The sequence below is a fragment of the Adiantum capillus-veneris genome, chromosome 19, assembly GCF_014529385.1.
Source record: "Adiantum capillus-veneris isolate H3 chromosome 19, ASM1452938v2, whole genome shotgun sequence".
NCBI classification, from domain to species: Eukaryota; Viridiplantae; Streptophyta; class Polypodiopsida; order Polypodiales; family Pteridaceae; genus Adiantum; species Adiantum capillus-veneris.
Genome location: NC_140949.1, coordinates 99,509,652 through 99,581,740, shown reverse-complemented (window position 1 = coordinate 99,581,740; position 72,089 = coordinate 99,509,652).

Below are 72,089 nucleotides of genomic sequence, written 5' to 3'. Positions count from 1 at the left end.
AAAAGTGATAGTTAATTCATGTGGGATTGATTGTCAACTCACTTTTGCAATAGTGGACTTTGGAAAGAAACTCAATTACAAAATCATCTTGGGAAGACCTTTCATGCGACAAGTACAACTCATCCAAGATTGGGGAAACAATTACCTATACTTGAAGCAAGTGGGAGCAATAACAAGGGTTAATCTAAAAGGTCACACTTATAGAGATGTCACGAAAATGCCCATACAAGAATTTGACTTAGTCTCTTCAGCTGAAACTAAACTCCCATCTTGGTTGAACCAAGACACACCTTTTTGGGTGTATGGAGCCTCAAAAAATGGGATTTTGAAACGAGAAGAATGTATCTTAGAAAGGGATTGCATAGATGAAGCCTATGTACCTGAACCCTTTTCGGAGTATTTCTTTGAGCCATTTGAGTGGACTCAAATTTTAGCAACAATGGATGTATGTGTAATACGTCTATGTCTACTCAATATTGCAATGAGGATGGCTATGATCTCAACCCTTTGTTGGGATTCAGACCAACTGGCCGGACATCACACTTACTACTAACCCATCTACTAACTTAACCACTATACACACTTTCTTAATACAACAGAATAAGGAGATGCAAAATAGGATAACGTTGTCCAAACCAGGTTTCTCTCTCTCTGCTCTCGCACTTGCACTTGCACACGCTTCCCGTGGCATCTTCAATTGGTATCAGAGCAAAGTTTGTGCTTGCCGTTTTTGCGTCCATGCGTGCGCACTCTCAAAAGTGCAAACATGTTTCCGATTTCATTATTGGCAAATTTAGCGTTCCGAGAGTGTTTCCAACAGGTGTCCTACAGTTTTACCCCCCTTTCGAAGCTGTTCATGTAGTCGAAAGCTTCATCCGAGCTACACTTCAAGAGTTGTATTTTTCAACTCCACTTTTGCTACAGCTACAGATACAGGCAGGACACAGGTGCAGGTTGTTGAGAGACTATTTTGGGATGGTATATAACTGTTTTATGGCTATTAAGTGTTATTGAGACGGTGTTTATGGGTTGATTAGGATCACTTTTTGGCATCGACATTGTCTTGGGTTTTTCAGGCATCCATCTCCTCAAGGTTCTTGCATACATATAGGACATCCAGGTTTCTTACAGGTTGTAATGTTTTGCATCAACACAGATTTTAGTGGGAGTATTTGATGTGCATATACAATATTTTGGCACTTTTGATAGTGCTTGAGCTCTTTTGAGAGCGATGTTACTCCCCGCAAGGATTTGTTTACTGCTTGCACATTTTGTTGGTGCCTGTTTGAGCACGTATACTGTACCTTGCAGTATTGTTGATAGTGGATGTACGTTGAGTTGCCAAAACTGCCATATGTACCTTTTGTGGAGCCGATTTGGCTTGTTTCTGGCAATCCCGACCGTTTCTGAGACTCGGTTCGGAGGCCCTTTCTGAGACTGGGCTGGTTTCTTTTCTGCATAACCTTCTGTGAGGATCAATAGTGTGAGGTTTTCTTGAGCTATGGGATTCTTGAATGTTGATCCTTCCGGTGATACAGGTTGCTGGAGTACCTCTTTTTTGTGGCCTCGCCATATGACATGTATAGAGAGGGTTAGGTGCATTTGATGCCGTGTTGGCAGTCTTGGGTCAACTTTTGACTTTTTATGCATAGTTAGTGGTTGATGTGCCTGTCTTATGCTTTGAGAGCATTACTTTTGATGCGTTACGATCTCTTGTGACAGTTTTGGATTGAGATTTTGACAGTTTTTCTAGGGAAACTCTGCTGAATTTTTCCTAGAATTACCAGTGTTTATCGCCATATTATCTTTAGCTTGCAGCCATGTCATCTAGTGGTGAAAAGGATATTTACAATATCCGGAAATTTGATGGGACAAATTTTGCTATCTGGAAAGAGCAGATTCAAGATGTTCTTATACAAAAAGGCTAGCTAGATCCTATCATGGAGCACCTAGAGGGCGAGTATATTGATGTTGACTAGGAGAAACTTGATGCTAAGGCCAAATCTACCCTCCGTTTGCATTTGGAAGAATCTGTGTACTTTACTTAGTTGGAGAAAGGACTGCTAGAGATGTATGGGATAAATTGTGTTCCAATTATGAGAACAAAAGTGACACTAACAAGGTTTTCTTGATGAAGAAGCTGTTTGACCTTTGTATGAAGGAAGAGGACACTATTTTTACTCACATTAATGAGTTCACTATCATTTTCACTCAGTTGACCACTCAGGGTTTGGTCTTCGATGAGGAAATCAAATGTATCTTCTTGCTATGCAGTTTACCCTCGTCTTGGGATACGTTCTGTACTACGATTAGCAACTCAGCACCTGGTACTGGTCTAGTGTACAATGACGTCCTTAGGAGTCTATTTACCGAGGAGATTCGCAAGAAATCTCTTGAAGGCAAGAAGGATGGTGATGCGTATGTTGCTAGTGATAGACAGAGGGGTCGCACTCAAAGTCGTGCCAAAAGCAAGGAACGTGGGGGCTCACACAGTAAGTCGCGGGGTTCTATGCATAATATCGAGTGCTCACTGCCATAAAAAAGGCCATGTGAAGAAGGATTGCAGGAAATGGTAGCAAAGCAAGAAGGATAAACAATACGATGAAACTTCTAAGTCTGATGATTCAAACAAGGGCAAAGCAAAGTTAGAGGAGATCAATGTGCTAGAGTCTTCAAATTCTCCTATTGTAAAGACTCTTCCAGCGGTTGTTATGCCACTTACCTCTGACCTATTGGTCTTCACATTAGGTCTACCTGTCGAGGCTCTTGTTATAGAAGATGTGCAGTATGCACAGAATTGGATAGTAGATTCTGAAGCAAGTTTCCATGTGACACCACATAGAGAGTGGTTCTCTACTTATTCTCATTCTTGTGGCAAAGTGAGACTTGGTGATGCTTATGAACTAGACATTAAGGGTGTCGGAAATGTCAAATTGCATCTAAGGAATGACCTGCACTTTACTTTATGTAATGTCAGACATGTGCCCAAGTTAACTAAAAGCTTGATTTCTATTGGTTAGCTTCATGATTTGGGCTACACCACCACATTTGTCAATGGTTCATGGATAGTACACAAAGGTAATCTTGTTGTACTCAGAGGTCAGAAGCATGGTACCTCGTATTCCATGCATGTGTCAGATGTTGGTCATGATTACATATCTGTTGCCGAGCTGCCGTCTACTGAGTTGTAGCATTTCTGGCTAGGTCATATTAGCCAAAAAGAAATGAGAACTGTGACTCATTTTGGCTACTTGCTTGTCTTGTCTTATGTTGACTTTCATGTTTGTGAGCACTATATCTATGGCAAACAGACTAGGTCCGTGCACTTACCATCGGGTCAAAAGCGCACTGAACCTCTAGATTTGGTGCATAGTAATGTTTGTGGTCCTATGTCAGCCAAATCTCTAGAGAGGGCCAGCTATTTTGTGACATTCATAGATGACTCTACTCGAAAGGTGTGGGCATATCATATCCTTTGAAAGATAAGGATCAAGTTCTTCCTATGTTTCAGAAATTCTTAGCACTCGTTGAGAATCAGTCTGGCAAGAAACTCAAGAGGTTGCGGACTGAAAACGGTGGAGAGTATGTCTCCAAGGAGTTTGACAATGTCTCTGCTAAAAGGGGGATTAAAAGGCAGTTTACTGCACCATACACACCAGCTCAGAATGGAGTTACTGAGCGCATGAATCGTACAATTCAGGAACAAGTTACAGCCATGCTTTCTAGGGAAAATCTCACACAAGGCTTTTGGGTAGAAGCCATCTTGACCACAGTGCACATTATAAATCGTTCGCCTAGTACACCATTGAATTATGAGATTTCAGAAGAGTTATTGTCTAAATGTAAGCCCCACTATGACCATCTACGTGTTTTTGGTTTTGAAGCTTATGCTCACATGGCTAAACAACTTCAACAAAAGTTAGAGCCAAAGTCACACAAATGTATTTTCATTGGATATGGTGTAGATGGAGAGATGGGATATCGTCTCTGGCACCCGAAATCTCGTCGAGTCATCCGTAGTTCAGATGTGATCTTCAATGAGTTGAAGATGCATAAACAACCTATCAAGAAATCCCAACACCCTTCACATTGAAGACGAAATTCAGGAATCCAATGACTTATTGAAAGCTCAACAAGTCTTTTCAGACCTCTACTATGATGCAACAAATGAGTTAGAAGAACATTCAACTACCTCAGATGATTTGGGGTCGGAAAAAGAACATGTGAGAGATAAACTACTCATGAAAGGAGGGGAGGAAAAGTTTTTTGACTTTCCAAACCAAAAACTGAGAAGACAGAAATGGTATAGAAGAAAAAGAGACACGAGAAACTTAAAAGCTAGACCTATGCCATCAGTCTCCAGTAGAACACAGTTTCTGATGAAGATAGATGCACATGATTGTGTCAAAGGCAAATCATTGGTAGATATCCTTTAAACAAAAAGTAGGAAATATCAAAAACATTGAGAAAAACAAGAAAGGAAACTAAAAAAAAACCTAAATACCAGGACAAGGATTCAACCATGACACGAGTTGAACGAAGAAAGAAGTATCAAGAGTTGAAGAAATCTCTGGAGGAGATATATACCACTGAAATGGAAACCACTGAGGAGTAAGGTAAATATGTAATGAGTGTTCCATCCCATTATAAGAAATATACTCTCCAAAACCGAAAAATCATAATGGAACAACCTATCAGGGAACTACAAAAACAGGGCGAGTCTTACGAAGGACCTGAAAACGCAAAAAAGATAGATCTAGCCAAACCAAGAGAAGAGCGTAGATCTTCCTACATTGCAAATGACCTGACGAAAGAAGAATAAGAGATTTTGTTAAGCTTACTAAAAGAATCCCAAGATATCTTTGCTTGGTCTTATAAAGATCTCAAGGGTATTGATCCAGAATTCTGTCAATATACCATACCTATGACAAAACGATGCGAAACCTAGCAGACAAAGGCCATACACTTATAATAAAACATTTGCCACAAAGATAAAAGAAGAGATTGAAAAGCCAAAGAAATCCAAATTCATTATGAATTTGAACACACAGATTGGGTGTCTCTAATTGTGGTAGTACCCAAGAAAAATGGAAAATTAAGGGCGTGTGTCAATGAATGCAGCTGCCATTAGAGACAACTTTCCTCTTCCAATCATTGAGCATGTTTTAGAACGATTTGCAGGAAAAGAATCTTACAGCTTTTTAGATGTCCTTTTGGGATACAATCAACTTTTGGTTGACCCCAAAGATCAACATAAAACCGCCTTTGCAACTGAATGGGGTATTTTTGTCTATCGGGTTAACTAATGCTCTTGCCATCTTTCAAAGATTGATGAGCCATGGTTTTAAAGAATATCTTTGGAATTTCTTGGAAGTATATATGGATGATCTATGTGTACATTCATCAATCAGAGGTGATCATTTTGAACACCTGAAAAAGGTATTCAAAAAATGTCTTTATAGGATTTTCTTAAATCCTGAAAAGTGCACATTTATGGGCAAACATTCTTGGACATATAGTGTCTAAAAATGACATAGCTACTGATATGGATAAAATTCATGTTATTACTGATTTTCCTAGACCAACAACAATCAAAGGGGTTCAAGCTTTCATGGGACATTGTGTATATTACAGACGATTCATTTACATGTACGCTAAAATTGCAAAACCCATGTACAACTTGATTACACTCTTTGAATGGACTGATGAGTGTGAAGAATCCTTCATGAAGCTTAAGCAAGCTCTCACTTCAGCTCCAATATTGAAAGCACCAGATTGGAATAAGATATTTGACATACATGTAGATGCTTCCAATTTTGCCATTGGGGTCAACCAGGAGACGGGAAAATTGATTTTCCTATTTTGCCATTGGGTGTATCCTAGCTCAACCAGGAGACGGGAGAATTGATTTTCCTATTTTGGCATTGGGTGTATTCTAGCTCAACCAAGAGAAGGAAAAATTAATTTTCCTATTTCTTATGCTAGTAGATAGTTAATTATGGCAGAAAAAATTATACAACCACAAAAAGGAAAGGATTAGGAATGATCCATGCCGTAAAAAAGTATAGAAATTACCTATTAGCTAACATATTTGTGCTCTTTGTGGACCACCAAGCTTTATTGTACTTGGTCAACAAGCCATGCAACATAGGAAGAATAGTGAAATGGTTCATCATTCTTTTGGAATTTGATTCACTGTAGTTGTAAAACAGGGCACCACACATCAAACAAAAGATCATTTGTCAAGGATTATATCAGGGGAACCTCCCAAGAGAGTAGAGGATGATCTACCAGATGCATATCTGTTCTCCGTGAAAATGATACCCCGATGATTGAAAAACATGGTATCATTGATGACCAAAAGCTCAAGTGGATTTGCAAATACCACTTCTTATTACAATCAGATTAATTGAGCAATCGGCTATGTATCAATTACTAGCTGTGGAAGGCTATAAACCCGGGGAGGTCACGTAATAAAAATGTAACCTATCACGTGAGTTCAACAGAAGGGTATTTAAAGTTCTTGAAACTTACAGAAATATATATACAGAAGAATTTCTATTGCCGACACTAATGGTAGCTAAGGATCTTGACTGGAGTGGACATGAACTGTCAGAGAGGCTTGAAGGTTTAGAAAAGCTTGATGAGCAAAGGCTAACTATTGTAGCTCACATCTATACACAAAAGCAAAAATAGGAATAGTTTTTTAATTCCCATCTAGTTACAAAAATCTTCAAAAAAGGGGACTTAGTTTTAGTCTATTTCCTTAAGCAACACATTCCCAAGTTTAAGAAAAAGAGAAACGGACCATTTATCATTGAAGACGTATCTCCAAGTGGAGCAGTTAGGTTATCCCCCTAGATGGTGAACCAATGGCTAATTGGATTAGTGGATTCCATTTAAAGAAGTACGATTTTCCACTAACCAATGAATTGCTAGAAAAGATGCATGCAGCAAAGCAAAGAAAGATAAAACAACATCAGGTATTGATGAAGCCCAAGAGGAAGCAACAAATCAATCTTTGACATCAGGAATAGTGGCTATTAAAGGATGCAACAAGAACCCCACACCGGCACTGGGAGTCGTCAACTTAAATGTGATAGTATATACATGTTCATGCCCTCATTAGTTTGTATGCTTACCATATGAACACATGAATGAAACAATGATTCTTGGAATCTCATGGATGAGGACATACAAGGTAGTACTAGATTGGGATACCAATCAGCTCAAGCTATCACCTAAAGGCGGACAACTCATTGTTCCAATTGCACCAAGCAAAGAGGAATGGAAAGGAGGTTACCAACAGAGCAAACCACACAACAGTAAATCTTCTCCATCCTATAGACAAGCAAATGCTACAAGTAGCATGCAAGGAGTCAGGAAAATTTGGGTACCAAAGGCACAACTTAAGAACAAGCCGATTCAAATTTTGGATGCCAAAAACCTCATTTACTGTACCAAAGACGGTTCCAAGGTTCAAAACATAAAGAAGAGCATCTTCAAGCAGGAAACCTAAAACAAAATGGATTTGGAGAAAAAAGGAGCTCTTATCTTCTCAGAAAATGTAAAATCGATGAAGCAATGGAGAGTTAAGTCTCAAAACACTCAACCCCAACATTTCATTGAAGAAAAACCAAGATACTAATTAGGGGTAAAATCTCGACAACCATCATTATTGATACGAACAGCTCAAGAAATCAGCATGTCAAAGCATCCTGACGGTAAAGTAAAGCAAATAGCACGCAAGCTACAAGATTTTCTCTTTGGGAGACAACGAAAGAAAACCTCGACATCAGAAACCCTTGAGTTAATTACTCAAGATCCAACTCTTGCACAACATAATGGCTTGAATTGCATTGATTTTCAAAGGATGGTAGAGTCAACCATGGCTATGCATAGACACGATTGTTCAACCCATGCACATAGTCGTCCCGGAGTACCCATCTAGGAGGGGTGGAAGGGAACTAAGTAATTAAGGGCAATGTTTGAAAAGGTTGGAAAAAGTTTGATGTTAACGTGTGATTTTTTACAACATTACCTAATAATTCTCTTAAAAAGTCATCAACAGAGAAAATTTAATGAATAACATCTCCTCGATGAGTGTAAATAGTGTATATATTATCAGAAAATCATCAAAAAATGGTATGTTTTGGTTATTTTTATCATTTTTCTTGATATTGGGACTTAAAAATAGAGAAATCCACCAAAAAAACAATAAAGCAGTGTTTCTCAATGGATTTTCCTAATTATTGATTTTTTACTTTGCTTTTTTAGCGCATTTTATTATTTTCTTTGATTTTTTTAATAAACATGTCAAAAATTAATAATAAATAGCAAATGAGCTCAGATGGAGAAACTGAAGATATGTTGATGATGAGAAGGACAAGATGGACATGCACAAAAAATTTCAACCGAATCGACAGATGGAAGCGAGAAGCTTAAAGTAGGCTGCCAAGGCCTACTTTCGCAAATTCTTGCAGAATGAGCTAACAGAATCCGATTGAAGAAATTTTTGAGTCTTACATAGATTTCACGGCCTAGTAGGACTAACAGGGGAATTTGGGAAAAAATTGTTTGGGATGTCCGAGTATAGATATCCAAGGTAGCCCAAAATCACCTCATTTCCACTAGTCAATGTTGAAGAAGAGAGCTCTCGACCTTCTTCGCACGCGATTTTTGGAGTCCACGGTGTTAGCAACAAGCTAACACGGATACCATTTTTCAAAGCTCCCATTTAAAAACACTTATTATTTTTGATAAATCGAGAATATTGTAACTCCTATTTTTTGAGTAAACCTTGTAATAGTTGAGCCGAGGCTACAAGCTTCCATATTGTATCAACCTATCATTACCTATCTTGAGTTAGAGCTCCAAATTATTAGTTTTGACCACCAAAAATCTTAGCTAAGGTATAAAAACCAATTTTTGTAAGTTTTTATTACGTTTTGGATAATGAAATACACAACGTGAGCTAACGACGCTCACTTCTCTCCTTCTCGGGCTTCCTACTCTCTCCCCAGTTGTCACATTGTAGTCATGTTTTTTGCATTGGAACCGCAGGTAAGATCTCTATGCATTGATGTAAACACATCACAATATTTCATAGCTTTTGGCGTCACCAATCCGTGGCCCCGCGGCCTAATTTCATCATAAGTAGGAATTTACACTTCAAAATAAAAAACTAAGCCTAGGCGGGGTATTGGGGCATCATTGCTAAGCATTTAAGTGTATTCTGGGTAAAAAACGACTAGGTCAAAAATCCATTGAAGTTAATAATCGCGATTTTGGCACTTGACCTAAAGTGGGTTTGACACCGTAAGCATGTGTGCTTAGGTCTTATAAACATGTCCTAAAAGTTTCATTACATTTGGATGTCATTTGATGCTGTAACGATGTGATTTGTTTGTCGATGAGCGATTGGTTTTTGGTGATTCTAGTCACTTGAGTGTAGCTTGAGTTAGATGCGAGTTATTTGTTGTTTTTTGAGAGATTGACGACCTCTTGTAGCCTCTATGCACTAGTCGAGTTAGCTTCGTCCCATGGATTGACAATTTAATCGTGGTTCTCGCTAAACTGCAATAAGATATGATAGTGAGGTTAGACACACGTGCCACATTTGGCACCACTTCAAGGATTGAAGAGACCTAAAGTAGGAAAAAACACGAGCGTCTTGTGAAGTTATCCTTTAACTTCCTCTAGGATCTCCTAGAGTAAAAACTTTCTTTTTAGAAACTATAGCTTAAGATTGTCGTCTTTTGCTGTGTAGAGGTAGATTGGAAGTAATCATACTTGTCGAGTGACTTTAGGATTATAGAATTGTAGAATTAAATTAGGATTTTGAGAATGGTTGATAGACGAGACAAGTCTTAAGCTCAATGCTCAAAAAACCATAGAAAACAAGAAAACGAGTGTTTGTGGACACTTTCCACAACCCCATTGCATGAGAACCTAGGAGTAGGGTAAGTAGGATTTGAGGTGAATTTTAGGACATTGCTCTCTCCGAAAGAATCATTGTGAGTTTTTATTTGAACTGCATAATTTCAGGTCTACGGCTAGAAATAGCATGTAAAGACTCCAAACCACTCAATCCGACTGGAGAGTATGCTTAAAAGTTGTATGCACCAGTGGGTAAGTTCAAGGACACTTTGAGGTAAAAATTTCAAGAGTTTGCAAACACTCAAATTATTTGTTTTTTCTTGACATTTTAGGCCAACTTAGGTTTTGACTTAATTCATAGGCTTAAAACAACTCATGAAAAGACTATCTATGAAAAAGTGCAAAAAATTGTTCATTTTGGGCATAAAGAAAATAATCACGATTATTTACTTTCAGCTCAAATTTGACTAAGGTTGATACCAGTGACTCATTGCAGTGTATAAATGTTTTTTATAAAGGCACAAAAGATTTGGATCACCAAACTGGCAAAAAAGTGCCAAGAAGAAGAAGGAGAAGGTCGAAACCATGTCTGCAACCTACAACCAACCCACAACAACAACAAAATGGAAGGAGCTCTGCACAATAGAGAATCAACACTATTCTAGTTTGAGAATCGGGTAACTCAAGTCACCGAGGTAATTATAACAGTCAGTTTTCAAGTCGCACCTGATGCTGCAGCACAGATAACGGAAGCATTGGCTCACACTCTCACTAGAGAAACTAGGGATCTACTGAGTTTGTTTCAGGAAAGAACACCACCCTCTCCCACAAGCTTGGACAGTGACTAAGCACCTCTAAGATTCACATGAATCAGTACAACCTACCTCAAGACAGATCACACATACCAACACGTGTACGCTCAATCAAGGTAATACTGGACTTGAAGGCTCACTACCAGCACGTCATTGACACCATGCTGGGTGGGGAGCGGTTTTTTGAGGTTCTGGCATAAGATCAACCATTTGTCTTACCTTTGGTACAAGGCAATGTACCGTTTGAAGTTTTAATCTATGTCCTAGTATAAGAGTGTAAATTGGAGAAAAAATTATCCAAAATCAATGAAATTTGATTCATAGGCTTATATTGATGTGATAAACATGTGTACATGCTCACTTGACCAAAAAGATGCAAAAAGTTGCCAGTTGTAAATAATCGTGATTATTTACATCTGCTCAATTTTAACTTTTTTGACTAAGTTAGCATACCACTAGTTTTAGCATGTTGTAATAAGCCCACAAACCAAATTTGGTAAGATTTGGATCATTGGATTAAAAATTGTGACCAAATTTACAAAGTCAGTCTGCAGACACAAAACTGATGACCATTTGACCAAAAATAATCCAATCTTGATGAAACTTGGCTAGAGACCTGTGTCTCAAGATTGAGGAAAAAAACTTGCAAAAATTAGCCAGAGTAAATAATAGCGATTATTTACATTTGCTTCAAAAATTGACAATCTTGTATATTTGGACATACCACAAGGTCAAGCATATCAAGTAGATCACACAAATCTATTTTGGTGAAATTTGGATTACAAAAGTGAGACTTAAGCTAGATTTTTGAAATCGGAGTTTGCGCACACAAAACAATTGATAAACTTGTCCAAGGGACTTAACATATTGTACACTTGGTAAATCAAGCCAAAAAGTACAAAAAATTGACAAAAGTAAATAATCATTATTATTTACTACTGCTACATAGAGCCATCCATTTTGACTTTTGAGCTTGTACAGTGTTAGACCAACATAATACAAGGCCACCGGGAAAGTTTGGGTTCAATCGGATCCAAATTGGTACATGTTCACTCAGTTTTTGAGTTGCAGATTAATCCTTTGATTTTTACCAAAGTCAAGTTGGAAAATTACAACTGTTGACTCAATTAGCTCGATTTGCAGTGACACACATAGACCAATCATAATAGCTAGCAAAGACTATACTGTCTTTATAGAAGAATAGATAACTTGATCAATTTTGTATAGGAATCAGGTTGCAGATGAGGAATCGGTAGCTTGATAGAAAGTGCAATCCAGTCAAGTGGAAGAAATTGACAACAAGTTGATCCAAAGGTAAGTACTCTATCAAGGGCTTTATAAGTCGTTATGAACCTTAGATTTGGTCGTGTACTAGGAAATCAGTGCATACTTGGAGAAACCTCCAGTAGAGTATCCAACGAAGAAAGCGTGAATCAAGAAAATTCCTTGCACACTATTCTTGAAGAAGTCTTAGACACTTTTTCGGATTCAACATCTGAAATGTCTTCCTATTCGACTCACTCAAAAACCAGAATGACAATGCGCTATAAGAATATACTCTCTTTTTATAAGACTAATCGCCATGGAGCTCAAGTTTACCCGGATCCTAACGAATAGTATGCCATTCGCATTGATGACCATGGTATTGAGTTGGAAGAAGAGACCAGGGCAAACAAACAAGGAAAAACATACATGGATAGAAACCAGACTTAGTATTTACAAGTCGAAGACCCTGATGTGATAGACAAATGGGGATTAGAAGTATGGCTGCAAAAGAAGGACCACCAACTTTAGAATTTGAGGGATACAATCAAGTTGATTTGAAGCCTTTGAAACGGCTTAGTACTGATAATACTAGGATCGGAGTCTATTGTTGGGAGGATAGAAATGTAAAAGATCTTTTGTGGACTTTGCATGCCAAATCTGGACAACTAACGGCCATGAAGATCATCTATATCTTCAAGATCAAGGATAAGAGATCAACAGACCTACCAATATATCTGTTTAGGGATTTTTATAACAACAACTTTGTTATGATGACTCCTGAGGAGGTAGAACAAACCAAATACCAAGGGTCCATAAGGGATTGAATATTAGGACAAGGACCAGAAACAATTCCAAGAGATGAACACCATGAGAGATCTTCTGAGAGTAATGTTAAGAAACCAGAAACCACCTCATCACACAGAAAACCGGGTGACACTAAGGCCAGACCAGGGCTACATGAGTCACTATTTCCAGCAGACTGGTTTGAAGGACTTGGAACATGACCAACTGCCAAGAGACCGAGAGTTGAACCAAATAGACGTTGTTAGGAGTTTTCTCGAGCAAGGGATTGCGCATATGTACATATACATGCATGGTGCATCAAATAAAGAATTGCCCATTTTTCAGAGCAAGGTGGTTACGTGGGGCCCACATGTGTACAGGTAGGACAGGGTGTACATAGTGCATCGATTTTCACTATTACCAGTACCACTGTGTTTTTTCGACAATAAGGAGGAGTTGGTAGCACGTAAAACTTCTTGAGGAAGCTATCCGCGGGCCGACGACATGAGGTAAGCAGGCGCGTCAGATGGCATCTAGTGGCGTCAGGAGGGCGAACGAGGTCAATATTTGCACGCGGATGAGGACGGACACAACGTGGGTGTTTTCTTGTGAGAGGTATGCAGAAAGTTCATCATTAGGAACACTTTTTGGGGCCACTTCACGTGGTTGCGATACGCATTATTGAAAAGAAATGAGTGCCAGGTGTGCGGATGATGCAAAAAGGTGACAACTATGCACTGCGAGGTCAGTTTTTGGCCTGTTCGGGGTCCGTTTGAGGTCATCTAAAAGGCCAAGGGTGCCCAACTAAAAAAGCTAAGCGTGGGAACTGAAAAAACTGAGAGAAGACCAGAAAAAATGTGGAGAAGAGAGGAGGAACAGCCGCAGCTGTGTTTTTGCTCATTTTGGAGCCTGTTTTGGCTGTAAACTGCTCATCTGAGGTCGGATTTGAGCACTTTGACATTGTAGACTGGGGTTTTAGGTCGTTCCGGACGCGATGGCACTGTCCATTTTGCCAAATTCCTCACTCTTTTCCTACTGTTTTTCTGTGTAAGTTTCTCCTATGAGCGAAGTTTCTGCTCTAGATTGTGATTGTATCTGGCTTATTTTACCCATATTGTGTGAGCTATGTTGGGGTATAAAGCCCAATGTGGTCGCCCAGGTAAGTGGGTGGGCCGCCAGGTATGTACACATATTCTTTTGTAAAAACCTAATAAGAACTCACTATGCTCTACACATTACAGTAGAGAGAGTTCACCATATCGTCGTGCTCTTCTTCTCGCACTCTCTCTCGCGTCGCACTTCCGCTCGTACTCCTTCAATTGGTATCAGAGCTCAGATCGAGGCTCGGGGCAGCACTGCAGGGGGCTAGATTCACCAGCTCATATTGGAGTGAAATTCGACAGGCGAAGACACGGCCCCAAATCCTGTGGGAAAGTCCGAAGGACTTGGTGTTCTCAGAATTTGATTCTGAGGTCATCTCGGCCACCCTTCGGCTTCGACAAAGGTCTGCGCAGGCCATTTTTGACTACGTGGTCTCAGCGGGTGCAGATTCAACTCTGCAAATTTGGGGTTTTCGGCTTACGACTGCAGGTGCTGAGAATATCGACACTCCCAGAGTGTTGATTTGTGGCTGTCTACACATCGAAGGACGACTCACAATTCTTGGAGGCGTGTCACATACGACACGGGCGCATCTACACACAGACTGTAGGCGACATCCACTAGTTCATCCGGTAGCTTGTGTTTGCTGCTTGATATTCCAGATTTCATCCTGATAGTGCAGGTACTTCCACATGGGATGTATTGTCAGAGATGATGTATGTCTGTTGAGGGTTTGCTGGCTGTGAGTCACGCAACAAACAACCGCCGCAGCGGTTACAGCATACAGTGGGAAATGTGTGGATGTATGACTTTGTGGGAAGTCTATGTACTGTCAGATTTACTACAGCCTTTGTTGAGGGTCGAGTGAGGTTTTATTGAGCTGGGGGATTCTCGAATGTTGAGGTCCTTTCGGTGATGCAGGTCTTGGAGCGATCCCTCGAGCACCCTTAGATAGGCAGCTAGGATGTATTGACTGTGAGTTAGACAGTTGGGATTGCATCTTTGCTTTACTGCCGTTGAGGCATTGTCGCAGTCTATGCTTACAGGACAGTGACAGGACAGTCAGAGACAGTACAGGTGCAGGACAAGTTTACCCACAGCTTACAGTGTTAGAGAGACAGTGGTTTTTTGAGCTGTTTTTTGGTCTGTTTTTTAGTACACCAGAGCCATTTTACAAAGGAGACTCTGCCAAAATTTCTGCAGAATCTGAAGCTTTCTTGGTTCATTTGACAGGTTGATATTGGTTCAGAGGTCAGTTTACAGGGGAAACTCTGCCGAATTTTTCCTAGAAAGTAAACGACTGTGAAGCGTAGCTATGGCTGGATCAGAGGACACTGCTCTTTACAATATCAAGAAGCTGGATGGAACCAATTTCCCATTGTGGAAGAAGCAGATTTGGCACGTGTTGGTACAAAAGAAGCAGATAAAACCTATAAAGCTCAAGGGGATAAAACCAGAAGATATGGACGAAGATGAATGGAGCGAAATGGATGAATTGGCACTTTCTACCATTATGCTGACTTTGGCAGAAAGCGTTTACTTCAATGTAGCAGACGAGATGTCGGCTTATCAAGCATGGTTAAAGATGAGTGATCTTTATGAGAAGCAGAGTGCAGCTTCATAGGTATACTGGCTTAAGAAGCTTGTTGACTTGAAGATGAAAGAAGGGACACCTATGTCCAATCATCTGAATGAATTCAACACAATCTATAGTCAGTTGTCAGCTCAAGGTGTCAAGTTTGTTGAACCTGTTAGAGCTATGTTCCTGTTGATCACATTGCCGGAAAGTTGGGACACTTTTCGCACAGCTTTGAGTAATTCTGCACCTCCAGATGGTTTGAACATAGTAGGTGTAGAAGGAAGTCTGCTTACTGAAGAAACCAATAGAAAGACAATGGAAAAAGGCAAAGGAACAGCCTTAGTTGTCAGGGGAAGGACCAAAGAAAAGTACAAAGGTGGAAAGAGGAATCAGTCTCATAGCAAGTCCCGCAGTGCTAAAGGCAAGAGTGACATAGAATGCTACCATTGTGGCAAGAAGGGTCACATGAAAAGAGACTGCAGAGAATGGAAAGCAGAAAAAGGAAAAGAGAAAGCTGAAGACCATGGTGAGAAGAACAAGTCCTCAGTGAAGATTCAAGAAATAAATGTGACAAACACTGTTGCAGAGGATGACAGTCTAGTGTCAGGAGACATCTACTTCTTGAAGAATACAATGGACTCAGCTCTTCTTACAGCATCTGATGGAAATGCACTGAGTGACTGGATTATAGACTCAGGGGCATCACTTCATGTGTCTCCAAACAAGGAGTGGTTTACCTCTTATGTGACCACTAAAGATCATCTTCTGCTAGGCAATGGGCAGACATGTGAGATCTTAGGTGTTGGAGATGTTCAATTGAAGTTTCAGAATGGCTCTTCTTTCACGCTGAAGAATGTGTGACATGTTCCCGCAATTACAAAGAGCTTGATCAGCACAGGTTTACTTGATGATGCTGGCTACGTCACCACTTTTGGACAGAACATGTGGAAGATATCCAAGGGTTCTATGACAGTAGCACATGGAGTAAAGTCTGGAGGACTTTACATGATTTATGTATCAAATGTCTCTAAAAATGTAATCAATGTAACCGAGCAGCCGAACGTTTCTTTGTGGCATAGCCGGTTAGGACATATGTCCAAGAAGGAAATGGAAATCTTGTCTCGTTTTGGTTATTTGCCTGGCTTTTCATTTAATGATTTTGAATTCTGTGAACATTGTCTGTATGGTAAGCAAACACAGCAGCCACATAAGCATAGAAGCAGTAGAAGAGATACACAGTTGGCACTTGTTCATAGTGATTTGTGTGGACCTATGCCTAACCTATCTCTAGGGGGAGCTTCTTACTTTATGACATTTATAGATGATTACTCGAGGAAAGTATGGGTTTACTTTCTCAAGCACAAGGATGAAGCGTTTAGTGTTTTCAAAACGTTTGTCACACTTGTGGAGAATCAGAGTGGCAAGAAGCTTAAATGCTTACGCACTGACAATGGTGGAGAGTATGTTTCAAAGTCCTTTTAGGACTTTTGTGAGTCAAAAGGTATAAAACGTTATCGAGAAATTTGCGGTCTTGCCAGGAAAGCACCGGGCTTATGGTTGTGAGAGTTTGTGAGAGAACTCAACAAAAACTATATGAAGGAGTTAAACCATAGATGCCATGAAGACTAGGGTTTGGAAAGAAGTGCAATCAAAGAAGACTCACTCTTTCTCTCTTGCATTCACACACACAAAGAAAGAACGCAAAAGAGAATGTCAAAACAATACGAAGATGAAAACATCAAGGCTATGGTCATATCGTATCATGGGTAATATGAAAGGGTTAATGGATGAGTTAATGGCATTCGATCTTGGCTGACCAAATAGGCTACGAATTGTTCTTTGGAATTGTAGTTTTGTGCTTACCATAATATATATATTTTGTCTAGTGATTGGGATTAATTGTGTGTACAAATCCTCTTGGTTCATAGCAAGATAACTACGCTTACATCAAAAGAAAAATTATAGTCTATGAGAGGTAGTATGATGGGATCCGGTGACAGAAGTATTTCATTGAGCCTTTCAGGGCCGAAGAGAAACACTATACGTTGTTGAAAGTGTATTTTACGGCTAATCCATACGTTAATTCTAATAGATCGTACAAAGTGAAAGCGATAGAAATGATCATCATGTGGGTTATTCATCTAGGATAGTATGTGAGAAATGTAGATATGAGAGAAGTGAAGAGATGAGAAGTTTCCCTCCCAAGCCCTATTCTTGCCCGTAGGCAATAAGGATACTGCGGGGAGAGATGTACCTGTAGCAAGAGAACCTAGAGAGGATGAATTACTAAGGATGAGAGAGATAGGTTTGGTTAAGGAGATGAGATTAGATACATATATATATATATATATATATATATGTTGGATTAGAGATGAAAATGAAAACAACAAGAAATCAAGAAAACATCAATGTAGAACACATCTTACTTGAAACCCTTCGGCACCATTATTGATGGGAGAGAGAAGAAGAGTGGATAATTTCACTTTGATTGATACACCAAGTGCAAGAACTTCTTTGATTAGAGTTGATCTTCCAAGGTTAGCTTGTTGCAAGAATGGCTAGTCTCCCTCTAGGAGAAAGTGTAGGCTTGGCTTATGTTAATGGCTAAATACAATTAGGCATTACTACTCACTCCCTCGAGAATTCCTCTCATCAATGGCTTGAATGCTTGAGTTATTTCCAAGGAAGAAGAGGTCCCCTTTATAGGTGAAGGGAACCCACAAGGGTTTACACGAGAAGAGAGGAGCCAGTATGAACAGGAATTGGAAAAGTTGAAAATGAGCTGTCCCTGCATGATGTGGGCAGACTGGGGTCCAGTATTTTGATCATATCTCCTCAACTGTGGCTCCAAATAAAAAAGTAAAAATATGGGCAAAAACTTCAGCTCATTAGCTACGATTTTCATTTTAAAATCGTTTTCCAATTCGGATTGGAACCTTGTGTAAAAAAATCATCAAAATAGGGTCCATTTATGGCAGCAAAAGTCTTCATGTGGTCTCCTTAGCCTAGACTTTCATTTAATTCCAAAGGACACCTCATGCCATATGAAAGCATGACATTGCTCCTTGACAAAGTTTTGTAATCATGCTTGCAATAATGCATTAAAATAAGTGTATCTTTGAAATCATGCCACCTAGTGTCCCACTAGGATTTGATTCTCTCCTAGTAGCTATTTAAAACGAAATATAAGAAAAGTATAAAAAATACATAGAATATATATATATTGGAGTTTACCCTAGATATAGGATCTAGCTAGGGTGTGAGATGATAATGAAATAGTAGAAATAAAGAATCAATGCTTTTTGCCCCAAGTTAAAGAGGCGGAGCTATTGATGCTTTTCCCATAGTATTTTCTGATGGTAAAGTAAGGATATGTTACCCTTGAGAAAAATAATAGGATGAGATAGAAAGATTATTATTATACTTAAATATGCATATGTAAACTATAGGAAATATAATTATGTATCTAAAAAATACAAGATAGATCTTGTAGCATGCGTTCCCACTATGTACGTGTCACAGCACGACATCCACCCCCTCTAAACCTGCACATCCTCCGGTATGTGCCACATTGTCTCTTTGTAAGATTAGACCTCTGGTACATCTTCCTTGTCTTCTTCTTCACTGGATGATTCCAGAGCTTCATGTTCATTTTGATCTTCACCTGTGTTTTTCTCTTCTTCCTCATCAATATCTTCTAGATCATTATCTCCTCTTCTCTTAAACATTTTAATCCTTTTTCCTGCAATGGGAATCTTTACTTCTGTACCATCTAGTTCAGACAAGCTGTAAGTAGCATTTTCATGCACATGCTTTACAACATACGGTCCAAACCATCTTTTTGAGAACTTATGCATGACTGTGTGCTGGTTATCAAGGCTACTATCATGCACTAAAACCCAGTCACCTTTGTCAATTGCTTTGCTCCTGAGTCGATGTCTCTTATCAAAATAGTCCTTGTTTTTCAACCTTGCATTTTTGAGTCATTCTTTTGCAGCTTCAATGTCTCCAGGTCTTCTCTCTAGCTGCCTTATACGCAGTGCAAGGAGATCTTCCCTACTAATCCCCTCTTGCCAAGGTAGTACATTCCATGTGGGAATTGTATCCTCAATCGGCATCACTGGCTTTTGACCATGCATTAGCTCCGCAGGCATGTAGCCAGTTACTAAGCTATGTGTTGTACGATCAGCCCATAAAGCATATGGTAACAATTTTGGCCACTCACCAACTCTTCCTTCGCAAGCCTTGGCCAAAGCTTTGATGATAGGAGGATGCCCTCTTTCACTCTTTCCATTGCCTTCAGGGTTGTAAGCTGTAGTAAGAGAAAGCTTGATCCCTAATCTAGAAAAGAACTCCCTTGCTTCTTCGGCATCCAGTTCACCTCGATCTGCAGTGATTTTTCCCACACAACCATAACGGCAAATCACCTCATCAAGAAGGAATTTGCACACAGCTTCTGTGGTCTTAGCTCTTAATGCTCTTCCTTCAACCTGGTTAGTTAGGTCCTCTCGTGCAAGAACCAAGTATCTCATCTGCCAGAGTCTTAAAGGCATCGTGACTAGATCCACAACCCATTTATAGTGCATGGCTAGTGGATATGTAGGGTGCAATCCATCACGATGTCGAACATTTGAATACATTTGACAAGTTACACATGACTCTACAAACTGAGATACATCTTTATACATACCCTTCCACCAGTATTTTTCTTTCAACTTGGAGAAGGTTGCCCACACACCCCTGTGTCTAGCCCATAGACTCTCATGAAACTCTTGCATGAGCTTTACTTGAGTCTCTTTTTTACATATAACCCGTTGTGGTGTAGCACCCTTTTGTTTAGGATGCTTCCACAAGTAACCATCCCTTAAAAAGTACCCATATGCTTTCCTGCGTATCCTCTTGAATTCTTGTTCAGACCAATCATCTTGTTTTGTTAGAGTACTCAAGTACCTTCCAATAGAAAGCCAATCGCCTTCATAAAGATCTTTCAAGAACAATTCAAGTGAATTAGTCATGCAGACATTGTTACCTTTGACATGAGAGATAGAATAGAATTTTGTGCCTACATCATCTCCCTCATCAATCATTTGTGACTCATCTTCATACCTTGCCCTTGATAGTATATCTGCCACTGTATTGTCTTTACCTACAATGTGCTTAAACTCGGGATTTAAGGACTTAATGTAGGCAATCCACCGCAACATAGAAATGTCTGGTGTTGAGCAGCTTGTAATCATCCCAAGAAGTGGTAGACAATTTGTTTCTACAACCACACATGCACCAATTAGGTACTGTTTCCCACTTTTCAAGGCGGTAACCATACCCCATAACTCTCTCTTTATCTTTGGATAGTTTCTTTGGCGAGCACTTAGTACCTTTGCTCCAAATCTTACCACATACCTGTGTCCTTCTTTGTCATCTTGCCCTATTGCCCATCCAATCCCTGTAGGACTGGTATCTACTGTCACAATCACTGGCCTTTGACACTCATAGTCTACCTTTCTCAAAGTCGTTGCTGACTAGAGTAACTCCTTTAGCTTTTTCATGGATTTTACATGTGCTTCTGTCCATTTAAACTTTTGATTCTTTCTAAGCAGCTGATAAAGAGGATCAGCTACATGTGCATAATGTGGAATCCAAATAACATAGAAGACACATGCTCCCAGAAACCTTCTGACCTCAGTGATGCTAGTGCATGTTTCTTTCATTCTTTGGATGGCATCTACCTTTGATGGACAAGGTTTCCTACCATATGGCCCGCACATGTGCCCCACAATGAGCACTTCTTTGACACCAAACATAGACTTTTTCCCTAACAATGTAAGATTCACTTCTTCCAACCTAGACAAAATTTTATCACAATCATTTATGTGATTTACCACAAACCTGTGACATCCCTTGAGATCCAAAGCTTCATCTTTGTCACTTTCTTCACATCCTTTGATAGGCAAATCATCAATGAAAGGCATTGTGATTTGAGGAATAAAGTCACGTAAGACCTTATTCATCCCATTCATCATATGTGCAACCGAGTTGGTTGCTCCCTGTGGCAAGGTACACATCCTTACCAAACCCAAAGGTGTCCTCATGGTTGTCAAGTCTCTGCTTTCCATTGCAAGCTGAAATTGATCATACCTTGAGTAGAGATCCCCCATTGAGTAGATTGCCCTCCCTGCAAACGCCTCTGCAAATTCATCCACAATTGGACCTGTACCTACATTTCTAATTGTCACCTTGTTCACTGGTTGCATATCTTGGATGAAGCGTAGAGAACCATTCTTCTTTGGAACTGTGAACCACCTGTTTGAGTATGGAGCACAAGAAGGATCCAAGATTCCCATTTTGATTTTCTCATTCAGTAGCTCTACTAACTTTGGAAAATGAGCCTTTGGAACCGGAATAGGCCGCAGATTCCAAGGCACATGAGGTATTGTGAAAATTACCATAGGAGCTACAATATAAGGATCAACACATCCTATCTCATGTGGCTCAAATGCAAAAGCCTTACTATGCTTTGAAAGCATTTCTTTGAAGCACTTTGTCTCCTCCTGTGTTAGAAACTCCTCGCAACCAATCTGCAACTCTTGAAAAGACTCCTTTGTGAAGCTATGCCCGATCTTTTTAGGATTCTGCAAACTTGGTTGTAAAGAAGCCTGTTCAATCTTTTCCATGTTGTTGGGTGGTAAGGGTGAAGCTACTGGTTTCACCTTCTTTGCTACACTCTTGTATTTAGTTTCAACATGGACTTATGGGCCAACTGTTTGGCTTTCTTTAAAGGCTTCTATTACTTGATACATTTCCATAGAGCAAACTTCCACAACTTCATTTTCAAGATGCAAACTAGACCTCATTATAGCATCAAGAAATAAATGTGACAAACACTGTTGCAGAGGATGACAGTCTAGTGTCAGGAGACATCTACTTCTTGAAGAATACAATGGACTCAGCTCTTCTTACAGCATCTGATGGAAATGCACTAAGTGACTGGATTATAGACTCAGGGGCATCACTTCATGTGTCTCCAAACAAGGAGTGGTTTACCTCTTATGTGACCACTAAAGATCATGTTCGGCTAGGCAATGGGCAGACATGTGAGATCTTAGGTGTTGGAGATGTTCAATTGAAGTTTCAAAATGGCTCTTCTTTCACGTTGAAGAATGTGAGACATGTTCCCGCAATTACAAAGAGCTTGATCAGCACAGGTTTACTTGATGATGCTGGCTACGTCACCACTTTTGGACAGAACATGTGGAAGATATCCAAGGGTTCTATGACAGTAGCACATGGAGTAAAGTCTGGAGGACTTTACATGATTTATGTATCAAATGTCTCTAAAAATGTAATCAATGTAACCGAGCAGCCGAACGTTTCTTTGTGGCATAGCCGCTTAGGACATATGTCCAAGAAGGGAATGGAAATCTTGTCTCGTTCTGGTTATTTTCCTGGATTTTCATTTAATGATTTTGAATTCTTGAACATTGTCTGTATGGTAGGCAAACACAGCAGCCACATAAGCATAGAAGCAGTAGAAGAGACACACAGTTGGCACGTGTTCATAGTGATTTGTGTGGACCTATGCCTAACCTATCTCTAGGGGGAGCTTCTTACTTTATGACATTTATAGATGATTACTCGAGGAAAGTATGGGTTTACTTTCTCAAGCACAAGGATGAAGCGTTTAGTGTTTTCAAAACGTTTGTGACACTTGTGGAGAATCAGAGTGGCAAGAAGCTTAAATGCTTACGCACTGACAATGGTGGAGAGTATGTTCGCATTGAGAGAGACAGATCAAAGAAGTTGATTTGGTTATCTCAAACAGAGTATATTGACAAGGTTTTGCAACGTTTCAGTATGGAGAAGGTAAAGGCACTGAGTGTTCCATTGCCACCATATGTGAAACTTAGCAAACAAGATTGTCCTGTGTCTGAGGAAGAATAGGCTGAAATGGATAAGGTTCCTTATGCGTGTGCAGTGGGTAGTTTGAGGTATGCAATGATTGCTACTGGCCTAGACATTGCATTTGCAGTGGGAGTAGTAAGTCGATACATGTCAAACCCAGGCAAGAAACATTGGGAGGCAGTGAAAGGAATATTGAGATACCTGAAAGCTACAAAGAGTATGCGTATATGCTATGGGAGTCAGGAGCTAAGTGTAAAGGGTTTTACAGACTCAGATTATGCAGGTGACTTAGACAACCGAAGGTCTACGTCAGGGTATGTCTTTACATTGGCTGGTGGAGCAGTATCATGGCGTTCTAGATTACAAGATTGTGTTACTCAGTCTACTACAGAGGCTGAATATGTTGCAGCATCAGAGGCATGCAAAGAATCAATTTGGCTTAATCGACTAGTAACAGATTTGGGAATCAAAGAAGAGATGCCTGTGTTATATTGTGATAGTCAAAGTGCTATACAATTGGCTCGCAATCCAGTTTATCACTCAAAGACAAAGCATGTGGATGTGAAGTATCATTTCATCAGGGAAATGCTCGAGGATAAGCAACTTCAGCTTGTCAAAGTTCACACCACATAAAATCCTACTGATCTACTTACAAAAGGACTTCCCTCACAGAGCTTTGTGCATTTTCGCAAGCAGTTAGGTGTAGGGTAGTACATCACTTCTCTACATCTCTTGTATATTAGCTTGTGAATATCTCCAAGTGGAGCAGTTAAGTTATCCACCCTAGATGGTAAACCAATGGCTAATTGGATTAGTGGATGTCGATTAAAGAAGTACAATCTGCCACTAACCAATGAATTGCTAGAAAGAATGCATGCAACCAAGCAAATAAAGATAAAACAACAGCAGGTTATTGATGAAGCCCAAGATGAAGCTCGGCTTCGGGTACTCAAAAGAAAGGTTTCTCTCAGGAATCAACAAACACCTATTTCAATCAACACTTTGGAAATAGATGACCGACAAAGGGAATTGTAGAAAAATGCACTGTCAACAGATGATGAATGGTTAGATGGAATGGACCTTTGCATCAAAGTACAACTCCACAATCATAGACCGAATGCATTAATCGATATAGGAGCTCGAGTAACTGTAGTCAGTTATTCCACGTACAAGAAAGCAACAAGTCAGTCTTTGGCAACAGGAATAGCGACAATAAAAGGATGCAACAAGAACCCAACGCCAACATTGGGAGTAGTCAACTTGAATGTGATAGTACATGGGTGTTCATGCCCTCATAAGTTTGTATGCTTACCAGATGAACACATGAATGAGATGATGATTCTTGGAATTCCGTGGATGCGGACATACTAGGAAATACCAGATTGGGATACGAATCAGCTCAAGCTATCACCTAAAGGCGGACACCTCATTGTTCCAATTGCACCAAGCAAGGAGGAATGGAAAGGAAGCAATCAACAGACCAAACCACAAAGTAATCAATCTTCTCTATCCTATCGACAAGAAAATGCTACAAGTAGCATGCAAGGAATCAGGAAAATTTGGGTACTAAAAGCACAGTCGATTCAAATATGGGTGCCCAAAACATCATCGACAATACCAAAGACGGTTCCAAAGGTCAAAACACAAAGATGAGCATCTCTGAGCAGCAGGGAACCTAGCACGAAATGGGTTTGGAAGGAAAAAAAGCACTCATCTTCTCCGCAAACGGGAAAACCTATCAAGAAATGGAGAGTTAAGCCTCAGAAACCTCAACCACACCATTCTACACCAAGCCAACCACGGATCAATGGCAAGTAAAAGCTCGACAACAGTCCAAAGTGCTACCAACAGCTCAGGAAATCAGCATGCTAAAGCATCTTGATGACACAATCAAGCAAAGAGCACACAAACTACAAGATTTGGTCTTTGGAAGACAGCATCAGAAAGCATTGACATCAGAAACCCTTGAGTTAATTACTCAAGACCCAACTCTTGCACAACATAATGGTTTGAACTGCATTGATCTTCAAAGCATGGTAGAGCCAACCAAGGCTATGCATAAACACGATTGTTCAACCCATGCACACAGTTGTCTCGGAGTACGCCATCTAGGAGGGGTGGAAGAGTACTAAGTAATTAAGGGAAATGTTTGAAGAGGGAGGAAAAAGTTTGATGTTAACGTGTGATTTTTTACAAAATTACCTAATAATGCCCTTATAAATCTTCATGACGAGTTTAAATAGTGTATATACTGAGGCGGTCCGGGGCGGGCAACAAGAAGAGCAACCTCTAGACACCCTTCAAGGCTCCCGTGCTGCTCAATGGGGCTGGGGCACAACACAACACAAACCAAAACAACAAACCCACAGCCAAATCCCAACTACACAAGGGGCACCACCTAGTTTAAGAGCGAACTAGGACGCAAAAGAGGAGAATCGTTAGAGCAACCCACAAACAAGCAAGGAATTTACATTAACCCTAACACCAATGGAACACTCTCACACACTAAAACACGAGCGAGAGAGAGAGAGAGAGAGAGAGAGAGAGAGAGAGAGAGAGAGAGAGAGAGAGAGAGAGAGAGAGAGATGGTGTACAACTTAGCTTCAACTTTATGTTTTGCACAAAAAGGAACTTAGAGCTTGCGGAATCAAGTGACAAGATTTAGTTATAGCATCACTAGCACATTGTCTTAGGGTTATGGGAGCCCTCTCACCATCCACCCTCTTACGATGGTAGCCAAACAATAGCCAATGAATCACAAGCAACAAAACAACAACCTTCAATGAAACAAGTCACCTTATGAAGCTGAATGAGTTTGCCAAGCCAAATTGGAGGAGAAGCGTGAGCCTTTGGACATAAATTGCACCCAAAACTACCAATTCATTGATGTTGGGGTAGATACAACAATGGTAGGAAGAATATCTTCTACTCGCACTCACTCAAACTAGCTCAAGCTTTTCTATACACCAAGGTGATGGTGTATAGAAAGCTTACTCTCTCTTTACAACCAAGATAGAACTGGCGTGTGGTACGCTCAATCTAGTGTGCAATGGTATAGTGATGTCTTTTACAAGGAGGAATGGGTTCTATTTATAGGTTTTAGAAGCCTTGATTAGGATTAAGCCTAATCAATTTTATTAGGAAAGATCAAGGATTATGAATTTTTATGAATTTCAAATGAGAATGGGGTCTCTCTTATCTCTTGAGCCACATGGATGTGGGCTCAAGTAAGAGAATTATTGATGTGGTGAAAGGAGAGAAGCTTCCATGGGAGTGAGTGAATTTGGTTTACTTGTGCGGTTGCCTACTCCATATGTTGATAGTGTGGGTGCATTTTTACAAGAGAAGTTAGTTGTTAGTGGTAATAATCACTAGAATTTTTAGTGATACATTTACAATGGGTAGGATGATTTGATTTGATGAAGGAAGAGGGGTGAATTAAAAGAGAATCATTGAGATGGTGAAGCTTTGAAGAAGCTTGAACTCACCCTTGTGTAGATTGTGGAAAAAATGACCGCTGGTCTTCTTTTTCTTCTTCGCTTCTTGACGCCGCCGCCACGGTTGACCACCACCATTAAAAGAGGATTTGTTGATGAAAAATCCTCAATTTGCAGAAGTTATCATGGTTAAGATGCTGAATTTTAGATATTTTTAGGAGAGGTAAATGAAATTGTAACATAGAAGCAATAGAGAGAGACATGGAGAGGGTGTATGTATGTAGAGGTTCATAAAAGAACTATAGGGATGAGAGAGAAGGGTAATGGTGAAGAGGGTGGGAGAAGCCATGGAAATTGCAGGTTTGAGTGAGGGAAGGAGAGGGAGGGATGTGTAAGAGTGAGTAGGTGTGTGGAAGGGTGAGAAGACTAAGGGCTACTTGTGAGAAAAGTGGGCAGACTGGGGTCCACTCAAAAAATCATAGCTCACCGCTGGTAGCTCCAAAAATCATGAAAACATTTGAGGTGATTACTGAAAGCGTGGGCTACATTTTCTCTTTTGACCACCACTCCAAATTCAGAGTGGAAATAGGTGCCAAAATTCTCACCAAAAAGCCTGTTTTTATGTCTGCAAAAGTCTTTTAGTGGCCCCCTCCTTTGTTGAATTTGTACAATGCATCCAAGAGTGAGCCCCTCCTTTGTCATATTATAATACAAAGCATCCAAGTTGCCCTTGACCCATGCATGGAGGAGGATTATTGGTGAATAAAGAAATATATACATGGTGGGACTAGTGTATGGACTATTCATGGACTTTAGCTCAATGAGCACATGGTGTTAGAATAGTAGGTAAAAATAATAATAAAAATATGGAGGAGTTATGGATATGGAAAGATATTGGAATCATATGATATGGTCCCTCCTTGAATTATTTTGGGTGAAAGAGGAAAATGTATGCAAGTAAATAATATAATAAACGTAACCAATGAGTAGAAATCAAATTTTTGTTTTCTCGAGGGTGAGGATGAAAATGTGGGAGTGATTTGTATAAAGGAAAAATATGAGGTTAGAGTATGTACATATTGGCAAAAAATATAATTATGGTGTAAGAGGATGAAAGAATGCATACACAGGTTTAATAAAACACACACCTACGTATAAATATTTAAATAAAATACCAAAATAATTATAAAATTCCCTATATTTAGGCCATATATATAATGCAATATTTACACACCAATAGGCCATAATATATTATTTTTTTTTTATTTTATTTATTTTTTTGGCTCAATTAGCCCAGTGACTAGCTAGCTGAGGGTTTTTAAGAAGATATGGAAAAAGCCCTCTAACTCACACACGCCTATGTACAGTGAAATGGTAGGGATAGCCATAGTGTTTAGGTGATTTTGGTAGGGTGGGATAACTCACTATGGCAATTACGGAGAGCCGAAAAACGGCTATCAATACTATCATAAAATCATCAAAAAATAGTCTTTTTTTATTATTTTTCATCATTTTTCTCGATATTGAGACTTAAAAGTGGAGAAATCCAACAAAAAACAATAAAGCTGTGTTTTCCAAATTGATTTTCTTAATTATTGGATTTTCACTTTGCTTTTTTAGCGCATTTTGTTATTTTCTTTAATTTTTTCAATAAACAGGTAAAAAATTAATAATAAATAGCAAAAGAGCTCAGATGGAAAAATTGAAGACATGATGTTGATGAGAAAGTCAAGGCGAACAAGCACAAAAAATTTCAATCAAATCGAAAGATGGAAGCAGGAAGCTTAAATTAGGCGACCATACCTACTTTTGCAGAATTCTTGCAGAATGAGCTACAGGAATCCGATTGGAAAATTTTTTGAGTCTAACATAGATTTCACGGCCTAGTAGGACTAACGGGGGAATTTGAAGAAAAATGGTTCGGGAAATCCGGGTATAATTATCCCAGGTAGGCTAAAACCACCTCATTTCCACTTGTTGCCTTTGGAGAGAGAGCTTTTCGACCTCTTTCGCGCGTCTTTTCCGGAGTCCACAATCGTCTGTTTTCAGCGCCTTCTCACACGAAACATGAGGGATAAGTTCTTTACTCATCAATGTTCCAGTTTGTAAGGCCGGAAGCTAATCTAAACCCCTTAAAAAAACCCTAGAATTCGAGCAGTGCACGAAGACCTATGACCAAAAATCGACCATAGTGGCCTGTCAGCTCAACCAAATTGGATAAGGTTTGAACTGTAACATCCCACAACATAATAGAACACTTCTATATCACCAGTTGACCGTTCGACAAGGATCAAGGGGATCCTAAGTAGAAAAGCTAGGTTTTTAACAAATGCCAGAATTGCATTCTGCCTCCACAGACAGCTTACGTACGAGGTCTGTACACAATGTATATGATTGGTTTCGTGAAATCAATCAAGAAAAGCCCTCAAAAAGCAGAAAACGGGTCGAAACCTACAAAGCGTCAGATTCGACATACGGGGTCAAATTGACTCCAAATGGGCCAAAATTGGATGAGTTGCTTCACGACTATGTTGCGGACAAGTCCAAAGCCTCAAAAGTCACAAAAATAAGAGATTTCAGAGTTGACAAAGCACAAAGTGACGCCGGCAAGACCAAACTTTACCAAATTCAATTTAGGACTTGTTTTAGGTGTATAGAATGTGTTTAGGTCAAAATTTTTAAGTTTTGCACGAAAAATATGACTGCTTTAAATAATCATGATTATTTACTTTTGCACTATTTTGGCTTGGAAGTTGCATCATCACCTCACCTATCACTTGTACACACCTATTACATGCCAAATTTCAAGTATGAGCCAAAATGATCCACTATAACTTGGAAAATTGCCAAAAAACACAAAGAAGTCCTTGTAAGCCAATTTCTGAGTTATGAGCCACATTTTTGATCCAAACCACCTCATATCACATACATAGGGGTCTATATCATGCCTAGAATAAAGTTGTACCAAAAAATGTTTATTTTGGTAGAAAAGTTAATAATCACAGTTATTTTCTTTTTGGCCAAAATGGGGAAAAATTTACGATTTTGCCATCATGGGACCAAAGTACATGATGCCCTAAGCCCAATAGCCAAGTTTGAACATATTTGGATCTCAAAATCTCAAAATTTCTTTACATCTACTATTTCAGAGACCTAAAGCCTAAATCTGGCAACATTTTCACCCAATGCACTCAAATGAGCCCATATTTCACTCAGAGTATGTATATGGTATATACTTCAAGACTGTAATGCCAAATTTGCTAAAAGTTGAAAAAATTACTCAGCTGTAAATAATCGCGATTATTTATATTTGTTGCAAATTTTTGTATTGACTTTATGAATTTGATCTTTGCATGTTTTTATGCATCTATGCATGTTCAAAAATTGATTTGAAGCAAATTGGACCAAATTTGTCAGCATTTCAGCCTAAAAGACATTTAAGAGAAAATCTACCAAATTTGCTAACCTTGACACTCTATTCACTCGACAGGAGCCATGCAAGCCGCAGAGAGGGCCAAGAAGAAGCTCTCGCAAAAGGAAAAGCTCCAAGATCTACCACCATATCAACTGGACCCCGATTTAATCAAGAATGCCAAAGCGACCTACCTGTCAAAGAAACATCTTAAAGAGCATAACACCATAGTGTTCACATGAAGATTTAAGAGAGAGGAAGGACATTAGGTAGAACTGTAACTTCTACCCAAAGAAGTGTATGATGTCACCGCAAAGCCCGAGACCAAGACTGAAGGCTATGACTCAGGGATTTTTATGAACAAGAGCCGTGCGGGGTGGACTTCCAAAAAGCTTGTGAGTTTTTGTCCACGATCAGAGAAGATGGGACCGCTCAAATCTCTGACCAGCAAGGGAACAAAGTTGAAGTGGTAATTACCAAAGATATAGTGGAAGAACCTCTAAGACTGCCAACAGAGGGAATGACCATGAGGGCACGAGATAGAAAGACGGTAGGAACTTTCACCAAGGAAACCACCGCTGCTACATTTGCCGACCTCATTAAAAAACAAGTGGAAGAGCTGCAAGGTTGTACCACCAGCACTTCCATTTCCTTGCCAAGAGACCGCCAAGGTATACGACACCTAATCATGCAGTTGCCACAATCTTTACACAAGTTCTCAAGTCAAAAACCAGGCAACCAATTGATCATGCACAATATGTTCTGTCCCATTGAAGGGACAAAGAAAGAGGGAAAAATTACATACCTGGGAGCACCAGAGTTTTTGACCAGAATCGCCTACTATGCTATCGGCATGGCCGACAACTTGCCACCTACCCCAAATCAGAACACTTGGATAGTGTCAGCACACCCTTCCCCTTGAGCTACAAGATCTGCCAAGAGAACATACAAGTCAAATGAAGAGTCTATTGAGAGCTCGCCAGAACGGCATAGTAGTGAAAGCTCAAATAACTAGGAAAAAAAAAACAGGACAGGAAGAAATGAAGAGAAAATCTGTGGCAGCACACCAGGAGGAACCTGTACAAAAACAAACCCAATTTGAAAGAGAAAAACACTCTTACAAATGCAGCAGCCAAGTACAAGGTAAGGACCCGGCAAAATGGGTACCCATTGAGCTTAAAGGTGCAAGAACAAAACATCATACCAGGAAACACGTAGAAGATCCCACAGGATTACTGGAAAAGGTGTATCAAGCAGCAGAAGCTTCAAAGCTGAAAGAAGCCCAAGAAGTGGAATAGAAAGCTAAAGAGGCGGTGGAGAAACAAAAGTAAGCAGAGGAAGCAACGGAACAAGGAGAAGCACATCATGATCAAGGTGATGTGTCTCCCCAAATTTCTTCACCTGTTTCAGAATAACATGATCACCCCATGCCGAGCCCACCACCTTCACTAGCATGTAAAGCCATAGAACCTGAACCCACAAAGGAGACAGATCTTGAACAAAGAGAAGCAGCTGAACCGGCACAACAGGCAGCTGAATCTACACAAGAGCAGCAAAAAGAGCAAGACAAAGAGCCAGAAAGGGTAGTGAGTCGTGCACCCCTAGAGGACAACACAAAGTTTGAGCAAACACAAGAAAAGGAGCCTGAGGAAACACCTTCTACCTCAACAAAGCAAGAACAGGAAGAGGCATCCACGGAGCCTCAGAATGACGAAGCGAAAGAAGATCAACCACAACCACAAGGGCAACAACAACCAGTCGCCATGATGCAGCCAGAGGATACACAAGATACTGCAAAAACATCAAGGAAACTAGCACAAAATAAAGATTATCAATCAAACATTGAAGTGATCCTGCAAGTTAACGAGTATGTCAAGCAAATGCAGAACATGATTGAACGACTTTTCTCAACAGCATTTAGCTGTAGCACAAGGGCCAAAGAATTAGAAATGGTGATTGACACACTCCAAGGGGAGTTAGATGATCGATTAAACATCATCACCGATCTACAAAGGCAAGTGCAGGAGTTGAAAGAGGAAGATAAACAACATCAGCTAGCAAGGGATAAACAACAGAAAGAAATGGAGGAGCTCGGTGATCTGCTTACAAAGTTGTCAGATGCATGCGAAGCAAAAGATGAACAATTGAAAAAGTTACAAACGAACTTCTAACAAACCCTGTCAGTTCAAAAAATACAAGTATAGCTAGATGTAGCAAATGCTTCCCTACAGTACTTAGAGCAAAGAATAAATGATCATGCAATTTTCTTGCGGCAAATACGAGAGAGTCTAATCATAGCCTCAATCAAAGTAATAGACGAGGTCTACAAAGCATTAGAGAAGAAGAATAAAGACCTCGAGCTGGAGTTAAAATTGGAGCATTCTCAGTGCAGAAACCTAGATTTAATGCGGGTGCAAAGAGAAGAGAGCTGTTGAAAGAAATAGATGAACTTAAAAGAGTCAACCAAATGTTGCAAGAGGAACGGCCAGAAACACAAGAAGAGGCAGGAACTTCCAAGAAACCACAAATAGAGATCCCCTCAGTTACTTTCATTGAGATGGAGACACAACCATCAGAAGAGCTAAGTGGCGAGGAGAAATTTCAAGTGCACATAACCGAAACAGATACAGTGCCAATGGTCCAGCTCTCAAAGGCTGAGGAAGATGCACTGAAAGAGAAGATTACACAAGAGGTAGATGAGCAGTGGAAGGCAAAAATGGATTGGGAGCTGAGAGTCCTTCATTCCATCAACGTTACACAACTCACTCCCAATCAAATCAATGCACAATGTCACCAACAATCCCTGCCCTATCCTCTGATTAAGCTGGAGTTGCTACAAGTCAAAGAAAGGCTTTACACAGACATGCAACTCAAGGGTGCAGATCAAGACCACCCGAAGTGGAGGCTCAGCTGGTTGAACAAGAATCCAAGGTATTTGATTCTGTTCACAAGAGCACCTGCGGCCCTACAAAAGGATCCTAATTTCTCTCCTGTACCAGGAATAAGAATTGGATAGCCCATGAGTTGAATTAGCCCAGATTGCCTGCTCCAGCAAAGGGACCACTGACAGAAGAGTACATGGTGAAAACCCTAACGGGTGCCATGTCCTTCTTCAGAATTCTACCAGATCTATCATGTGCAATGTTATACAAAATCTGCTGAATGTTTCTCACCTACATCGAAGTATTCCATGAGAGAGAGCAATCAGGCACCCCGTTGATATCATTCCTTGAGGGTAACAAAGGTTTGTGCTATGATCTCAGTGGGCAACCTTCCAAAAAAGTCATCTATGGCATCTACGCGAGATGTATGTTTTTTCCTTCTCACAATATGCTGGCATTTGAGGAAGCGTTCTACCCAAGGTTCTTCACTTGGCGAAATGAAAATATTTGGGCCAATGATCATCAACTTGACATCACAATTTGTAGGCTACTCAATGGTGGAGCTGAAAAACAAAGTCACTATGCAGCTCTTGCAAGTGCCAGATAAAGAGAGGAAGATCAGAGACCAAAAGGCACTAAATGTGCTTAAAACCGCCTCGCCAGCCGTCAACCCGAAGACTACTTCAGCCCATAAAGGTGTGTCAAGGGACGACACATGCAAGGAGGGGGGGAATGTTAGCGGCAAGCTAACATGGATACCATTTTTTGGAGCTCCCATGAAAAAACACTTATTATTTTTGATAAATCGGAAATATTGTAACTCCTATTTTTTGAGTAAACCTTGTAATAGTTGAGCCGGGGCAACAAGCTTCCAAATTGTATCAACTTGTCATTACCTATCTTTAGTTAGAGCTCCCAAATTATTAGTTTTGACCAAGGTATAAAAGCCAATTTTTGTAAGTTTTTATTAAGTTTTGGATAATGAAATACACAGCATGAGCTAATGGTACTCACTTCTCTCCTTTTCGCGCTTCCTACTCCCTCCTCGGTTGTCACATCGCAATCGCGTTCGTTGCATTGCAACCACAAGTAAGAGCTCTACGCATTGACGTAAACATATCACAGTATTTCGTAGCTTTTGGCATTGCCAACCCACGACCTAATTTCATCATAAGTAGGAATTTATACTTAAAAATAAAAAACTAAGCATAGGCGGGGTATCGGGGCATCATTGCTAAGCATTTAGGTGCATTCTGGGTCAAATACGACTAGGTAAAAAATCCACGACTGTTAATAATTGCGATTTTGGCACTTGACCTAAAGTGGGGTTTGAGACCATAAGCATGTGTGCTTAGGTCTTATAAACATGCCCTAGAAGTTTCGTTACATTTGGATGTCATTTGATGCTATAACGGATGTGATTTGTTTGTCGATGAGCGATTGGCATTTGGTGATTTCAGTCACTTGAGTGTAGCTTGAGTTAGATGCGAGTTGTTTGTTGTTTTCCGAGAGATTGACAACCTTTGTAGCCTCAATGCACTAGTTGAGTCAGCTTCATCCCATGGATTGACAATTTAATTGGGGTTGTCGCTAAAACTGCAATAAGATAGGATAGTGAGGTTAGACACACGTCCCACACACGATATCCCTTTTATAGCACCGTCTCACATGAGACACGAGGGGTAAGTTCTAAGCTTATCAATGATCAAATTCTATATGGCCGGGTAGCAAGTCTAGGCTCAAGAGAAAACCCTAGAAACCGAGCAGTGCACGAAGTACTACAATCCAAAATTGACCATAACGGCCTGCCAACTCAACCAAATTCAACAAGACTTGAACTATATCATGTCCCTATATAATAGAACACTTCTATATCACCAGATGACCATTCAGTAGGGGTCGAGGGGGGTCCTAAGTACAAAATCTAGGTTTTTGTCAGATGCCAAAATTGGATTCTGACTCCATGGGCAGCTTATAGACTGGGTCTATACACAATGTACCTGGATGGTTTCATGAAAACATTCAAGGAAAGCTCTTGAATAGCAGAAAATAGCTCGAAGGCTACAAAACATCAAATTTCACATATGAAGTCAAACTAACTCTAAATGGGTCTAAACTGGATGGGTAGCATCAGGACTATGTAGCGGAAAAGTCCATAACTTCAAAAGTGACTAACCAACTCCATAGGCCATGATTTCAGAGTCGACAAGAGCACGAAGTGATATCGATACGACAAAACTTTACCAAATTCATTTCAGGACTTGTTTTAGATGTATTGAATATGTCTAGGTCATCAAATTGTCAAGTCCTCTTGCAAAAAAATTGAATGCTGTAAATTATTGAGATTATTTACTTTTATGTTTTTTTTGGCTTGAAAATGATCCCTTCACTTCACCTATCCCTCATACACATCTATTACATGCCACATTTCAAGTCTGAGCCAAAATGATCAAGAAAAACACTTGGAAATTGTCATAAAACGCACCAAGGTCTTTCCAATCCAAATTTTGAGTTATATGTCACATTTTTTGATCCAAATCACCCCATATCTCATACATAGAGTTTACATCATGCCTATAACTAAGTTGCAACAAAAAATATATATTTTGATGAAAAAGTTAATAATTGTAATTATTTACTTTCTTGCCACAATGGGGAAAATCTGCAACTTTGACCTTATGGGACCAAAGACCATAATGTCCCAAGTCCACTAACCAAGTTTGAGCAAGTTTGGATCTCAAAAACTCAAAAACTCAAAATCTCAGTATATCTACTGTTTCAGAGATTGAAAGCCTAAATCAAGCACCATTCCCACCTAGTGCACTCAAATGAGCCCACACTTCACTCAGAGCACCTAAATGCTATATGTTTCAAGCCTATCATGTCAAAAATGCAAAAATCTGGAAAAAATCCCCAGGTGTAAATAATTGCGATTATTTACTTTTGTTGCAATTTTTGCCTAAACTGTATGATTTTGATCTTTACATGTTTTTATGCATCTATGCGTGCTCCAAAATTGATTTGAAGCAAAATGAACATCATTTGTCAGCAATTCCGATTCAGGGCATTTCAAAGTGGAATTTGCACAATATTCTAACTTTGGCACTGTATTCCCTTAATAGAAGCAATGCAAGCTGCCGAGAAGGCAAAGAAAAGGGCATCCCAGAAAGAAAAGTTGCAAGAGATTCCACTGTACCAACTAGACCCAAGTTCAGTGAAGACTGCTAAGGCAATGTACTTGTCAAAAGAACAACTGGAAGAAAACAACACCACGGTTTTCACTGGCCAGTTCAAGAGTGAAGAAGGACACGAAGTGGAGCTACAAATGCTACCAAAAGAGATATATGATGTAGCTGCAAAGCAGACACCAAAGAAGCCAACAGAAGGCTGGGCCTAAGGGACTTCTACAACGCGGCGTAGATTTCTACAAGGCATATGAGTTATTATCTACGATCAAAGAGGATGGGTCAGCCCAAATCACTGACCAACAAGGGCAAAAAGTAGAAGTAGTAATCACAAAGGAGATAGTGGTTGAGGCACTCAAGCTGCCAACTGAAGGTATGACGATGCGGGCCCGAGATAGAAAGACAGCAGGCACATTTACCAAAGAGACTTTGCTGCCACTTTTTTGGACCTCATCCAAAGGAAAGTGGCAGAACTATCTCGCCTATACCATCAGCACTTCCATTTATTATCAAAGAGACCACCACGGTACACCACCCCAAACCATGCGCTTCTAACAACCTTCACCCAAGTGTTGAAGTCAACAACCAGGCAGAAAATAGATCATGCACAGTATGTGCTGACAACGTTGAAAGACACAAAGAAAGAAGGCAAAATCACATATCTGGGTACCCCTGAAGTGCCGACGAGAATAGCATATCATGCTATTGGAATGGCCGATAATTTTCTGCCAGCCCAGATCAGAACACTTGGATTATATCCACGCAACCCTCTCCAAGAACCACACATTCATCAAAGAGAGTATATAAGTTAGACAAAGAATCGACAGAAAGCTCTCATGAATCTCATAGTACTGAGAGCTTGGACAATGAGGAAAGACGGGCCATAATTGAAGAAATGAAGAAGAAAGCAGTAGCCGCACACCAAGAAGAACCTCAGCAAAAGAAGGCGAGGTTTGAAAGAGAAAAGGAGATGCCAAGCTGTAGGTGAGGACTTGGAAAGATGGGTTCCAAGAGATATAAGGGGACCCAAAACCAAGAACCTTGCAAGGAAAGGAGCAGAGGATCCCATAGAATTTCTTGAGTGCATGTATGCAGAGGCAGAAGCCTTAAAGTTGAAAGAAGCTCAAGAAGCCAAAAGAAAAGCAAAGGAAGAAGTGGCCGAACAACAAAGACAAGCAGAGACTACTAAACAAGGTGAGTCACACCATGACCAGGGGGATGTGTCTCCAAAGGCCACTTCACCCACTACAAAAACAAGCAAACCACCCAATGCCAAGCCCGAGCCCTTCACCAACATCTAAACCTAATGAGGGAGAGGAATCCAAGGAAAAAGAGCCTGAGCAACAAGCAGCAAGTTTTGAGCAGCTAAAAGAAACTGAACAAATTGAAGCTGAACCTTCTACGACCACCCAACCAGAAACAACTGAAGCATCTACTGAGCCTCAAGAAGCAGAAGCAGTCCAGGCAACCACAACGCCTCAAGGAGAAGTAGAACCCCCACCGCAACAACAAGAAGCCACCATAACACCACCCAAGGAGCCACAACCTAAAATGGTCAAAACCTCTAGACAACCTCAGGTAGAGCCTGAAGATTGGGAAACAAATGACAAAGTCATCATGCAGGTCAATGAATATGCCAAGCAGATGCAATTGATGACAGAAAAAATGCGAACAACAGCACTTGGCCGTAGGCTAGGGAACTTGAGCTAGTCATTGATGCTCTATAAGGAGAGCTAGATGACAATATGACTATAATTTCAGATCTACAAAGATAGATCAACGAGCTGAAAGATGAAGCAGAACAACACCAAGTTGCAAAAGAGAAACAACAAAAAGAAATGGAAGAGCTGGGAGAGCTTCTAACCAAGTTATCCGATGCCTGCAAAAGTAAAGATCAGTAAAATTGACAGAAGTAACCAGTGAACTTCTAACCACTACTATGTTAGTACAAAAGATCCAAGTGCAGCTTGATGTAGAAAATGCTTCTCTACAGTACTTTGAGAAAAGGATCAATGATCAGGCAGCCTTTTTGAGACAGATAAGAGAAAATCCTTATGTCGCTTCAATCAAAGCTACATAGGAAATCTATAAGACTTTGGAAAAGAGAAACAAGGATCTCAAGTTAGAGCTGAAGCTAGAACAATCACAAAGATGTGACCTTGCATTGATGCGGGTCCAAAGAGAAGAGCAATTGCTCAAAGAGATAGCCGAATTAAAGAGAGTCAATCAGCTATCAAGAGAGGGACAACCAAAACATTAGGAAGAAGCCAGTATCTCCGAGCAACCAATTGTTGACATACCCTCAGTCTCATTTGTTGATATGGAAACACACCCTTTAGAAGGGCTAGAAGGAGAGTCAAACTTTCAAGTACCACTCACTGAAGCTGAGCAAGTGCCCATGGTCCATGTTTCTAAAGCTGAGGAAGATGCACTCAAAGAGAAGATTGCCCAGGAAATAGATGCTAAATGGAAAGTAGCAATGGATTGGGAGTTGAGAGTTCTCCACTCAGTCATTACAATTCAACTCACTCCCAACCAAATCAATGCAGAGTGGCATCAACAATCATTTCCATACCCCTTTATCTAAGTAGAGCTACTACAGGTAAAACAAAGACTATACAAGGATATGCAGGTAGAAAACTCAGAGGATATCCACCCCCAGTGGAGAAAGATCTGGTTGAACAAGAATTCAAGATATCTAATGTTGTTCACAAGAACACCTACAGCCCTCTAGAAAGACCCAACATTCTGTCTTGTACTAAGCGTAAGGACATGGCATGCATACGAACCACTAAAAAAGAAGAGGCCGACATGGCTGAACTACCCACAACTACCAGCTCCAGAGCATGGACCAGCAATACAAGATTACATGGTGAAAACCCTAACGGGTGCCATGACTTTCTTCAAGAGCCTTCTTGACCTCTCATGTGCCATGGTGTACAAGATTTGTAGAATCTTGATCACCTGCATTCAAGTTTTTCACAAGCAAGAGCAAGCTGTAATCCCATGGATATCTTTTCTCAAAGGCAATAAGAGTATTTGCTTTGACTTAAGTGGTCAAACTTCAGAGGAAGACCTTTACGGATTCTACGCCAGATGCATGTTTTTGCCCTCTAGCAATATGTTGGCGTTTGCGAAAGCATTCTATACAGGTTTCTTCACTTGGCGAACGAAGATATTTGGGCTAGTGATAAGTAACCTTACATCCAAATTTGTTGGCTATTCAGCCATTGAGCTTAAAAACAGAATCACCATGCAGTCCTTGCAAGTTCCTGACAAAGAAAGAAAACTCAGATATGAGAAAGCACTACATGCGCTTAAAGACCGCCTCGCCAACTATCAACCCAAAGACTACTTCATTCCATGAAGCTGTGTCAAGGGATGACACAGTCAAGGAGGGGCGGAATGTTAGCAGCAAGCTAACTCGGATAACATTTTTCGAAGCTCTTATTGTAAAAACACTTATTATTTTGATGAATCGGGAATGTTGTAATTCCTATAAACAGTGTAATTGATGAGCTAGGGCTGCAAGCTTCTAGATTGTATCAACCTGCCTTTAGTTAGAGCTCTTAGATTATTAATTTTGACCACAAAAATCTTGGCTAAGGTATAGAAGCCAATTTTTGTAAGTATTTTGTAAGTTTTAGATAATAGAAACACAGCATGAGCTAACGACACTCACTTCTCTCCTTCTCGCGCTTCATACTCCCTTCCCGGTTGTCACATTGCAGTGCCGTCTATTGCGTTGCAATTGCAGGTAAGAGTTCTATGCATTAATGTAAGCATTTCATGGTAATCCATAGCTTTTCGCGTCGTTGACCCGTGGCCTACTAATTTCATCATAAGTAGGAATTTACGCTTCAAAATCATAAATTGACTATAGGTGGGGTATTGGGGCATCATTTGCTAAGCAGTTAGATGCATTCTGGGTCAAAAATTACTAGGTAAAAAACTGACTGCTGTTAATAATCGTGATTTTTGCACTTGACCTAAAGTGAGATTTGAGACCATAAGCATGTGTGCTTAGGTCCTATAAACATGTCCTAGAAGTTTCACAACAATTGGATGCCGTTTGATGCTGTAACGATTATGATTTGTTTGCCGATGAGCGACTAGCTTTTGGTGATTTCTGTCATTTGAGTGTATCTTGAGTTAGATCCGAGTTTTTTGTTGTTTTCTAAGAGATTCAAAACCTCTTGTAGCCTCTATGCACTGGTTGAGTCAGCTTTGTCCCATGGATGGACAATTTTATTTGTGGTTCTCGATATGTCTACAATAAGATAGGAGTGAGGTTAGACACCCGACCCACACTCGACGTATGAATCTTCGTAGCAACACTCGTGCGAGTCCTTTGTGCTGCAAATTTGATAGCTTTACATGTGCTGATTCCTTGGCATTGCCACTGATTCAAAGTAAATGTTGGTGCACAAAGTGGCTTGGACACGGTTTCCTGCACTCCTTAAGGCTGAGAAGCTTGCCTTGCAACCCGGACTCGTCCTCTTTGATCCGTGCAATAGCTTCAAGATCTTTCTCCTGGCCATAACATTCTCACTCTTCTTTGTAGATGGCCTATCCTTTGGCGTGGTTAAGTTCATCTTCCATATCTAACAATAAAGCAAACAAGTCTGGAATTGGAGCTGATCTCTTTAGATAACTGATTCCAGTGTTAGAGTTTACAGCTACTACTAGTGATTCATTAGTTCAATCAGTAGGATTGGAGGAAAGATAGAAACTGAGCTAGAACAGTTATATGAACTGTAATAAACCTACTGAGAATTAGACAAGTTGAATGACTGGAATTAGTGTTTAGATTCAGATTCAGAAGAAATGGATACAAAGCATATCTGGCTGAAGTGTACTTGACTACTGTATTAGGGGTTCCAGAGTAAGAGTACAAGTGAGGATAATGTAGCCTAGGAACAACTTCAAGACTACAATCACACACAAAGAGTAGGAAGTCAAAAGATAAGAGAGCCCAAAAGTACATCAAACAATTGCCAACCCGATTACAATGTAATGGGTCCTATTTATAGCTCTTTGGAGTTACTATGGTAACTGTCATGGTAATTACTAAATGGTCCATTGCTTGGCTTTCCAAGAGCTGGTTCCCACCTAGTGAAACTGCCTCCGCCATCTACATCCTTCCCTCCTTTCTTGAATTTTGGTAAGACTCCAAAACTTGTGACTCCACCTTGTCGAGCTTATCTTGTAACTGCTGAATAGTCCTAGTTGGCTGAGCTTCAAGGATACTGTGGTGCAGGTTCTGAGCTGCTCTCCCTTGCTCCAGCTTTTCAATCTGCTCCTCAACCTCCCTCAGTTCAGTCTTTACCTTAGTTAGTTCATCTTCTGTCCCTGCAATATCCAACATTTGTCCCATGCAATTGACAATAGTGTTCCATGATAACTGAATAAGTATGAAACAAACATCCTTAATTGTTCTTGGATCAGAGTGAGTTGGCTCATAGACCGTGACAGGAGCCAGGTAGGGTAATGCAAAATAATCAGACTTTTGCAAAACTAATCGTCCCTTGAGAGGATGAGTCTGCATCTGCTATAACCTATCTTTATTTGTCAATAGCAGGGCTGCTTCACTGTATGGGACGAAAACCTTGCCAAGTGGACTTGGAGATGCTGGTCCTTTGCCCTTATCAGTCTGGTCTGCTGGCTACTCAGTACTGGACCTTTTTTATTGGTCTTGTACAGTACTCGTGGTTGCTAAAACCTGGCTTGCTGGCTCGTTGACTCCACCAGTGGTTTGGATTGTATATTTTTCAGTCTGGCTAGCTGAAGTCTTTTCAATAGACACTGTTCTGATTTGACTTTCTAGCTGCTTCAAGAGAGCCGTGCTTTTGGTCAGTGTCTTCCTTGGCCTCTTTGAACTGCCAGCTTCCTCTTGTATAGCCTTTCTCGTTTGTCTAGTGGGAACTGACTGGGTTTCTGGGGCTTCTTCATCAAATGATAATTCTACATTCTGGGATACTGGGAATGGCTTCTGTCTCCAAGCCATTCTCACCTGATCATAGGTGTCTGGAGCAGTTGCCCAATACAAAAACTGCCAAACATACCAAGCCTTGAACACACTTTTAGACTTCAACTTGGCAGTTTTCTGAAGTACATTATCCGACAATATTTGGTAGAGGTTGATATCGACTCTAGAATCCAATCTCTTTGCTAAAAGCATAGCAAAGAGTTTCTCTGACACATATGTCGGATTATTTTTCAGGCTCACAACTTCATCCACAAATCGGTAAGCAGCAAGAACGTCTAGACTTACTATTGGAATCCCTTGCGCACTGGCTTTTCATCTCCTTTTGGCAGCGTCATCTTCCTTCAAAGCTGCAATGATTTTCTCTGCAGTTGCCACATATATCCTTAGCTCATTTGGCTTTCAGAAAGCAAAAGCAATGTTTTTTGATGTAACTGTCACCTTTGTACCATAGACCACAACACTTCCATCTTCAGCATTAAAAGAATCCAGGACTTGCCTTATGATGGCTATGTCAAACTCAATCCTTGTGGCTTGCAGAACCACACAAAAATCCCATAGTTGGAGTAAAGCCTTGGCTTGCTCAGTAAACACATAACACTAAATCTTACTATGTAGAATGAGTGGAAGAGTTGCCTTTGCAACAGTAATAAGAGCTTGGGTTTCATCGATAGCCTCCTGCATCTTCTCTGACATTTTCTTCCTACCCATACACCTTGAGGACGATGAAGCAGTAGACGAAGAAGAATATAACTTACTTGATTCATCGAACTCATATCTAGGTGTGGCTGGCAAGGACAAGCGACAATCCATGGTCTCCTCAGAAGAAGAGGTTTGTGGCTGCGGTGAGGAAACTTCGGATCTCGGTGATGGTGAATGGACAACAGAAGATAAGCGTCACGTAGGAGAATTGCGAGAAAAAACGCTTACTCACCTTACTGTTATATCGTTCGCGCCATAAAAGCTCCACCACTTACCGTTCCTAGAGTTCTGTGCATCGCAAGTGACGCGGCAGACATGCATTGGACAAGAATTTTTCTCGTCTTTGAAATGATTACTACTGATATTCCATCTGATCGTTGGTCCCCCAAAAACTGATATTGGTGTCCATACTTTTCTGGTCTAGTCTAGACAGGGTTTTATCACATTGGTGCTATTCTGGTTTTTTGGCTGGGTCTGGAATTGGTTGTACATGGAAAAGACCTAAAATAGCTGATTCTAGATTCTCGTGGTCTTCAACTCCCAGACCATCAATGCTCGTTTCCCTGACTTGTGAATAATAGAGATTGATTTTAGCTCCATTATATACCCCTAGCAACAATAATCTAGACATATCTTTCAGCCTTACCATGCCATTTGAGAACACCCAATCGACTTCAAATGGTCCTACCCAGGCAATCTTTAAGTTTGGTTTCTTACGGCGTAATTTGGACTGATATAATAGAACCAGATTGCCTTTTTGAAACTCTCGAACCTTAATTTGTATGTCATGCCAGTGTTTCATTCTTTGCTGATGAACAATTTTTTGTTCCAGCATAGCCCTCTGTTTCAGCTCATCTAACTGGGTTAGCTCTTCCAATTTGGTCTTCAGATTGTGATTAAAATCTAAACCATACTCTACAGCCATTAGACTTGGTATAACAAATTCCATAGGGACAACAGCTTCAGTGCCATACACCATTCTAAATGGTGTTAACCCTGTAGTGACCTTATAAGCTATCCTGTATGCCCATAGAGCAGTCTGAAGCTTCAAGTCCTACTGTTCTGGCTTTTTCTGCACAATCTTGGTGAGGATAGTCTTAATGGTCTTGTTGCTGCTTTTGACCTACCCATTGCATCTAGGATAATATGGTGTGGATTAATGATGCTTGATTGAAAGCATATCCATGAGGATATCCAAAGTTTCATTTATGAAGTGTGTCCCTTGGTCTGACACAATCTCCACAGGACATCCATAGCGGCATACAATATTCTCAAATAAAAACCTTGCAGTGGATTTTGCTATATTGTCAGGAAGAGCCTTAGCTTCTACCCACTTGGTTACATAGCACGTAGCCATCAATATATACCTATTCTTCCTAGGAGTAACCTTCTTGAAAGGTCCCATAAAATCCAAACCCCATTTCATGAAAACACCACTGGATGTACTGGTGTTAAAGGAGTCATGTCTGTTGCTGTGGGTCTACCCATTCTTTGGCATATGTCACAGGTTTTGCAAAAACTTTTGACATCAGATATCAATGTTTGCCCCCATAAACCTGCAAAATCTTCTTGAAAGTAATATCAGTAGAAAAGTGTCCACCAGATTCCCCATTATGTGCTTTTGAAATAACTTGTAGTTTGCCTTCCATAGGCACACATCAACGAAGAATCCCATCGACACCCAATCTGTAGAGTGAGCCACCAATAATGGTAAACTTTAAACTTTTAATAACCAGAGCCTTCTTTTGGTTCTGCTTCTAGTCATCTAGGAAGCCACCCTGAGAAAGAAATTGATATACTTCATATAATTCAGGATCAATTGATTCCACCGCTTCCAGCTGAAATAATTCAGCATCCACTAGTTCGTCTCTTAAAGATGCTTCAGAGTAGCCCTCCGTACTCCTAGAGAGAAAATCAGCGCCACAGTGGTTTTTGCCAGGTTTATGGAAAATTCAAATTTCAAATTTCATAAGGAACATCATCCACCTTATTAGCCTGCCTTGAATAATGACTTTATTAATCAAGAATAATAGGGCTTGATGATCCACATAGAAATGAAACAATTTGCCTAGCAAATAATGTCGGAATTTCATAGCATTGAAAACCATCCCTAAAGCTTCTCTTTCAGTGGTTGTATATCCTTGTTCAGCCTGGCTGAATCTGTGACTAGCAAAATATACAAGAAAATCAATACTTCCATCTGGCTGAGCTAGTATCGCTCCCATTGCCAGTCCCGAAGCATCCACATGTACATGGAAGATGACGTCCCAATTCAGTTGGCAAAGAACTGGTTTATTGATGATGGTACTCTTTAAGTTCTGAAAATTTTTCTCACAATCAGAAGTCCAAATGAACTTGCTGGTTTTCTTTGTAAGCTCATACAATGGTAATGCTTGAGAATCAAACTTATGCACAAACCTTCTGTAAAAGTTAATATATCCCAGGAAAGAACTTAATTCTGCTGCATTCCTAGGTGCCTTGGCCTGTTGGACGCACTGGATCTTGTCATTGGCCATTTCTATTCCATTTCTGGACACCACATGTCCCAGTAGCTGTCCTTTCCAGACTAAGAAAACAAATTTGAATGGATTTAAACAAATTCGCTTCTCCTGACAGCGCTTAAAAACCATCTCCAAAAATAGTAAATGCTTTTCCTCTGTGGAATATACAGTGAAGTCATCCATGAATATGGCGAGGAGTTGATGAAGAAATGCACTGAAGATTTCCATCATACATCTCTAAAAAGTGGTCGGTGCATTGCAAAGGCCAAATGGCATTACCAGATACATAAATGCTCCCCAGTCTGTAATGAAAGTGGTCTTTTCCCGATCCTCAAGAGAAATTTGTAACTGGTTATAGCCACTATATCCATCTATAAAGCTATACATCTCATATCCTACAATCTCATCAAGTAACATATCTGTGAAGGGTAATGGGAATGGATCCTTAATGGTTTGAGCATTTAGTTTCCTATAATCTACACATACTCTCAGCTTCCCATTCTTCTTAGGCACAACCACAATAGGAAACAAAAAATCACTACTGGCTACTTCAGTAATGAACCCAGCTTTCAAAAGCTTGTCAATCTCTTCTTTGACCTTCTTAGCATAATTTGGATTCATTCGATAGCACTGCAGTTGTACTGGCTTGGCATCAGGTTTCAGTGGTATTTTGTGTTGAAAGACCTCTAGATCCACCCCTTTCAGATCAATATGCTCCCATGCAAATACATATTTATAGTGCTGGAACATATGTCATGCCTTCTCTTTCATCGTTCCTTGATTTTCTCAACATAGCTTCTGATTGACAATTTTCCCTGCATTATTTTATCCATCTCATAGAGTATATCCTCATCCCCTCTGTTGTTTGAATATTTTAGTCAGAAAGCTTTAAGCAGTTTATTATATGATATGAGTTGACAAGCCGGGTAATGGTAGTACCATTTCCTTGCTGCCTCCTTTAATGTTTGCGGAAAGTAGTCACCCCAATCATCTTCATAAATATTTTTTAACTCAGCATACTGCTCAAAGTCTTGGATATGAACATCCGGGTCCTCCTTCTTTCCCCCTTTGAACATGGGAAAAGAAAGTTTCAATGAAGATGTGTAATCATGTCTATCAGCCTCATTTCTTCTTCTTCTCACCTTGGAATCCTGACTCCTTTTTGCAGTCTTCTTACAATAGTCTGTGTCTGCATCCCAATTAATTCCTACCTCCGTCTCAGTTGCTGTCTCCTCTCTAGATTTTCTACTAGAACTATGATGACTTCCTTTACTGCCTTTGGCACCTTTGTCTCCCTGTGTGATCCAAGAACTCTTGGCCTTGCATTCTTCCCTTTCAGCCCTGCATCGTCTGGACTGACTGGAATACTGAGAGTCTTGTGCATCATCAGCATGACTATGCTCCTCCTCAGCTTCAGTGTCAGTTACTTGTTCATCCTTGGGATCAAAGTCTCTTTCTGAATCCTCAGAAATAGGGTCAACACGGTAGGATGGTTTCCTGCCACAACTGGGTTTGGGTGCCATTACTGCAGCTAAAACTCAAATTGGGAGAGGAGTCTGCTGGTGAACGAGCAACAGCTCTAGCCACCGTGATTGCCAAAATGGAATTGGAGCTGATCTCTTTAGATAGCTGATTTCAGCGTTAGAGTTTACAGCTACTGGTGATTCATTAGTTCAATCAGTAGGACTAGAGGAAAGATAGAAACTGAGCTAGAATAGTTATAGAACTGAATACATCCACTAAGAATTAGACAAGCTGAATGACTGGAATTAGTGTTCAGATTAAGATTCAGATTCAGATTCAAAAGAAATGGATACAAAGCATATCTGGCTGAAGTGTACTTGACTACTGTATTAGGAATTCCAAAGTAAGAGTACAAGTGAGGATATTGTAGCCTAGAAACAGCTTCAGGACTACAATCACATACTAAGAGTAGGAAGTCAAAAGATAACACAACCCAAAAGTACAGCCAACAATTTCCAACCAGATTACAATGTAATGGATCCTATTTATAGATCTTTGGAGTTACCGTGGTAACCATCATGGTAATTACTGGATGGTCGCCGCTCGGCTTTCCAAGAGCTGGTTCCCACCTAGTGAAACTGCCTTCGCCATCTACAATGTCATCATGAGAAAGATTTGTCGTAAAGTTAACATGTTATCACTTTCAAATCTTTAAAAAAATAGACAGGATATCTTAATATTGCAGCAAAAGATACATAATATGTATCACCATGTTGTTGGATAGAGACAAGATAATTTGATCAATTATGTACTATAGAAGTGCAACTAAAGAGGACAATAAACAATTCATCACTTCAATCATCACTTGGTCGTACGACCAGAAATTGTTACAATGTCATAGCCCACTCTATGGGCACCGTTTAGACATAGGGAAAAATCAAAAGCGTTAGGTCAGGCTAAGGGATTGTTTTGCTTGCCACTCTCAAGGTGGGTAAGTACATTGCCTAAAAAATCCCTTTTGTTTTTCTCTATTTGCACTTCCATGCACTTCAAGAGCCGTTTACAAGTATGGCACATGGAGTAAATATCCATGGCTTTATTCCAAGGAGGGGGATTAGTAGATATGCATTTTGGGGCAGCCCATGGAAAATCTCTCTCGCTCTATTTTCTAGTTCTATTTGCAAGTTACAAAGAGGAGAAAAGGATGTCATTGTTTTGGTCGTTGTACACAACCCCCAATCCACAATGCCTCCATAGAACCCCTTCTGGCCAAAGTGAAGCATCATGTTGTGGGAGTGAAAGTGAAGATCATTGTGGAGATAGTCGTGCGTATGTAGATACTTCAGGGTCTAAAGAAGAGCATTTATTATCTGCAAAATGTTATTTTGGAACAAATCTACTGTTCCTTTTGTGGTTACATAATCGCAAATGTCAAGTTGATTGCCATCTGCAGTGCATCTCTTATCCATTGCTCTACATGGCCGCCATTCCAAAAACGTGAAATGAGCATTGGACGCTCTGCGGTGGACAATGGCAAGTGGATAAATAATGCCATGATGAGCGATGTCCAAAGTTGTGGCTTTGTCCTTGACCTGTTAATCCACTCCGGCTCTTTAAAGGCAGGGTGTGTGACACCTATATGCTTCATGTCTGCCCATCTCCCTTCTCCCAGCTGCGGAGCCTGTATGTTGAAGACTCCAGTTTCTGGCAAAAGATATAACACTGGGGGAAAATGAGATTGATCGACTGCAAGAGTGGCACTAGCAGGAGTCTCTACTCTAACCATAGTCTCTAGCTCTATAGTAGCTGATTTACACTCTCGTGCACTTTGCTGCTCTTTCCAGCTTTCCCTTGCTCTTGAACTCAGTATACATCTATTGCACAAGTTGTATGCGAGTAGCTATGCTTGGAAAAGTAGTTATTTCAGGGTTTTTAAGATCCTGAAAAGCTTTGCAATCTGTCCAATTATTAGAAGCTGGACACACCCTACGAAGGTGATACATGCGTTGTATCAAAGGATAATGTTTCTGCCATCCTATCACCTCCAGGCCTTTGAAGAAGCGTTCTACACCGGCTTCTTCACCATAAACAGTGATATTTTCGGCCCAACAATGATGAATCTACATGCAAGATATGAATCGCTGCTCAAGATGCGCGAAACCATAAGATGAAGAAGCAGCTCAACAGCCACGTCGGGGACGACATGAGCAAGGAGGGGGGGGGAGTGTTAGAAGCTAGACACACCCTACGGAAACTCACTTCTCGGTAGATTATCAATTTTTTTGTAATTATTCATTTATTGAGAAAACTCGACATTTCACCTTGTAAATATTGGGGCTTACAGAAGTTTCCAGATTGTATCCCAGTTTTGATAGTTAGATTGAGTAGATGGTTGATTTGGAACTTTAGGGTTTGAGAATTGTAAGGTATTTATACCACTTTTTGACCTTAATGAAAACCCTTTTGTCATTTAAAAAAAACAAGTTTTGAAGTCTGTGAGTGACCGTAATGTGTACGAGAGAGAGTGTGAACTTCATCTTGACGCTACGTGTGCATCGGTGGTCGGAATCGAGTGCGGAGAAGTGCAGCGTGTTGCCCTCGACGAGAGCTACGCGTCGATACCTACATTGCGCGTGTACGGTTCGGTTTTGCGAGCTCCTTCTACGAGCTTCATCTGGTGATTTGGTGAGCATACGTTGTCCAATTTTGCATTGCATCATATCCACGCGTTCACATTGAGTAGAGCTACACATTAGGCCCTTTAGATTTTGGAAACGAAGGCCTACAAATTTCGGCCAGACATCCTATGTGATTTTGCACCGGGTGTTTTGGGTTGGGATTTTGGTTCATAGACCTTAGGGAGAGTGACCTATTGGTGTTAGTAGGGTCTCCTTCAAGTTCTGTGGTGTTTCGAGATTGTTTGATGGGTGTTTGGCTCTAGAAAGCGTTGTAGGAAGTTTCCTCTTATGCACTCTTGAAGGATGTGACTTAGACATTGGGTAGAGACCTCTGTAGGAATTAGTTAGTAGTCGGTTGAGTGACACCTTATACTTGCTTCCACGCGCCTGCGGGTCGAGCTTCGTCCTTAGCTGATAAATCTTGTTAGGTGAGTTCTTGCTATGCTGACGTCTGTCGCGGCGTATCCGTCCAACATTGGCGCCGCTACCGGGGATGAAAACCATAGGTAGGTGATCGAGACTAGTCCTTGAGGATAGGGTTTTTGGCTTGCCAAGAGTCTCGTTTAGATAGGACCAGAGGGTGGAGGACTCTCTAGGTCTTAGAGGGAGTCTAGGAAGCGTGTGTCTGGCCTAGATCCTTCGACTTAGGTAGATTTAGGTAGACAAAGATAGTTTTAGGTATTAGTTGAGTTCTTGAGTAGGAGTTGGAGTGGTAGAAGCGGTGAGAGGAGAGCTTGAGAGTCTGGAGAGGACAGAAAGCAACCAAAACACCATTATCACCATTTCACATGATGAGTAGGAGTAGAGTAAGTAGGACATCATGATTCAGGATCTAGAGAACTTCATGAATGTATACCTGCTTGGTAAATTCATCACAAGTTTGTAAAAGACGCAAAAGTGTGTTTGAAAGCCTAAGTGAAGTCCAAAAGTTACTGTGAGTGTTTCTGATAGAGCTGCAGAGCATCAGGAGCATTTCTGTCGAGAAAAAATTTAATTTCAAGCCAAAAGACATCCTACGCGTAGGATGTCTACAGGCTAATCTGGTGGGAATTTTGGGATTTTGAGTTGACCAGTGTGTTCAGAAGGTAGGTTTTGCCCTATTTTCAACTGGAAAGTGGAAATTTGACCATATCTTGAGAGGATAAGGCTAGATAGACTAAAATTGCCAGACATCCTACCCAAATTGTGCCAAAGCATTATTTTAAGACCAAAACCATATGATGGTTGTATGAGCATGATTTCCATGATATATTGAGTGACTGAGAGGGGTTTCACCTCATTTGGGTGAGAAAATTTGGGTTCAAAGCGGACTTTAGCACTTTTGATTGAAAAAGGCAAGAACAGCTAAAATTGGGACTTTTGAAATCCAAACCAAAATCTAAGCATACCACTGGGTTGCTGACATCAAGGGGATGCTATGGGTCAAGTCTGGGGTCAAACATGCCAAAAAGACATCCTACGTGTAGTATGTCTTTTGTGTGATTTTACACTCCAAACCTAATTTTGAGCATACCAAAGTGAGCAGCAACTCAAGGGGAGCCTGTGTTTTGAATTTGAAGCCATTCTGACCAAAAAGACATCCTACGCGTAGGATGTCTAAAGCAAGAAATTAAAGCCAGATACTGACAGTGGACATAGCAAGGTGTTATATAGCCTGAGGCAATCCCCCTAGTCAATTTTGGTCCAAATTGGAGTTGATTAGACTGATCAAGATCAGCAACAGGCTGTCGGAATAGATTTTTGATTCATTGACCAGCTTATAGGTGTCCAAATGAAAAAGTAAAAACAGTTGTGGACTTAGCACAACAAGGGGACTCCATAGTGCAAAACTCCAGGCAAAACAAAGTAGGAGACATCCTACGCGTAGGATGTCTACTGAGGCCTACTGAAGAGAAAATTTGACTGGGCTTAGACAGTGAGATTCTATTTGGCTTAAGGGTTCCAGAACATTTTTCAGAAGTGAATTTGGACCTTGTTTGTCCATTTGATGGAGCAAAGATTGAATTCAGACTTTTTCACATAAATTGAGCAACATCTGAGGGAAGTACAGTTCTAGATTAGCAGACCTAATCTAGAACATCAGCAGTGTATAAAATACAGTAGTGGTTGAGATTAACTCTCTAGCTATACCAATCATTACTAAGATAACCTCTAGTAGATAAATGATTTGATTTGATTGCCAAAATTAAATGCTTGTGTACAAGTATATTCAGTAGCAAAGCAAGAAGTTGTGCGGGGACTGATCCTTTGCCAGGTGAGTGGTTGGATTTGTGGTAAATTTCATTGATAAGTTTGATGAATTTAAGATCAGGAAGATACATTTTTAGAGACCAGAAGGTGGCAGGTGACCAAGGTAGCTTAGTGTCCACCAAGGAGAGTGTAACTCAGAAAAGGCTAGATCCTCTAGCACTGATTATTGAGGAAGGTAGTGATACTGATACTTCATCAGACAAATATTTCTTCATGATGGGTAGTCAACAGCCAGGAGGTTTCACCTTTGACGGACTAATGCCAGGAGGAAGCACCTCCCTAAATCCTTTGAATGATTTCAAGCTCACTGTGATCTTCTTAGAGGGAACAAACTTGAGGGGCACCCTAGTCTATTCTGACTATCAAGGATGCAAGTGCATTTGTATCAAAGAGAGACCAACTCAGAGATTGGAGATAATTCAAGTCTATGATGATGGAGATAGATTCCAAGATGAAAAGAGGAACCACTATCTAATAGTCAGTAACCCTGAAGATTACAACAGATATGGAGATAATGTGGCGAAAGGGAAAATGGTTTCAGAAGCTCAAGAACCACCACCAAACATTGATCGGCTTGGAGAAATTTTTATGTATGATAAGAAAACAACCAGGGTTCCAACTTATAATGAGAACGTGGGAATCTACAAGCATGAGAGTGAGGGTATAGTCGCTTACTTTCGCAGCAAAGAACCATACTTAAACGAATTGAGCAAAGACAAGGTTCTTTACTTATTCTCTTATGAAACTGCTATGGGGAAGGGTATAGTTTTTGTTGATAGATCGGCGGGCGAGAATACCAACGTATTCTCCCAGAGGAGGTAGAAAAGGCGATAGTTCCAGGAGCATCAACATACGCCCCAGACGACGTACCAAGAACCACCTACACCCCTAGCAAGTCGACGAATCCCTTTTCAGAAGATTATGATGCCACCTCACATTCTACCCGACCGCAGATGTTCAACAATCAAAATCAACCAGCAACTCAGCCATCATTGCAGGCATGGCTTTGGCAGAGTGCAACATTGGAACAAGACCCAAACCGAGATGGTTATCAAGCCGTACGATGGATAAGGGATTTGCAAGAACCACCACTCTATTAAAGGTATCAAGGAGAAAGTAAGCCATATACTCAAGGGTCAACAGAGCTTGGAGGACCACCCATAGAACGAGTTCGAAGAGATGAACCATCTCTGGTGAGAACTGTTAGAAATTATGGCTTAGGAGCACCACTGGGAGAGGAACCAACCTACTACAAAGGACCTGAGGAGGTATATCAATTAGGACATGGAGATCCAATGATGAGGTTTGTAGACCATCGTAGAGTTAGACCTTCTCAAGTGCAAAAATGGGTAAACAAGAAATACACAGAAAACAGAGACCCAAGAGATCATGTAGCAGCCTTTATGCATGTAATTAGAGCTAAAGAGGTGTTAGAATTCCCTACCCAATTGCAGGGTTTGGACTAACCCTAGAGGATGACGTTGCTACTTGGTTTGACTCTGTAGAGCGTAGAGACTTTGAGTCTATGGAGGAAGTGTTTGACGAGTTTATTGAGGAATTCTCACAAAGGGGGATAACTCATAATACCGTCTCACAAATCCATAAATTCAAACAGAAAGATGGGGAATCTGTACGAAACACAACCCTAAGACTAAAAAGATATGTTAAGTTATGTCTTGTGGAAGAACTTCCAACTCAGTCCAGACTTATGCTTATATTCAGCCAAGGACTAAGGAATGCGGATCTCCAGAAAGACTTACATATGAAGAGGAGCACGACGTTGAATGAATTGACCAAGGAGGCTCTTTACCTTGTGGACAATTGTGCGGTCTACAAAGAGAGGGAGTTCAAGGACCTTGATGATGATTCATCTTCACAACAAAGTGGAAGCAAGTCTTCTAAGACAGCACCGAAAGGAGAAGTAGCAGTAAACCAACAACTGCTTATAGATGAAGTGCTAAAAAAGATTAACTTCTACATCAAACCCCACGATAAATAGCCCAAGTGGTGTGCTATTGAACAAAAATGAACAAACCATGGGACATAGGAATGTTATTATAACAAAGGATATGTGAGAGAGAGACCTTACGCTCCCCAAGCTCAGGTAGCTTCTCCTCAAGTTCCACCGATGCCTAGGTATCAAGCAGGCAACCTACCAGGACCTGTAGGTGTAGAAAGACCACAACTGGTGTTGGGGCAACAACCACCCCTACCAGGATTACGACCAGTCGGTATAAGATACACACCAACCGTAACCGAATCAGAGGATAAGGATTTGGTGTCTATGCATGCATATTATGAAGATCCCAATGGATATGCGGAAAACTCTGTCTATTATCCACCTGAAGAACCCTTGACACCAGAACCATGGAGCATGATAGGAAGTACAGGACCACCAACAGCTGCACAGGTAGCAGGAGAAGGAAGATATAGCTTAGATGAACCAACATTGTTGTTCATAGCCAATGGAGGCATGGGTGGACAAAGACATGCATACCAACAAAGGGGAGCTCAAGGAGCACCTCAACACCCAAGATGAAATCATTAGAGTCAACGCATATTGCACCAAGTATGGAGTTACTTATTTGATTCTTGATTGCCCTAAAAACCCGAGCAAAGGGGAAAAAACCACCTTGAACATGCTAGAAATAGTACCTTCCAGTGGAGGGTCAGAAAATGAAACAATCATACCTATTTAGGCGGTGACACGAACAAAAGCTCAAAGAATGACGAACGAACCCATAATGGAAGAGCCAAAAACCGATGCCCAAAGATCAGAAACGAAAAATCAAAGAAGCACTTGAAAAGCTAGAAAGGCACGTATGAAAGCCATGAAAGAACGAGAGCAAACAGCTCTATCCGAGGAGTTGAAACATACAAAGGATAGATTAGAGCGGTTAGAGGATCTAGCTAGCTTAAGCTCACACACCACGGCAACCATAGCACCCAAGGAAATAGCAGAGCCCAAAAGTGCAGGATCAGGAGGATCTATACTGGCGGACAAGGTAAATGAGCAGTTGGATGCGCTTCTAAAAGCTTATGAAGCCAGACTAAAAAAGAACCAAACCCCAGGAGAAAAGGTGGATGACTTATCCATATGCGGAAATAGAAAAACAAAGGTTGGAAATGTGTAAAAGATGATTGAAACAACTCAATCATTGATGGAATACCCGCTGGGTAAACCTGCAAATTGGCATGAAGCACCAGCTCCAACCCCTATCCAACCAACTTTAGAGGAACAAGTAGAAACAAAGAAAAGACTCACTAATGCCTATGAGTCCAGAGGAGAACCTATCAAAGTGCCAAATACAATAGATGAGGCAAGTGACGGGTTCCAGCCTAAAACATTGACAGAAATGGGTAAGGACTGTAACGGTCTAGACGATCTGTGGAAGAAAATCCGTGAGTCCAATGAGGCTAACAAGATGAGTAACCACATGAATAGCACGAGAAAAGAGAAGAATGTGATCTTACCTCCTATTGAGAATTTGAGGCAAGGTCACAAATGAACTTTGAGATACATTCACAAGGGGGAGACCAGGGATCAATTAGTTCAAGGCACAGCCAACCAGACTCGCTAAAAACTTTACCCTCTTACCTAGGAGAGTATGAAGCCAAGTCTGAAGTGAGAGCAATCCCATCTCAAAGACTTTCTTCTAGCAAAGTGATGGATTCACAAGGATTGATTGAGTTATTGTCCACCACGGTGGCATGCACAATCACATTAGCTGAACTCCTAAGGTTATGACCAAACATGTGGACCACAGTAGGTAAATGCCTAGAAAAATTTGGAGTGAAAGACCCCACCTTGAGGCTACAGAAAGGGATCAGAGAGTTGGACAAGCCTCAACTAAACACTAGGCCAGTACCATTAAACAAGGTTGGAGAGTATTGCGAGGGAGAAGATGGAAACACCACACTACCAGTAGAATTCCAAGGAGTAGTTTCCAAAGCTATTCTTGACAATGGAGCGGGAGTTGCTATCGCCACCAAGTGTAAGGTCTCTGACCCGATCACAAGAGCACCCTTGTACCACGAAATGAATACAATGGAATAAGTTACTATTTTTAGCAGTTTTCCAGATTCTGTCAGTGCCATGATGTTTAGAATGTTATAAAGCTTCAAAATGTGAATTAAAATAATTTTTGTGAAAAATTTCCAAAAATAGTAAGTTTTTGGTCACCCGAACCGTCCAGTCTCGACCGTCTCGAAAATCTGCACCCGTACCCCGAATTTGAAAAAAATGCATTTTTGGACCCCGGGGGCTGCTAAATATGGCAGGTACTCGGGCCAGTACGCCTTAGTAAGAGCTTCGTATGGCAATTTACGGCATCAAAATCCGATTCGTATGACCCATTTTAGCCTAGAACCAAATTTCCTAAAAATTGTCCGGGGAGGCACCGGGGCCCGGGACTGTGTGGGAACAAGTCCCAAACCACCCCAGATCAGCTTTAGCAGCTAGGGGGTGCCCTCTTGCTTTGTGGGAGTCTTGGGAAAGCTGCCAAGCCTGCAACTCAGTCTCAGAACCAGTTAACCAAGCCAACCTGACACTTGGTGGGCAGAGAACTGGACTTGCCATGCTTAACTGGAGAAGCTCCCAGATGCATTTAGCAACCCAGATCGATTTTCAGCCTCTAGGAGCCTATTTAAAGACCTGCATACACACATACACACACACACACTTATGATCACACACACACACACACACACACAGTGTATACACACACACCCACATACATTGGGGAGGTGCTGCCGAATCACACACCTATTGAAGAAGAAGCTAGGAGGGAGGTGCTGCCCAATTTTCATCTCAAGAAGCTCGATTAGATCAGAAAATTGAGAAAATTACCAGCTCTTAATCACGGTAACGACAGTTTAATTAATGCCATCTGAAAAATCCCTTTCTCTACCACCAAAATTTTTTCATACATTATGCCTATTCCTAGCCGAAAATCTCTATGACTACTCTCTAAATTCTCCTTATTCGTACTCTATTATGTAATCATCATTCCATAGCTGAATTGTCAGCCATTCTTCACTCTCGATTAATGATTAGAGCATAATTATCAGAATCTTCTCTCTCTAGATAGCATAGTAATTAATCGGTAAGCTAGTATTTGTGCAGATTGAAGAGAATCACTATTGTAATCACTCGTTAACATTGTAGCTTAATTGAATTCATTTCTCTTATGCATTAAGACGTAATTAAGGAGAAATTAATCCGTCAATAAGTCTCTAAGAATTGGTTTTTCCTCACACATATGCATAGGGTAAATCTGCATCATCTAATTGCTAGGAAATAGTTTAATCATACTTAATCCAATTCTCTGGTAATTCCAATAGTGAAATCCTAATTATTCTTGATCATGTAAGCCAAATAATTATCTTAGAGCCGGTTCCCATAGGATTATGTGCCATCCTTAATGATTGGTTTATGAAAGAAATCTAGACTCTCATATAGGAGGGATTAATTGATGTCACTAATCTACCCATTGGACTGTTATGATGCTTGTGAACCTTAGCTCTTTCTCCAAGCTAATCATTTAAAGTAGTGAGAAATGGCCCCGGTTAAGAGGACGCGCTTCGGTGGTGCCCATGATCGCGAAGCAGGATTGAGCAATGTCAACGGGAAGCGGAAGGCTCCCATGGACGAGAAAATACCGGCCATCTCATGGGCTATTGACGAAGAAATGGAAGAGGTAGGTCCCAATTTCTATTCACGTTGTTTAAATAACATTGCATACGATTAGTTAGGAATGAACATATCCCCGAACATGGTGGAGAAATCCGACAGAAACCTCGGCATTGAATGCATAGTACATTTAAGTATAAAGTAGGAAAGAAATGATTGATGGGTATGCTGTTTGCAAGAGGAAAGAATGTTTGCTAGGGAAAATTTAGCTCGACATGTTCATTTTATTTCCAATGTTGAATCAGTCCTGACCCCCCTACTGATCACAGGGGGCAGAGTTCCTCGTTAGGGCTCTTGAATCCACGACTTGATTTTTATGCGGTGGATACCCACGACTTGCTTTCTATGCGGTGGGAACCCACGTCTTGCTTTCTATGCGGTGGGAGTGTCCATGACGTGCTTTCTATGCGGTGGACATACCTAGTTGTATGGGCAGCTAGGCGACAACGGGAGGAATGAACTCTCGCTGGAGGGGGGATGTTGTACCTCCAGAACATTTGAATTTTTATGAATAAGTTTGAGTAGAATTTTTACTAGAACTCTGTCTTGGTGTTGTTTGCAATACTGGTTGAAGGGTTGTTTTAACGAACCATGTGATTCGGAATTAAACAAGGAATATTTATGTTGAACAACCTTTGTGGTAGTAATTAGGTCACACGAGGAAGTGTGAGTGTGGGGGTGGAAAGTGGGGGCTTGGCTCGGGTTGCCAATGCCTACGAGATGGGTGCTCCCGATTGGTCGGGAACTCTCTGTCCCCATAGTGCTTACTCGATATTGGTATTACTCATTGCCCCTAGAGCGGCGAATCCTCGAGAGTACGTGCCTCTGAAACATGGGGAAAAAGGAACTCGTGGTTTCTCTCCTCTTGGAAGGTGGGTCTTAGGATCGCTAGATAGTTAAGTACGCTTCCCCTGCGAGGTGGAGCTAGATCTCGTTGCTAGTAGGCTCGAACTCGACTCACTTTGTGATGAGAGATCGTACGCTAGTTGAACCCTGAACCATTTTGTTTGCTTCCACTATAGATCTAGTGGTCACCAAGTTTACCATCAGATCCGTTGTTTGATACGACGGGGTGGGGACCTCACACCTGGTATCGGAGCCTAGGTTAGGCTGGGAAAATAAAGTCGTATTGTTTGAACATTTAAAAGGAACTGAAAGTATATAGGTAGTTGATCCGAATTCCTTGCATTGGTGTTGCAGGAAGACCCCGTGCTCGAATATCGGAAGTTCCAAGTGTTTGGGCTTATTTATGAGCAAGCTCGAAGATCCCCTGTTTACCAGTTCAGGCGAGATGTCATGGAGATACTGTTGAAGGCTTATACGCCACACTCCACTCGCATTGACAAAGGATGGGAACTTGATTGGACATTTCCAGGAGGGGTTTACTATATCAATGCTCGGAAGCTAGGGTGCCTGGCTACCGACTTGAAGAAGATACGTTGGGGAGAAGAGTTGAGATTGATAGAGATATTCTACTTGGTGCCCACACGATTGGACCGGATTGTTTCGGGCAACTCCAACCAAACCATCAACGACTGGCTCTTGGAGAAGGTCACCAATGTGATTCCAGCAAACCGAGTCAAAACCTTTGGATTACTGAAAGCGGAACTCCGGCCCAATATCTTAGTTTATTATCCCCTCAAGAATGTGTATAAGAACTATTACACGAATGAAGTAGTGCATCATGTCAATACCATTTCCTAGGCGTATGTTATACGCAATCCATAAAGCCGTGTAATAAGCGGTCATCAGTCATTCTAAACCTTGTTGAGTTTCGATTGTAATAAATTTCCACCAATAAAGTGCTTTTTGTCTTTGAATCTCTGCCTCTTGATAAAGTGGAATTTTGAATTTTATTAAAGTCTCATGTCTATCTTGAAATTCAAGTAATAGTATCAAGAATTTCGTATAACCCATGTAGGTACCGCCTGTTGCTTTGTACTCGGCAGCGCAAGAGAAGAAGCTTCTCCTCAAACAAGCCCGACCTCCGATCTTTAAGGGCGAGGGGGCAAATGTGGAGAGAGATGCGGAAGTATGGATGGAAGCCATGGACGATTACTTTGAAGCTGCAGGAACCCAACCCGTAAATCAGACCATGCTTGCGATGTTCCGCTTGACTGGCGATGCCAAGATATGGTGGAAGCAACATTGCTGAGACATGGACATTAAAGGATCTTCCCAATCTTGGGAAGACATCAAAGCTGCGATAATGGGACGTTATTTACCACCTGCCTATAGGACCTTGAGAATGAATGAATTCTCTTCACTTCGGCAGCTGAATTCAACGGTCGAAGAATACTGTGCAAAGTTTGTCACTCTTCGGAGATATGCTCCTAAGATGACCTTGGAACAACAGGTAGCAAGGTTCTGCCAAGGATTAATCGATCCCTTGAATACTCGGCTGGAGGCTCTCAGGCCGTCAACACTACAGGATGCCTTGTTGAGGGCTAAACCTCTAGCTCTCGAAGTACAAAAGGCTAATCAGAATAGGAGGAATCATTGGGCAAAGAGGGCAAGGAACACTGCTTGGGACAACAGACCAGCCAACCAAACCTATAACCAGCGCCCTATTGTGGCTACCACTACAACCATGGAATTCCCTGATGTTCGATGCTATGGTTGCGGCGAGCATGGACACTATAGATCCAATTGCCCCAAGAACATTCATGCAACCAACGCCAATGCCATACCCTTGAATACCCGTGGGCGTGGCCAAGCTAATGGAAGAGGAGGACGTGGAAGAATGAACAGAGGGCGAGGGCTTGGAGCTACCGCCAGAGTGAATGCCGCAGTAGTTCAACCAACTGTGGGTGATGAAGCAGTGGAGAGAGCAACCCTACATGCTACAATTGACAATCCCAATGGTTGCGAGCAATATGCAGTCATTCATACGCCAGGATCTCTCAGAGGTGAACAAGTTAACTTCCTTATAGATTGTGGCAGTACTCTTTCATTTCTTTCACCCAGATGCATGAGAAAGCTTAAGCTAGATAAGTATCCGACAAGCAAGCTAGTTGTCGAGCTAGCAAACGGCAAGGAGGTAGTATCTCAACACTCTGCAGGCAAAATTGACTTTGATTTAGGGGGACACACAACTTCTGCCCAATTTTGAACCCTACCCTTAGGATTCTTTGATGGGATACTAGGGATGGACTGGTTAAAGCAAAATAAGACCCATATCCATTGTGCACAAGGAAACTTTACATTTACAGATAACTTGGGTAATGAAGCCTTAATTCAGGGGGAAAATGGGAGACCTAGGGCTATTCTAGTTAAGGCCAGCAGACTCTTGAAGGGACTAAGAAAGGGTCAACAAATATATGCAGTTAAACTCAATAAGGTGGACCAATCAGATACCTCACTTCGACCAGACTGGCTGAGGGAGTATGATGACGTATTCCCCGAAGACCTTACGAATCTTCCACCACACAGAGAGGTAGATCATGATATTGAGACTATCCCTGGGTGTGAACCTATCTCAAAAAGACCTTATAAAATGTCACTTCCGGAGGCCATCGAACTCAAAGAACAACTTAGGCAACTCATTGAGCAAGGATTCATTCGACCCAGTACTTCTCCTTGGGGTGCTCCAGTTCTTTTCCAAAAGAAGAAGGATGGGATCTTAAGGCTATGCATAGACTATCGTGGACTGAACCAGGTAACTGTCAAGAACAAGTATCCAATTCCAAGGATTGACGAACTTTTGGACAGACTCCATGGCGCCAAAATATTTACAAAGATAGATCTAAGGTCAGGATATTACCAAATCAGGATCAAGGAATCAGATATTCCGAAGACAGCTTTCAATACTAGGTATGGGCACTACGAATTCACAGTAATGTCTTTTGGTCTAACAAATGCTCCTGCAAGCTTCAACTGACTTATGCAGGATATTTTCAGACCTTACCTCAATGATTTTGTCTTGGTTTTCTTTGATGACATTCTGATCTATTCCAAAGACGAGGCAGATCACGAAGAACATGTTCGCAAAAGTACTTGATCTTCTCCGAAAACACCAACTTTATGCTAAAGAGAGTAAGTGCACTTTTTTCTTACCAAAGGTCAACTATCTTGGATTTGTCATTTCGGCTGAAGGGATTTCAGTGGAACCAGACAAAGTCAAGGACATTGTTGATTGGCCTCAACCATCCACTGTCAGCGAAGTAAGGGGATTTCTTGGAATAACGGGATGGTACAGGATTTTTGTCAAGGATTATGCACCTTTGACGGAACTCCTGAAGAAAGGAATGAGGATCGATTGGAAGACCGAGCACGAGTCTAGTTTTGCTAAGCTAAAAGAATTCTCAGCTCCTATTTTAAAGCTTCCAGACTTCAGTAAAGAATTTGAAGTAGCTACGGATGCTAGTAAGTCTGCTCTAGGCGGAGTTCTTACTCAAGAAGGAAGACCGGTAGCGTATACTTCGCGAAAGCTGAGGGATCATGAGAAGAATTATCCCACTCATGATCTGGAACTTTTAGCAGTTATACATGCACTGAAGTTATGGAGACATTATCTTCTTGAACGCAAGTTTCAGTTGGTTACAGACCACAAGAGTTTAAAGTGGATTTTTACTCAACCCATTCTCAATATGCAACAACGGCGATGGATAGAGCTATTACAGGAATATGACTTTGACATAAAGTATAGACCAGGGAAGGAAAACGCAGTTGCAAATGGTCTTAGCCAAAAATCATTTCTCGGAGCTATCTCTATTCCAAATAACCCTATCTGGGATAGAATCAAAGAAGCATCCCTTGAAGATCCAGAGTACCAACATATGGCTTCATTAGTCCAACAGAATAAGATGCCTGAAGCTAAAGATTACTCTCTTATGGGAGGATGTCTTTACTACAGACATAGACTTTGTGTACCCAGAGACCCAGCTTTAAAGAAGGCCATTCTATATGAAGCACACGATAGCCCTACATCCGGACACCCAGGCTATGCTAAAACTCTTCACGCCGTCAGAAGGAGTTATTTCTGGTCTGGAATGAAAGGAGACATACTTCGCTATGTGAGGCAATGTCTTTCTTGTCAACGGATAAAGGCCGAAAGGATCAAATTACCAGGACAACTTCAACCTCTTGACATACCCCAGATGAAGTGGGAATGCATCAGTATGGATTTTGTTACAGGGTTACCTTCCACAGGAGGTTATGATTCTGTTTTCGTGGTTGTTGACATGCTCACAAAAGTGGCTCATCTAATACCTGTAAAGACAACCTTTACTGCTTCAGATATTATTCGGGTATTCATCAAGGAGATTTTCAGGCTACATGGTCTACCCAAGCGTATTGTCAGTGATAGAGATGCTAAGTTTACATCAAAATTTTGGACTTCTCTTTTCCAATCTATCGGGTCACAATTAGCTTTCAGTACAGCATATCATCCGCAGACTGACGGGCAAACCGAAAGAGTTAATCAAGTCATCGAGGACATTCTCAGAGCCTATTGTTCACAAGAGCCAAAGAAGTGGTTACAATATCTACCTTTGGTAAAATATGCTTATAACTCTTCCGAACACAGAAGCATAACTCTTCCGAACACAGAAGCATTGGAATGTCACCTTTCAAAGCTCTTTATGGACATGACTGTTTAGCACCACTGAACTTTTCATATCCAACCATTAGAGTAGAAGCCTCTAGAAAGATGTTAGACGATATGGAAGCACAGACTAGAGCCATTCGCCAGGACATTCAGGCAGCTCAAGATAGACAGAAGCACTATGCAGATAAGAACCGCATAGATAGAACTTTCAAGGAAGGAGATAAGGTTTTTCTCCGAGTCCGACCTAAGAAAAGCAATTTATCGCTAGGCAGATACAAGAAGCTAAGCCCAAGGTATTGTGGACCATTTGAGATCATTAAGGTTATAAGTGACCAGGCCTACAAGCTAAAGTTACCTGCAAACTTGAAGGTTCATGATGTATTCCATGTCAGCTTACTCAAACCCTATATTCCCAATCCTGATCAATTCTTGGACTCAGATCAGATAGTCATGCCAGCACAAGGAGTTCTCGAGCTCCAACCTGACTATGTACTTGAAACAAGGGAAAGAAAGTTACGCAACAGAACTATCACGGAGCATCTAGTAAAATGGAAGGATTACCCTGAAGAAGATGCAACTTGGGAGGACGAATCGACGCTCTTAAAAGATTACCCAAACTCATTCTTGAGATGAGGACATCTCAAATTTTTCACGTTGGGGAGGTTGTAAGGTCTCTGACCCGATCACAAGAGCACCCTTGTACCACGAAATGAATACAATGGAATAAGTTACTATTTTTAGCAGTTTTCCAGATTCTGTCAGTGCCATGATGTTTAGAATGTTATAAAGCTTCAAAATGTGAATTAAAATAATTTTTGTGAAAAATTTCCAAAAATAGTAAGTTTTTGGTCACCCGAACCGTCCAGTCTCGACCGTCTCGAAAATCTGCACCCGTACCCCGAATTTGAAAAAAATGCATTTTTGGACCCCGGGGGCTGCTAAATATGGCAGGTACTCGGGCCAGTACGCCTTAGTAAGAGCTTCGTATGGCAATTTACGGCATCAAAATCCGATTCGTATGACCCGTTTTAGCCTAGAACCAAATTTCCTAAAAATTGTCCGAGGAGGCACCGGGGCCCGGGACTGTGTGGGAACAAGTCCCAAACCACTCCAGATCAGCTTTAGCAGCTAGGGGGCACCCTCTTGCTTTGTGGGAGTCTTGGGAAATCTGCCAAGCCTGCAGCTCAGTCTCAGAACCAGTTAACCAAGCCAACCTGACACTTGGTGGGCAGAGAACTGGACTTGCCATGCTTAACTGGAGAAGCTCCCAGATGCATTTAGCAACCCAGATCGATTTTCAGCCTCTAGGAGCCTATTTAAAGACCTGCATACACACATACACACACACACACTTATGATCACACACACACACACACACACACACACAGTGCATACACACACACCCACATACATTGGGGAGGTGCTGCCGAATCACACACCTATTGAAGAAGAAGCTAGGAGGGAGGTGCTGCCGAATTTTCATCTCAAGAAGCTCGATTAGATCAGAAAATCGAGAAGATTACCAGCTCTTAATCACGGTAACGACAGTTTAATTAATGCCATCTGAAAAATCTCTTTCTCTACCACCAAAATTTTTTCATACATTATGCCTATTCCTAGCCGAAAATCTCTATGACTACTCTCTAAATTCTCCTTATTCGTACTCTATTATGTAATCATCATTCCATAGCTGAATTATCAGCCATTCTTCACTCTCGATTAAGGATTAGAGCATAATTATCACAATCTTCTCTCTCTAGATAGCATAGTAATTAATCGGTAAGCTAGTATTTGTGCAGATTGAAGAGAATCACTATTGTAATCACTCATTAACATTGTAGCTTAATTGAATTCATTTCTCTTATGCATTAAGACGTAATTAAGGAGAAATTAATCCGTCAATAAGTCTCCAAGAATTGGTTTTTCCTCACACATATGCATAGGGTAAATCTGCATCATCTAATTGCTAGGAAATAGTTTAATCATACTTAATCCAATTCTCTGGTAATTCCAATAGTGAAATCCTAATTATTCTTGATCATGTAGGCCGAATAATTATCTTAGAGCCGGTTCCCATAGGATTATGTGCCATCCTTAATGATTGGTTTATGAAAGAAATCTAGACTCTCATATAGGAGGGATTAATTGATGTCACTAATCTACCCATTGGACTGTTATGATGCTTGTGAACCTTAGCTCTTTCTCCAAGCTAATCATTTAAAGTAGTGATAAATGGCCCCGGTTAAGAGGACGCGCTTCGGTGGTGCCCATGATCGCGAAGCACGAACGAGCAATGTCAATGGGAAGGGGAAGGCTCCCGTGGACGAGCAAATACCAGCCATCTCACGGGCTATTGACGAAGAAATGGAAGAGGTAGGTCCCAATTTCTATTCAAGTTGGTTAATTAACATTGCATACGATTAGTTAGGAATGAACATATCCCCGAACATGTTGGAGAAATCCGACAGAAACCTCGGCATTGAATGCATAGTACATTTAAGTATAAAGTAGGAAAGAAATGATTGATGGGTATGCTGTTTGCAAGAGGAAAGAATGTTTGCTAGGGAAAATTTAGCTCGACATGTTCATTTTATTTCCAATGTTGAATCAGTCCTGACCCCCCTACTGATCACAGGGGGCAGAGTTCCTCGTTAGGGCTCTTGAATCCACGACTTAATTTTTATGCGGTGGATACCCACGACTTGCTTTCTATGCGGTGGGAACCCACGTCTTGCTTTCTATGCGGTGGGAGTGTCCATGACGTGCTTTCTATGCGGTGGACATACCTAGTTGTATGGGCAGCTAGGCGACAACGGGAGGAATGAACTCTCGCTGGAGGGGGGATGTTGTACCTCCAAAACATTGGAATTTTTATGAATAACTTTGAGTAGAATTTTTACTAGAACTCTGTCTTGGTGTTGTTTGCAATACTGGTTGAAGGGTTGTTTTAACGAACCATGTGATTCGGAATTAAACAAGGAATATTTATGTTGAACAACCTTTGTGGTAGTAATTAGGTCACACGAGGAAGTGTGAGTGTGAGGGTGGAAAGTGGGGGCTTGGCTCAGGTTACCAATGCCTACGAGATGGGTGGTCCCGATTGGTCGGGAACTCTCTGTCCCCATAGTGCTTACTCGATATTGGTATTACTCATTGCCCCTAGAGCGGCGAATCCTCGAGAGTACGTGCCTCTGAAACATGGGGAAAAAGGAACTCGTGGTTTCTCTCCTCTTGGAAGGTGGGTCTTAGGATCGCTAGATAGTTAAGTACGCTTCCCCTGCGAGGTGGAGCTAGATCTCGTTGCTAGTAGGCTCGAACTCGACTCACTTTGTGATGAGAGATTGTCCGCTAGTTGAACCCTGAACCATTTTGTTTGCTTCCGCTATAGATCTAGTGGCCACTAGTTTTACCATCAGATCCGTTGTTTGATACGACGGGGTGGGGACCTCACACCAAGGAAATCTGGAAAAAATGGAAAAAACCAGCTTTAAGAGCTACCATAATGAAATTGCAATTGGAAGATGGGTTCATGGAGAAGCCTCTAGGACTCTTAGAAAAAGTGATTGTCACTTAGTGTGGAATCAAGTATGAGCATACATTTGCAATAGTCGATTTCGATAAAAAGAACAATTATGAGATCATCTTGGGAAGACCATTCATGCAACAATTGAAGATGGTCCAAGATGGGGGTTACGACCACATACCTCAGAAATGGCGAGACAACAACTAAAATACCTCAGGTGAACCAAACACCTGTGGAAGAGTTTGATTCAGCTATAGTAGTAGCAGGATCGCAACTCCCAGCATGGTTAGGGAAACAAAAAGAGCTATGGATGTGCGGAGCTTCACATTGTGGAAGCTTAAGAAGGGAGGAATGCGTCTTAGAAAGAGCGATTGAGGACAAGGAGTATATTCTTGAACATTTCCTTGAAGATGCCTTGGAACCTCTAGAATGGGAACACATACTAGCAACATTGGATATTTGTACCATTACAGATAGTCCAACAACAAAATTTGCGATAAGGATGGCTATGATGTGCTACCCTACTGGAGAAGATGAGACGATAGAACCACCAGAACAAGAAGAGTTTTATAACTCCTCTGAACATCTGGAAGTAAATGATGATGCAGATAATGAGTGTTCAGACACCTCAAGTGAGTGTGGAAGGGAAACCGAGAATATCAAGTTTTATGATTTTGCTAATTAGCACCCTAGACGCCAGAAACGCTATAGGAGAAAACGAGAAGGACACAAAGTGAGAAAGAACCTGATGCCCAGGATAAAACATAAAACTCACTATTTGATGCTTGTAAAAGCAGAGGATTGTGTAAAAGATCAAATATCAGGAAGATTCTTAAAAGATCGAAGGGAAAGAACACGAGAGGAAATAAAATAGGTACGAAAATGAAGGGGATCGGGGAGCACCACAGATGGAGAGTGAGTGAGAGAGAAGGAGACACACACACGATGTGGGTGGGGAGACTCTGAAGTGGCAGCTCCCCCTATACAATATACTCACTATAAGTATAGGGTAACAGTGGGCGGGCGCCCATGACCTGGGCGATCGGTCAAGGCACATAGGCCTTAACCCCAACAACCTCCCACTTAAAGGTCAATGTGCCTTTAAGCAAGATCTACTAGTGTACAACTAATAGAAGGTGAGAGATTCTCTCAACCTATGCCCACTGACTCTCGATGAGCTAGTGCATCCGGCTCTACTGATAGACAAACATCCCGCTGCAAAAGCCACACAGAGCTAGATCCAAGCTCTGCAAAGAGTCTACAAGAGCTCATGCACTCCTGCAAGTATCGGTCCAATACCTACAAACCTCCCCTATGCTCTATGCCGAGATCAGTCATCGAACAACTAATCAACCCTGCTGCAAATTCTCCCACTGCAGCTGCTATGTCGGGCCTCGAGATCAGCATCTCGTACATGAGGACATCGAACGTCGATGCAACCCTGGAAACCTTTGCCACCTCCAACTCAGAACTCAAATCATGGCAATCCTGTCCCCTATCATAGAGACCATGGCACTCTGACTCCGAGCTCTGGAGTGACTCCTCGTGCCCACCACATATCACATGTGTACCAAGAGTATCCATTTATCCTGAATCTACATCAAGCTCTGGCATAAGCATATCAAGAAATGACTCCACAATAGCCGACATCTCAGCATCCATGTGAGTCATCTCTGTCATCACCTCTGATGACTCATCCTGCTGTGACTCACTAGAGCTATCCCGCTCTACATGTGCATCCGTAGACGCAACCTGCACAACAAGGTCACTGCTCTGCACTCCATGCAAAGCATCCTGCAACCCACAAGCAAAAGAGACTCGCCTGCTCTCCCGCTCTCTACTTGGCTGCATGATCACAGAGACAACACTGTCTCTCACGTGATCCACATGCAATGGGTAACCTGTACCACTCCTGGAACCTCTCGCAATCACTAGAGAACCCAAATGCATCACAAAATCTCGCTCTCGTAGCAAAATCTGACATCCACAATCTCTAAGCTGACCAATCGAGATCAAACTCACTGTCAAATCTGGTACATAGCGCACATGTCGTAACAAGTAAGATGCACCACTCGATAATGACAGTCTCACATCTCCTGCACCTTCTATCGCATGCACCGATCCATCGGTCAAACGTACACTGCCAAGCATCCCGCTAGAATAGCTACAAAACCATGCACGATGCGGCGTGACATGAAACATAGCATCTGCGTCTAGCAACCACTGCGAAGGGAGTGCACTATCCACATGTATAGCATCTCGTGCATAGCTCGAGGTAAAAGTGACATCCCCGTCACTAGTATACTTTGACACTACATCTGCCTCAACTGTCAAAGCAACTGAGTCCATGGCATCACTACATACATCTCTGAGACTGCCATGTCTCCTACGATGTCGCATACGACGAAAACAACTCCGTCTAACGTGTCCAGAATGACCACAATACCAACATGTCACCTGTCGGCGTGCTCGTGAATGTATATGTCTCACACGAGTCCGTGATGACTCAGATCTATCATACATATCATGTAATCTACGCCAAAGTGCTCTCGAAGTAGTCTCATACATAACAAGAGCATATACAGATTCCACAAGGTGCAAAGAGAGTGTAGATAGTGCCATGTCCTCTAGCTCCTTCCACTGATCGCCAGACATGTTTGAAGGTCTACCTACATCACCACTCCATGGTCGATGCAACCCTCGCTGTGTCAATGCATCAAGCATACACTCTCTCCATGCCGCAAAGTCTGACCCATCAAACACGCGCATCTGTGAGAGGTCACAATCTGATCGATCACCTGTCTCTGCCATGAGCACAATGTAGCAAACTAGAAAGAAAAACCACCTCACCAACAACACCTGGAAACTGTCTACCAAAATGGCCAGAAACACAATGTAAAACCTGTGAGACACACTCCAAAATAGAGCTCCCGCAATGTCAATACAAGCCTCGCATGCTCTAGTATCACACTGCAATCTGTGAGCTAATCACCAAGCCCACACTGTGCGGTATCGATGCATACACACGCACAAATCTCCCACCTACAGAGAACACCGCACGCAAATGCTAAGTGCAACCCGCAATCTCTACCTAGATCGCATAAATGATACGCATAAAACTCCTGGGAAAATTTCGCCAGAGTTTCGACACACAATAGCTATCAACACAAAATAACCATTGTCCTACAAGCTCAATACAATGAGCAATAAATGCGCATCAAACTACACTCAACATACATGCATAAGCTCTGCAAAACTATGGCAAACAATGCTCGAGTTCACAAGACTCTCCCACCCGAGAGCAAACCACTGTCTCAAGCAAAGAAAGATACACAACTCCTCACTCTTGCGAGAGTGGATACAAAAACACAAAACTGTGTCCAAACTGACAAAACCTGTCAAAGTGAGAGTAAACACTCGATCACAAACTATGGCGAGAATCTGGGAAAAATCGGACAGAATTTCCCCTGAAAACTGAGCAAAAACTCAAGTACAATCTCTACCATAAACCATAACACTACTCAATGCCAATGAGTAGAAATGCTAAAATGGCTCCACATTTTCACATACAATGGCAATCCGCACTCAACGTACATCAACGGAGTGACCGCGCATAAGCAAGCGCCAAAAGATTTGCAATCCGGAAACTTGATCAATGCGAAAACAATGCTCTCAAGAGAGCTCACCAGCACTTGAAAGTGCTCGCCAAAATGCATGTATAATGGGCATCAACCATGAGCCATAACCATATGCAAACCATTGGCAAAGACCATGAATCCAAGCACAAAATCACTGCCAAAGTATCCTGTGAAAACCAGTGAAAGAAGCTCCACCTGTGTGCTCCAAAAAAACTGCGTCTCTCAAGAGACCGCTTCGGTGGTGTGTAAACGCCTCCGTACTTCGTTGCCCAAGTCTACCAAAAAACCCTCAAACCGCAAGCTTAACACAAGCTGCAATTGCATCTTCAACTCAGAATTTATGCACTCAACTTCAAGCATCTCCTGTGTTTCCAAAAGTGCATCAAACTCGCACAGAATGCGACAACAGAAAATTTGGAATTTCTGTATACAGTCAGTCTGAGCTGAATATCAGCAAAACGGTGAGGAATTTGCAAAAAGTTTCTTCTGCAAAGTTGTAGACCACGTCAAAACAAATTAGCCATGAGGACAGAATTCTCAGATCTACATTCTACAAGGAGAAAAACGAATCTGAAAACTGTGCTGCTGCGCACACAGTTTTAGGGCAGCACCTTTACTTACACACAATCTTCCACACTCCTTTCTGAGCTTCCACAAGAGCATACATCACTCTCAACTGAGATCACAAGCTCCCATTGCATTCTCACAAAGCTTCCAAGCTTTCTTAATCTCTCCACCGTCGAGAGAGAGTGAGCTATCACCTCGAAGCTCTCAAAGCCGTCGTGCTCTGCGCTGTCACCATAGCTCTAATACCAATTGAAGGGGATCGGGGAGCACCACAGACGGAGAGTGAGCGAGAGAGAAGGAGACACACACACGATGTAGATGGGGAGACTGTGAAGTGGCAGCTCCCCCTATACAGTATGCTCACTATAAGTATAGGGTAACAGTGGGCGGGCGCCCATGACCTGGGCGATCGGCAAGGCACATAGGCCTTAACCCCAACAGAAAAGCTAAAACAGAAACAAAATCACAAAAATAAAAAAAAGAAACAACAAAAGACCAAGAGTGGACCAAACTAGAGCGTAAACAGAAATACCAAGAACTGAAACGGTCTTTACGTGAGATATGGACTACCGAAGAAGATAGTGATGGTAAAGGGGAGTGAAAGAAGGGAAACATGAATGTACCATCACACTATCGGAAATTTACCATCCAGGACAGAAAAATCATCATGACTCCACCAGTTAGGGAAAGAACCAACCAAGAATCTTACGATGGGCCTGAAAATCCAAAAAGGATAGACCTCGCGGAACCAGGTGAAAAGCCTTAGTCAGCCTTAGTCGGTCTATATATCAGCACCTGTACTTAAAGCACCAGATTGGGAAAAGATATTCCATGTTCACATTGATGCTTCTGCATATGCAATCAGGAGTATTCTGGCTCAACCTGGAGAAGGAACAATGGATTTTCCAGTTTGTTATGCAAGCCGACACTTAAACAGTGCGGAAAAGAACTGCAAAACCACCGAACGAGAAGGGTTAGGAATGATTTATGCTGTACAAAAATTTCAGCATTATTTGCTAACAAACAAATTTGTGTTCTTCACATATCATCAAGCTCTTTTGTATCTGGTAAATAAACCATGCAATACAGGGAGAATTGTACGCTGGTTTATGATATCGCTAGAGTTTGATTTCACAGTGGTGGTCAAAAAGGATAAAACCCATCTACGAGCGGATCATCTTTCAAGGATACACAACGGGGAAGCTCTTGAAGGAGTAGATGATGACATACCAGATGCTTATCTTTTCAATATTGAAATGATACCCAAATGGTCTCAGGAAATTGTTAGCATTCTTTCCTTTGGAA